This window comes from Mobula hypostoma, chromosome 15 (assembly GCF_963921235.1).
Source record: "Mobula hypostoma chromosome 15, sMobHyp1.1, whole genome shotgun sequence".
NCBI lineage: Eukaryota > Metazoa > Chordata > Chondrichthyes > Myliobatiformes > Myliobatidae > Mobula > Mobula hypostoma.
Genome location: NC_086111.1, coordinates 69,340,054 through 69,412,142, shown reverse-complemented (window position 1 = coordinate 69,412,142; position 72,089 = coordinate 69,340,054). Strand labels below are relative to the sequence as shown.

Below are 72,089 nucleotides of genomic sequence, written 5' to 3'. Positions count from 1 at the left end.
GTTGTTTGTTTGCTTCAACAGTTCGCATGATTTGTGTTTTTTCCCCATTCTCTTGTGCATATGCTGTTGGTCTTTTATTCTTTTTTACTTTAATTGGGTTCTTTTGGGTTTCTTGCTTTGTGGCTACTTGTAAGCAAGCAAATCTCAAGGTTGTATAATTTATACCTTCTTTGATAATAAATAGACTTTGAATCCAAAAGAACGTCAATGGCTCAGCCTAGTGACACTGCGAGAAGTCACATTCTCAAAACTAGGACTCTATGATCAGCGCTAATTGGGTGTCCACTTAAATAATACAAGTGACACAGAATTCCCAAACCTATGAAACTAAACGTAACAAGCTTAAACAGAAAACACCAGGAGACCAGGAGAACAAGTCGCTCAGGAAAACACCAGGAACTCTAAATGATTAACAACTTCCATTAAGCAACAGTTAACCAATTCAAACACGAGGAATTCTGCAGATGCTGGAAATTCAAGCAACACACATCACAGTTGCTGGTGAACGCAGCAGGCCACGCAACATCTCTAGGAAGGGTCCTGACAAAGGGTCTCGGCCCGAAACGTCGACTGTACCTCTTCCTAGAGATGCTGCCTGGCCTGCTGCATTCACCAGCAACTTTGATGTGTGTTGCTTGAGTTAACCAATTCAGGTGCTTTAAAAACTTCAGCGCCCAATGCTCGCCAGCGCCCCACACAGGCCTGAAGAGCTCATTACAACAGCCATCAGGCTCCTGAACCAGGTTGGATAACTTCACTCACCCTAACACTGAACCGATTCCACAACCTATGGACTCGCATCCAAGGATTTCACAACTCATGTTCTCAGTACTATTTATTTTTTACTTGCACAATTTGTCTTCTTTTGCATATTTATTATTTGTCATTCTTTGTTTATATATAGTTTTTCATATATTCTATTCTATTTTTTTTTATTTTCCTGTAAATGCCTACAAGAAAATGAATACATAAGGTAACATATACGGTATATACTTTGATAATACGTTTATTTGGACTTTAGTTTTGTACTCCAGCACAAAGAACAATGTTTAAATTGCAGCTTCTTTAAGCTGGTGCTGGTGAACCCTAGTGACTATTTATCAGATGACAAAGCGTAAGGTTATATAGAGTATACATAGTTTGATAATAAATACACTTTGAACTTTGAAGTGGAGAAGGTCTGAACTCTGATTTTGGTTGAAAGAGACATACAGCGCAGAAACAAGCTGTTGGGCACCACTAGTATGATGGAGTGGACGTGGAGAGTTTGTTTCCTGTAGGGAGGGGAATCTTGGATTAAAAGACACAGCCTCAGAATACAAGGATGTCCCTTCAGAACAGAAATGAGGAGGAATTCCTTTAGCCAGAGGGTGGTGAATCTGTGGAATTCACTGCCACGAACAGCTGTAGAGACCAAGTCCTATGGCAAGTTTAACCTATTGAGGATGAAAGGTACTTGATTAGTCAGAGTGTCAAAGGTTACAGAAAGAATGGTATTGAGAAGGAAAATAAACCAGCAACGATCTAACGATGGAGCAGTCTTGCTGGGCCGAATGGCTGAATTCTGCTCCTATGTCTTATGGAATCTTGCACTACGGAATACTGGGTAAACAGACCTTGGATTCTTCATTCATGACACCTGGAAAGTGATTCGGGAAGCCAGTGGAACATCAGCTTTAATTGCAAATGGAATGAAGTCTTTAAAAATAGGAAAATATTGTGATAATTGTCTAGAGTGTTGTTGAGGCCACACCTGCAGTACTGTGTGCAGTTCTGGTCTTGGTATTTAAGGAATGGTATAATTATCTTGGAAGCAATCCAGAAAACCTTTATTTAATTGATTCCTGGGATTCAGGGTTGACTTATGAAGAAGGGTTGAGCAGATTGGGCGATGCTCATGGGGGGTTAGAAGAACGAGACGTGATCTTACTAAAACATGCACCATCCTGAGAAGGGTGAATGCTGAGAAGATGTCTTCCCCGAGGGAAAAATTAGAGTCATGATGAGAAGAAATTTCAGATTCAGATTTATCAGATTTATTTATTGCATGTACATAGAATCATACAGTGAAACGCATCATTTGTATTAACAACCAACATACCCAAGGATGTGCAGGGGGCAGGCTGCAAGTGTCCCACACTTTCCGGTGCCAACCTTGCGTGCCCCAACGTTCATTACTTGAGGAGAGTGAACATAGAACAATACAGCACAGCAACAAGCTATATGTCCGCATTATTGTGCTGAACCAATTAAATTAGTAACCAAATAGCCAACTAAACTAATCCCCTCTGCCTACGCAATGCCCATATCCTTCCAGTTCCCTCACATACATGTGCCTATCTAAATGTCTCTTTAAAAGATCTCCAAGGCATCTGCCTCTACCACCACCCCAGGCAGTGCATTCCACTACTCCCTGTGTAAAAAACTTGCCCCTCACATCTCTTTTGAAATAATCCCCTTTCACCTTAAATGTCTACCATCTGGTGTGAGATATCTTGTTGAAATACCTACACTGGTTCTGCCATTTGGCTGAGTGTGAAAAGAGTGATGTTTATTCGGAAAGAGGTAGTGGTCGAGGAAGTTACAGTAACAACATTTAAAAGACACTTCAATAGTTTAGAGCGCTATAATTTGGTGGAAGCAGGTCAGTATGGACTAGATGGGATGAAGGGCTTATTTCCATGCTGTGTACCTCTTTGACACAAAGATTTTATGTTCTACAAAATAAACAAAATTCAATTATCCTGACCTTTTTAGTCAAGGGAGGTTTGGAGAGATGTAATTACGCTCTTTGCCCCTGTTGGCCGAATCTGTTGGTTTAGTTCTGGTTGCCTCATAAGACCGTAAGACCATAAGATATAGGAGCAGAGGTAGGCCATTTATCCATTCGGTCTGCTCTGCCATTTAATTATGGGCTGATCCAATTCTTCCAGTCATCCCCACTCCCATGTTTTCTTTCCATACCCTTTGATGCCTGGCTAATCAAGAACCTATCTATTTTGCCTTAAATGCACCCAATTTCTTGACCTCCACAGCCACTCATGGCAACAAATTCCACAGATTTACCACCCTCTGACTAGAGTAGTTTCCCTGCATCTCTGTTCTAAGTGGACGTCCTTCCATCCCGAAGTCGTGCCCTCTTGTCCTAGACTCCCCTACCATGGGAAATAACTTTGCCATATCTAATCTGTTCAGGCCTTTTAACATTTGGAATGTTTCTATGAGATGCCAGATGTTCCTCATACGGTAAACCTTTCATTCCTGGAATCATTCTTGTGAATCTTCTCTGAACACTCTTCAATGTCAGTATATCCTTTCTAAAATAAAGAGCCCAAAACTGCACACAATACTCCAAGTGTGGTCTCACGAGTGCCTTATACAGCCTCAACATCACATCCCTACTCTTATATTCCATATCTCTAGAAATGAATGCCAACATTGCATTCGCCTTCTTCACCACCAACTTAACTTGGAGGTTAACCTTTAGGGTTTCCTGCACAAGGACTCCCAAGTCCCTTTGCATCTCTGCATTTTGAATTCTCTCCCATCTAAATAATAGTCTGACTGTTTATTTCTTCCACTAAAGTGCATGACCATACACTTTCCAACATTGTATTTCATTTGCCACTTCTTTGCCCATTCCCCTAAACTATCTAAGTCTCTCTGCAGGCTCTCTGTTTCCTCAACACTACCCGCTCCTCCACCTATCTTTGTATCATCGGCAAATTTAGTCACAAATCCATCAATCCCATAGTCCAAATCATTGACATACATCGTAAAAACCAGCGGTCCCTGCACTGACCCCTGTGGAACTCCGCTGGTAACCGGCAGCCAGCCAGGACAGGATCCCTTTATTCCCACTCTCTGTTTTCTGCTGACCAGCCAATGCTCCACCCATGCGAGTAACTTCCCTGTAATTCCATGGGAATGTTATGGTGAAGTTGTATAAGGCATTGGTGAGGCCAAATTTGGAGTATTGTTTGCAGTTTTGGTCACCAAATTACAGGGAGGATATTAATAAGGTTGAAAGAGTGCAGAGAAGGTTTACAAGGATGTTGCTTGGACTTGAGAAACTCAGTTACAGAGAAAGGTTGAATAGGTTAGAACTTTATTCCCTGGAGTGTAGAAGAATGAGGGGCGATTTGATAGAGGTACTGTATATAAAATTATGGTGGGTATAGACAGAGTGAATGCATGTAGGCTTTTTCCACTGAGGCTAGGGGAGAAAAAAACCAGAGGACATGGGTTAAGGGTGAAGGGGGAAAAGTTTAAAGGGAACATTGGGGGGGCTTCTTCATACAGAGAGTGGTGGGAGTGTGGAATGAGCTGCCAGATGAAGTGGTAAATGCAGATCACTTTTAACATTTAAGAAAAATTTGGACAGGTACATGGATGAGAGGTGTATGGAGGGATATGGTCTAGGTGCAGGTCAGTGGGACTAGGCAGAAAAATGGTTCAGCACAGCCAAGTAGGGCCAAAAGACCTGTTTCTGTACTGTAATGTTCTATGGTTCTATGATTCTATGGGATCTTATCTTGCTAAGCAGCCTCTTGTGTGGCACCTTGTCAAAGGCTTTCTGAAAATCCAAATATATCACATCTACTACATCTCCTTTGTCTACCCTGTTTGTAATTTCCTCAAAAAGTTGCAGTAGGTTAGCCAGGCAGGATTTTCCTTTAAGGAAACCATGCTGGCTTTGGCCTATCTTGTCATGTACCTCCACATATTCCATAATCTCATTCCTAACATTCAATTCTAACAACTTCCCAACCACTGATGTCAGGCTACCAGGTCTATAGTTTTCTTTCTGCTGCCTCCCACCCTTCTTAAATAGTGGAGTAACATTTGCAATTTTCCAGTCATCCTGTACAATGCCAGAATCTATCAATTCTTGAAAGATCATGTTAATGCCTCTGCAATCTCTCGAGCTACTTCCTTTAGAACCCAAGGGTGCATTCCATCAGGTCCAGGAGATTTATCCACCCTCAGACCATTAAGCTTCCTGAGCACCTACTCAATTGCAATTTTCTTTTTTTTTTTGGCATGTGCCTGCGTGCATGTGCATCTGTACATGTGCATCTGCATCTGCGTGTGTGCGTCCGTGATGATGTCTTTTTCATGGCTTTTACAAGGCGCGGAGCGAGAGAGAGAGACTGTGTGGTGCGACACTCCACACACAGACATTTTCGCGGTAATTTTCCCTCTATTTTACGAGGCCGAGTTGCGATCTCGACACTCAACCCGGCACGGATGGAGAGAGTACTCGGGAGCGGACCTGACTGGTTTTGAACCCGGGAACCTCCGCTCCCGGGTCCGGCGCCAATGTTGTTGCACCACCAACCGACCCTTCAATTGTAATTTTCACTGCACATACTTCAAAAAAGTATTTTCAAAACAGTTGCCTTCTGTTTTAAGTGCATTATGCCTCTATTGCCCTGTAACTCATCCCACTGGCTGTGATTACGCCTCATCTCCTGCCTGTCCTTTCTATCATCTCTGTCGCACACTACCTTTGATTTATTTTTGTTTTTCCCGTCCTCAGCCCTATCATTCGGGTTCCCATCCCCCTGCCAAATTAGTTTAAACCCTCCCTAACAGCTCTATTAAACCTGCCTACTGGATATTGGACCCCTTTGGGTTCAGGTGTAACCTGTCCTTTTCGTACAGGTCGTACCTCCCCCAGAAGAGGCCCCGATGATCCAGGAACTCGAAGCCCTGCCCCCTACACAATTCTCTCAGCCACACATTAATATGCCTGATCATGCTATTCTTGCGTTTGTTAGCACGTGGCACAGACAGCAATCCTAAGGTTACTACCCTCAATATAGGAAGGATCTGGAAGCTTTAGAGAGGGTGCAGCAAACATTTACCATGATGGTACCTGGATTACAGAGCGTGCCTTATGAGGAAAGTTGAGTGAGATAGGGCTTACCTCTTTGGAGGGAAGGAGACGAGACTTGATAGAACTTTACAAGATGATAAGAGGCACAGATCGAGTGGACAGCTGCAGTCTTTCTCCCAAGGCAGAAATGGCTAATATGAGGAGGTGTATCTTTAAGGTCATTGGAGAAAAGTATGGGGAAGATATCAGAGGAGGGTTTTTTACCCAGAGAGTGGTGGGTACATGGAACGCCCTGCCAGGGGTGGTGGTAGAGGAGGATACATTAGGGGTGTTTAGGAAACTCTTAGATAAGCACATGGAAGATAGAAAAACTGAGGGCAATACAGGAGAAAACAGTTAGATTGATCTTGGAGTAGGTTAAAAAGTTGGCAGAACTTTGTGAACCGAAGGGTCTGTAGTGTGCAGTAATGTTCCATGTTCTACTGTATACTTTAGTACTCCAGAGCAACACACACAAAGTGCTGGAGGAACTCAGCAGGTCCGGCAGCATATATGGAAATGAATACACAGCCGACATTTCAGGTCGAGACTCTTCTTCAGGACTGGAGAGGAACGGGGAAGACACGGGAATAAAAAGGTTGGCGGGGGCGGGGAGAAGGAGGATAGCTGGAAGGTGATAGGTGAAGGCAGGTGAGTGGGAAAGGTAAAGAGCTGGGGAAGAAGGAATCTGACAGGAGAGGAGAGTGGACCATAGGAGAAAGGGAAGGAGGAGGGGACCCAGGGGGAGGTGATAGGCAGGTGAGAAGAAGTAAGAGGCCAGAGTGGGGAATAGAAGGTGGGGGGGGGGAGAGTAAACAATTACTGAAAGGAGAAATTGATATTCATGCCATCAGGTTGGAGGCTACCCAGATGCTGCTCCTCCGCTGTGAGGAGGTCTCCTCTTAGCACAAGAGGAGGCCATGGACCAACGTGCCAGAACAGGGACTCTAGGCTTAATCGTGGTGAAAATACTTGGATCTGTCTAACATGCCACCTCTACATCTGCCTTGAGAGTGCACTTAGGCTAGACACAGCAGAGCGAAAACTCTACCCCCTAAAGACACTGCTCGTTACGTTGCATCAGCGGGAACATGCAGATGGTCCACAGAACCGGCCTACCGCATATTACTTATTTATATTCAGACGGTCCTTGGGGTCTGTCCATGGGGTAAGTTCAGCAAAGCAATTCTGTTTCAAGTGTGTGTAATACATTACTCTTTTAATGAAAAATTCATGGCAATCTCTGGTGTTGCAAAGAATTTTTTTTTGCCTGTCACGGAAGCAGTGCAAGATTCAATCTGAAGAAACTTTCTTTTTACATTTGCTGCTGAAAGTCTTGTGGGGACTTGTACCATGTGAATGTTGATATTAGCTGGCTAGAGATACAAACACCATGCACAATCATTCACAGGCCAGCAAAGATTGTTTGAAAAACTTCTCAAAAGTATTTCTTAAGATATTAAATATAAAGATGAGCTTTATTTGTCTCACGTACGTCAAAAGTAGTTGGCTGCCAGGTACCGGTGGTGTTCTGCAGGGTTTGGTGTTGGGGCCATTTCTTCGGAGCATAAGATATAGAAACAGAATTAGGCCATTTGGCCCATCAAGTCTGCTCCACCATTTTATCATGGCCGATAATTTTTTCCCCTCAGCCCCAGCCTCCTGCCTTCTTCCCGTATCCCTTCATGCCCTGATCAATCAAGAATCTATCAATCTCTGCCTTAAATATACATAAAGATTTGGCCTCCACAGCCACCCATGGCAAAGAATTCTACAGATTCACCACTCTCTGGCTAAATAAATTCCTCCCCATCTCGATTATAAAAGGACACCCCTCTATTCTGAGGTTGTGTCCTCTGGTCTTAGACTCTCCCACCATAGGAAACATCCTCTCCACATCCACGCTATCATGGCCTTTCACCATCAATAGTTTTCAATGAGGTCACCCCTCATTCTTCTGAATTCTAGTGAACATAGGCCCAGAGACATCAAACACTTGGTATGACAAGCCATTCAGTCCAGGAATCATTTTCATGAACCTCCTTTGAAACCTCTTCAGTTTCAGCACATCCTTTCTAAAACAAGGGGCCCAAAACTATTCACAATACTCCAAGTGAGGCCTCATCAATGCTTTATAAAGTCTCCATGTTATATCCTTGCTCTTATATTCTAGTCATCTTGAAATGAATGCTTACATCACATTTGCCTTCCCCACCACAGACTCAACCTGCAAATTAACCTTTAGGGAATCCTGCACAGGGGCTCCCAAGTTCCATTCTCTGAATCTGTTTAAGTCCTTGGGTAACCTCTCTACTTCCTCAAAACTACCTGCTCTTCCACCTATCTTCATATCATCTGCAACCTTTGCACAAAAGCCATCAATTTCATCATCTAAATCATTGACAGAGAACGTAACAAGAATTGGTCCCAACACAGACCCCAATGCAACACCACTAGTCACCAGCAGCCAAATAGAAAAGGCTCCATTTATTTCCACTCTTTGCCTCCTGCCAACCAGCCACTGCTTTACACATGCTAGAATCTTTCCTGTAATACCATGGGCTTGTAGCTTGTAAAGCAGTCTTAGGTGTGGCACCTTGTCAAAGGCCTTCTGAAAATCCAAGTACACAACATCAACCAGTTCTTTTGTCTATCCCGCTTGCTATTTCTTCAAAGAATTCCAACAGATTTGTTAGGCAAGGTTTTCCCTTGAGTAAACCATGCTGACTACGGCCTATTTTATCACGTGCTTCCAAGTATCCTGAGACCTCATAATTAATAATCAACTCCAACTTCTTCCTAATCACTGAGGTCGGACTAACTGGTCTACGGTTTCCTTTCTGCTGCCTCTCTCCCTTCTTGAAGAGTGGAGTAACATTTGCAATTTCCTAGTCTTCCAGAACCATTCCCGAATCTTGTGATTCTTGAAAGATCATAACTAATGCCTCCACAATCTCTTCAAACACCTGTTTTAGAACCCTGGGGTGTACACCATTTGGTCCAGGTGATTTATCTATCTTCAGACCTTTTAGTTTCCCAAGAGCCTTCTCTCTAGTAATGGTAATTTCACACACTTCATGACCCCTGACACCTGGAACTTCCACCATATTGCTAATATCTTCCACAGTGAAGACTGATGCAAAATACTAACTCAGTTTGTCCGCCATTTTGTTGTCTCCCATTTCAGAGTCTGCTGAAGGACTTAATTAGATCAGGAGATTGGGAAAAGAAGTAGCAGATGGAATATAATGTAAAAAAAAGTGTATGGTCAGGCAATCGGTAGAAGGACTAAAGGTGTAGACTATTTTCTAAACAGGGAGAAAATTCAGGAAATCGGAGATGCAAAGAGTCCCATTGCAGGATTCCCTAAAGCAGAGGTTTCCAATCTGGGGTCCATGGACTCATCAGTTAATAGTAAGGGTCTATGGCATAAAAATATTGGGAAACCCTGCTCTAAAGGTTAACTTGACGGTTGAGTTGGTGGTAAGTAAGACAAATTCAATGTTAACATTCATTTCAAGAGGAGGATTGGTGATTGGTGAACTCAGAAAGCTGCAGCTTGTGCAAATCTGAAACATTGACCTGTTGCTTCTCCACAGATCCATTCTGACCTGCTGATTTTTTCCAGCATTTTCATTTCTGTGTTTTGCTTCTTATTTTGGCTGTTGAAAACTACTCATTAAACCTTGCCTGTTAAACAAATCCCACCAGTTTACATTTTACAGCAAACTACACAAACCAAGAAGCATAATGAGCTGATAATAATGGCCATTGTTACTGATCCTATCACAGATATTTCCTTTGTTCTACAAAATCCTCTCCCCATCTTCCATCCTACTTAAAACCATCTTGCAATTTTCTCTCTCTTTCCCAGTCCTCTCTAGGGAATGTTGACCTGAAACGTAGATTGCTTCTCTTTCCTGAGCTGTTGAGTGTCTATAACATTTTCTGTTTTTCATTTTGTGACAGATTTGGGCTTTGCTAATCCCACCAGATTTTGAGAAACATTTTTAAAGAAATTCTAGCAGCAAATGTCTCTGTTAGATTTCTAATCACATTTATTGGAAGTGACTTCATTAGTTAGACATCTTGTTTTTCATCTGGTTGATCTAATGTATTCCCCATTTCTTTAATTCATTAAGGCAAAAATAGAGTATCAGAGAAGGTCTGCAGAAAAGATTTTTTAAAATGCTTGTGAAAGCTTCTAGAGATAGTTAATGAGAAACATGTGTTTTCTTCAGTCCAAACAAGGGAATTTATAATGAGAACAAAGAAATAGCAGACAAATTAAATTTGTACTTTGTTCAAGTACAAAGTTCAAAGTAAATTTATTATCAAAATATGCAGATGTCACCATGTGCAATCCTGAGTTTCATTTTCTTGCGGGCATTCAGAGTAGATACAAGGAACAGGATGGCAGAGTTTAGCTATGTCTCCACCAAAGGAGGTGCTCCTTCCCTCCGTTAGCCTGCAGGTCACCCTTGGGCAAGGTGTAGCACCTACCTGGCCTTCGCGGCCCCGCCGCTCCCCACCGGATCAGGGTCAAATGAAGCCACGGGAGCAGGTGGTGGGTGGTCGTATGAGCAGCTGGTGCATATCACAAGTCCTGGTTATGCCACCACTGATGCCAGGCAGACAATATCTGAAGAGTATTGATAATGGCTGGGGTCACCCGTCTTGTAAAGACACTGCCCAGAAGAAGGCAATGGCAAACCACTTCTGTAGAAAATTTGCCAAGAACAATCATGATCATGGGAAGACTATGATCGCCCACGTCATACGACACAGTGCGTATTGATGGTGATGATGCTGATGTCAGTGATAATAAACCTGATTGGGATTTGAATTCTGATTCTGACTCTGCAATTAAAGACTTTGACTGACTTTCCTATCAATGCCCCTCATAACCTTATAAACTTCTATCAACTTCTTACTTTCGGACAATGGTTTTTGAGACAAATGTTACCGAGGAAAGCTTTTGTTTTAAAATTCCCAATAACTTTTATTTAAATTGCGTATTGCAATTGGAATTTACATTGTCCACAGTTCAGTCTACTGTATTAATTCAGTAACTTAGCAAGGATTGCCGTACCAATGTGCCCTGGCTTTAATAGATTTCCTTGCTGATTGTCAAAACCTTGCCTGTATGACATCTGGGAGATATAGCTTCACAACGTAAAACCCTCATGCGAGCTGGGATTTGTTGGATTGGGCTGTATAATTATTATTTATCATGTAGTTTAACTTTCTTATGCTTGCGTTTATTTTTATGTAATTACCAACATACATGGAACTGTTCAGAGAGTTTTCTAGTTGTAGATATCTCTGTATTTTTCTGGAAAATCCTTGGTTTCAGTGGTGGGTGTCACATTACTTGAATGGGACCATCTTATTGGTTGATTTAAGCAATGGAATTTCAATAGAGTTAGTGGTCTGATATAAGAAGACCACAAGACCATGAGATACAGGAGCAGAATTAGGTCACCTAGCCCAATGAGTCTGCTCCATCATTTCATCATGGCTGATCCATTTCCCTCTCAGCTCCAACCTCCCGCCTCGTCCCCGTAACCTTTCATGCCCTGACCAATCAAGAAGAATCTATCAACATCTGCCTTTAATATACATAAAGACTTGGCCTCCACCGCTGCCTGTGGCAACACATTCTGCAGATTCACCTCTCTCTGGCTAAAGAAATTCCTCCTCACCTCCATTCTGAAAGGACATCCCTCTATTCTGAGGCTGCGTCCTCTGGTCTCAGAGTACCAGATCACTTTTGCTAACTCACTTTTTTCCCTTAGGCTTTCTTCTCTTTTCCTCATCTTCTCTCACCTCTGCTCCCTTCATTCCTTTGTTTTATGTACAACTTAGCAAAATGTTCGTAAGCAACAAGATTAATACCTCATTCTTAACTTCTGAAGAACTTTTGAATCGCAAAAACATCATGATCCAACAGATTCCGGCTTCCTGCTACCACATGCGTGAAAATGTGCATCCTGTTTTCACTCCTCAATTGCTTACTTATCAATCCATCTCCATCCAGAAACAGAAGAGATTCTGCAGATGCTGGAAATCCAGAGCAACACACGCGAAATGCTGGAGGAACCTAACAGGCCAGGCAGCATTTTTGGAGAGGGAAAAAAAGTCGATATTTTGGGCCGAGACCCTTCATCAAGACTGGAAAGAAAGGGGGAAGATGCCAGAATAAGAAGGTGGGTTGGGGAGCATGTGGAGGTGAAGAAGGAAAAGCTCAAACATGAGTTCCCAACATGGGGTCCACAGGCCCCTTGCTAAATGGTACTGGCCCATGGCATAAAAAAGATTGGGAACCCTTAAGCTAGAAGACTTTGTCACATGGTGTGAGCAGAATTATCTGCAGCTTAATGTGAAAAAGACTAAGGAGCTGGTGGTAGACCTGAGGAGAGCTAAGGTACCGGCGACCCCTGTTTCCATCCAGGGGGTCAGTGTGGACATGGTGGAGGATTACAAATACTTGGGGATACGAATTGACAATAAACTGGACTGGTTAAAGAACACTGAGGCTGTCTGCAAGAAGGGTCAGAGCTGTCTCTATTTCCTGAGGAGACTGAGGTCATTTAACATCTGCCGGACGATGCTGAGGATGTTCTACGAGTCTGTGGTGGCCAGTGCGATCATGTTTGCTGTTGTGTGCTGGGGCAGCAGGCTGAGGGTAGCAGACACCAACAGAATCAACAAACTCATTCGTAAGGCCAGTGATGTTGTGGGGATGGAACTGGACTCTCTCACGGTGGTGTCTGAAAAGAGGATGCTGTCTAAGTTGCATGCCATCTTGGACAATGTCTCCCATCCACTACATAATGTACGGGGTGGGCACAGGAGTACATTCAGCCAGAGACTCATTCCACCGAGATGCAACACAGAGCGTCATAGGAAGTCATTCCTGCCTGTGGCCATCAAACTTTACAACTCCTTCCTTGGAGGGTCAGACACCCTGAGCCAATAGACTGGCCCTGGACTTACTTCATAACTTACTGACATAATTTACATAGTACTATTTAACTATTTATGGTTCTATTACTATTTATTATTTATGGTGCAACTGTAATGAAAACCAATTTCCCCCGGGATCAATAAAGTATGACTATGACTATGATAGATGAAGCTAGGTGGGTGGGGAATGAGAATGAAGTAAGAAACTGGGGGGCAATAGGTGGAAAATTTAAAGGGCTGGAGAAGAAGGAATTTGATAAGAGGAGAGAATGGACCATGGGAGAAATTGAAGGAGGGGCACCAGGGGGAGGTGATGGGCAGGTGAGGAGAAGAGGTAAGAGGCCATTCAGAAGGCTATCTCCCTTCCTTACAATGACCGTTAATAAATCTGGCTTATTATTGCCGCTTAGTTGCTTGTGTGAACATTTTTTTAGTTTAAACGGAACCAAGTTAATTAACTTGCTAAGCCATTGGCCCAAAGAACTCCAGCTTCTAAAAAATTGACATTCCTAGTCCCATTATAGGTTTCAACGTTGTATAACCTGCATACAGTATTAATTGAAAGGTGTTTTAATTGAATTTTCATTCATTATGGAAAGATATTTTGATTCATAGCACGTCTCTGGAGCTCTGCCATGTTATTTTGTGTGCATATTTTTAAAAATCATTATGCAGACCTTTGATATATCAAACTACAAGATAGTATTTGGAAAAGCAAACCTTATTACGAGGTTTAAAGCACATATTTAGGCTGTGTTGGGTGAAGTTTTTTTTCCCTTCAACTCTCTGGGAGTAGCATAGTAGTATAGTGGCTAACACAACGTGTTTCAGTACAGGTAACCCAGGTTCAATTCCCTTCACTGCCTGTAAGGAGTTTGTAAGCACTCCCCATGGCTCTGTGGTTTTTCCCAGGGTCCCTGGTCTCCTCCCACAGTCTAAAGACCTACCGGTTGGTCATTGTAAGTTGTCCCATGATTAGGCTAGGGTTAAATCAGGGGTTGCTGGGCATCGCGACTCGAAGGTTTGGAAGGGCCTGTTCAAACACTGTATCTCAACCAATCAATAACTAAACAAGTAGGTAACTAAATAATTAAATTAAAGTACTCATTAACCACACAAGGTGGCTAATATTAGAACGAGTAGTTCGATTGCTCGAGTCGAGTACGAAGTTCTCCTCAGGTGTTGTCTATTGGTGGGCCCTCAGGTGGTTGCAGAAGCCGATCCAGGATCCGAGCATTCTGGTGCAGTGTGGACAGGAGTAAGTGCTGGCCACTAGTTAGCGGTTTTCAGTCATGCTTTCCACAGCTGCCGCGTGTTCTCTGCGGCACACCGGAGGTCGCCCTCGCCGCACAGCTCCCTCTCGAACAGATTTCCTCCGGGTGTGTCTATTGAGTACAATGTCTTCCCAGTTTTTAGATGTAACGTTGAATTTCTTCAGGCTGATTTTGATGTAATCTTTGAAAAATTCCACTCGCAAAATTACCTCATTCTGCAGTGGTACAATTTTCAGCAGTGCAATGCTCCCTTTTGGCGCTTGTATTCAAATTTCCAGCCCACAATATCCGATGTAAAAAATAGAAATCATGATATTGGTTCTGGCTGACCCCACTCTAATGGTGTCACCAGCTCCTGATAAAACCATGTGCTAGAAGCAGCCCACGTCACGTCAGCCAATCCCCTGGACGTCGATCAGTAAATAAGAAGATACTGGCCCTTGATACAGCCTCCTTCTCCAAGCAAGGTCAAAATGCATTAGGGGTTGTCTATTGGTGGGTCCACAGGTGACTGTCGATGCCGCTCTGGGATCCACATATTCTGATGCAGTGTGGGCACGAGTAAAGGCTGATTTATACTTGTGCGTCAAATGGAGTGGCCTACGCGCGTTGTGAGCATTTATACTTGTGCGTTGGTGTGTCTGCGTCGCTCTGCAATTTGCGCACGTCGCGCATGCGCACACACCTGCCCGCGCAAGGCTTCATGGTCATAGTAGTCTTTCTCCGGGTAAACAAGTTTAAAGCGAGCGTCTTTTTTCGTAAGAGCGAAATGTGTCCTCCATAATTTCGGAGGTCTGTAAAGCTTTATGGAAAGCATTGCCACCAGAGTTCCTTCCCTGCCCTTCAGTCGCCCAATGGGAAGCTATTGCAGCGTAGGAGGAAATGCGATGCTACCAAGCGGACCAATCACACTTGTTGCGGTCTGCGTTGCCGCGACGCGTAGTTACATCTTGGGAGAGGTGCGTGTCAGGCTACGGCGTAGGGATCCGCGTAGGGTTTGTGGCGACGTCGTATCTACGGTGCAGATTTGACGCAGAAGTATAAATCAGCCTTAAATGTTAATTGTGTTTAATGACTGGGTCTTTCGGTTGTCAGTCTCGCCTTTCACAGCTGCCGTTTGTTCTCTGTGACACAGCGGAGCTCGTTCCCATGAAGCACAGTTTCCCCTTGAACAGAACAGATAGCCCACACTTTTACAAGCTGCAATTTAGGAGGAGAATAGATCTTACCAATTCAATGCATATAGTTTATTAATAACACTTGTGAGGTTGCATAATTAGATTCCAGTATTAATTTGAATTTTTAATTTCAATTAGAGCGATTGCTTGCACAGAGATTTTTCTAATTAAATTGTTTGATCTAATGCTTAAATGTTCAAGTATCTGATTGAATTCACCAGGAAAGAAGATCTGGTGTTGTACGACAGAGACTGCCTACATACAGCAAGGCTGCAGAGCTGTCCCACTGCCATCGTTTAGCCATCTGGCACAAACGACGATCTCTGTAACGTCATGATGAAGCCCAAGTGAATGGAATGTCAGAATATCAGGATGTTCTTGGAGTCTTCTCCTCCCATTAGCTATTCAATTCTAAATCAGTAAAATGGTAAAGTAGTACATTATTAGTGTTACATTTATCTAGGTACAGTGAAAATGTTACCTTGTGTGCTACACACACTAATCAGTTCATTACAACAGTAAAACAAAGACAGAGTGTCAAATAAAGCAACACACACACAAAATACTGGAGGAACTCAGCAGGTCAGGCAGCATCTATGGAAACTGTCAATATTTTGGCTGAGACCCTTCTTCAGGACTGAGAAAGGAAGGGGAAAGATGCCAGAATAAAAAAGCTGGGGGAGGGGAAGGAGGCTAGCTGGAAGGTGACAGGTGAAGCCAGGTGAGTGGGAAAGGTCAAGGGCTGGAGAAGAAGGAATCTGATAGGAGAGGAGAGTGGATTGTAGGAGGAAGGGAAGGAGTTGGGGTCACAGGGAGAAGTGATAGGCAGGTGAGAAGAGGTAAGAGGCCGGAGTGGGGAATAGAGGAAGAGGAGAGGGGAAGGAATTGCAAATCAATGATTCGGGAACAGCTTCTTTCCCTCTACCATCCAATTTCTGAATGGACATTGAACCCATGAACATTTCCTCACTACTTTTTTATTTCTGTTTTGGCAATACATTTAATTCAACTATTTAATATATATACTTATGTAATTTACATTTTTTCCATTTATTATGTATTGCATTGTACTGCTGCTGCAAAGTTAACAAATTTCATGACATAAACCAGCGATATTAAACCTGATTCTCATTCTGAAGGTGCAGTGCAGGTAGGAGATGAGGTGCAAAATCATAATGAGGTAGATTGTGAGGTCAAGAGTCCCTCTTATTGTATTAGGGGACCATTCAATAGTCTTTTAAGAGTTGGATAGAAGCTGCCCTTAAGACTGGTGGAATATACTTCTTAGGATTTTGTATCTTCTGCCTATTATATGGGGGAGAAGGATGAATGCTGAACGTGGCTGGGTCCTTGATTCTGCTGGCTGCTTTACAGAGGAAAGATCTTGGCCCAAATCGACCTCCATAGATGCTGCCTGACCTGCTGAGTTCCTCCAGCATTTTGTGCAAGTTAATTGTTTATTTGTGAGGGGAGACCCAGGTGAGGATGGTAGGGACACAAGTGCGGGAGTATCGGAGACTAGAAGCGAGACACGATTAGAAGGCTGAAGAGGAGTCAGGGGTTCTAAACTAGACGCGAGACGAAAATCCAAAGTTGAACTGAAGATTGAGCACTGAATCTGAGTTCAGGTACTCTTTAAATATCAAAATCCTGGTACCAAAACATGGCCGTCAATTAGCAGAGCAAGCCTAAATCTTTAAAGGGACTGTGCCTGCTATCCATACTCTGGAGAATCAAAGCATCTAAACCCCAAAAGCTGGCGTGGTTGGGGGTGTACCATAACAAAATTGCTATCATTATGCTGAAGAAGTGCAAAGTATTGTGTCAGGACAGTGAGACTCCTGGACTTTGTCTCCTGGAGGTTTGCTGTGTGAATAAAGACTTTCGTATTCCCAGTTATAGCCTCTGTGTGGCTCAGTCTTAGTTAATCATAATGAACATCAATAAACAATCTGTTGGAGGAACTCAGCAGGTCAAGCAGCAACTAAGGAGGTAAAGGGGTGGTTAATGTTTTGGGCCAAGATGACATCTGCATACAACACTCCCTTGATCAACATCTTTGGATAGTCCACAAAACTGTTTATTTCACATTTTTTTGCATCTACTTTTCGTCTTAAATGCATATCTGGAACTGTTAGAGCCAGAGATTTGCTGTTTGGGGATCGGTTGACTGATCCAGCACTTTGCTATCTCCGAAATGATTCCGGGAAGCGAGCACATGAGCTTGAGCTCAAACACCCATGAGGCGAAGAAACTTCGAGTTGGATTGGGGGTTACTATTCTTGTTGCATTTTGTTAGATTTTTAAGTGGAGGGGGAGGGGGGGCTGATTTTCTTGTTTCTATGGGGGGGGAGGTTGTTGGGTTTGCCGTTTCTCTTCCATGGCTTTCTTTGTTTCGTGGCTATTTGGAGAAGACTAATCTCAAAGTTGTATACCCGTACTACATAATGCTTTGATAATAACTGAACCTTTGAACCTTTAGATCTTGCATTAGGACAGAATAGGACTTCTGTATGATCATTTAAAATTATCTGAGTCCCTTTGGTTTTGCATTGCAAAATTATCCATTTTGTGGCTTGAAATTTCAACATCTCATCTAGGTTTTCATTTAAAAATTTCTCGTACACCTAATGCCGGCTGGTGGCGTAGTGGCATCAGTGCCGGACTTCGGAGTGAAGGCTCCTGAGTTCGAATCCAGCCGGCTCCCTTGCACGCTTTCCATCTGTGCTGGGTTGAGCGTCGAGCCGGCGTCCCGATGACTCCATTTTCTTCTTCTTCTTCAGTACACCTAATAATGACTAAGGAAGAAAGTGTTTGACTACTGACAGGAATTCAGAAATTCTGTACAATTGCCGTACATCAAATAGCAGCTACTAAACAACACTACACACTCAGTGTACTTCCTGTACCTAATAAAGTGGCCACTGGGTGTACGTTCGTGGTCTTGGGCCCATATACTTCAAGATTCAGAGGCGCTGTTCTGCACACCAACTTTGTAACACATGGTTATTTGAGTTACTGTCACTTTCCTGTCAGCTTCAGTCAGTCTGGCCATTCTCCTCTGACCTTTCTCAATAACAAGGCATTTTCACCCATAGAACTGCCACTCACTGGATTTTTTTGCTTTTAAAACCATTTTCTGTAAGCTCTCGAGACTGTTGTGCATGGAAATCCCAGGAGATCAATGATTCTGAGATACTCAAACCACCCCACCTGGCACCAACAACCATTCCTTGGTCAAAGTCACTGAGATCACATTTCTTCTCCATTCTGATGTTTGGCCTGAACCTCTTGACCATGCCTGCATGCTTTTATGCATTGATTTGCTGCCACATGATTGGCTGATTAGATATTTGCATTAATGAACAGGAGTACAGGTGTACCTAATAAAGTGCCCATTGAATGCATAACTCCAGCGTCAAACTCCAGTTGGTAGTGGATATCTCAGTTAGATATGCTTTCTTCTGTGGGTTAGAACTAAGTAAAATTGTAATTATATAGAGAATAAATTTGTGATTACCAACTAATTATCCTGAGTCTGGTTATTTCCTTCAGATTGTTTTGGAATTAATTCAGCCTACTAACCCTTGCAAAACTATAGAATGGAAACTTCCTACCATGTAAATCAGATAAATTGGACTCTTGACCTCACGATCTACCTTGTAATGATCCTGTCCCTTATAGTCTCCCTGCACTGCATAGAACATGGAACATAAAACATTACAGACCTTTCAGCCCACAATGTTGTACTGACTTTTTAACCTACTCCAAGGTCAATCTGAACCTTCCTTCCTACATAGCCCTCCATTTTTTCTATCATCCATATTCCTTTCTCTGCAGCTGTTACACTTTATTCTGCACTCTTTTATTGCTTTACCTCGTCCTACCTCAGTGCACTGTGCAACGATCTGAATTTAAACTCATCCCAAGACAACTTCTACAAAGGTAACTTCATATTCCATCTTTTCATTAGAAATGTAATCACCTAAATGAACTCTGCTTCCAGGTTTTCCTATTACTAAGTTTTGCTCTTTACTGAAGATCTTAATAACTTCTACGTGTTGGCACGTGGCCAAGTGGTTAAGGCGTCGGGCTAGTGATCTGAAGGTCGCTAGTTCGAACCTCAGCTGAGGCAGCGTGTTGTGTCCTTGAGCAAGGCACTTAACCACACATTGCTCTGCGACGACACTGGTGCCAGGCTGTATTGGCCCTAGTGCCCTTCCCTTGGACACCATCGGTGGCGTGGAGAGAGGAGACTTGCAGCATGGGCAACTGCGTACAACCTTGCCCAGGCCTGTGCCCTGGAAACCTTCCAAGGCGCAAAGCCATGTTCTCACGAGACTAACGGTTGCCTAAAAAAATAATTTCTATGGCTCACCATGGCTCTACTGAAAAAAATTACAACTTTATGGAAAGATGTGTGATATGAAGCCACACAATAAAGAAGATTTTCCACTCCACTGTTTGAAACAAGTCACATTTCAGACAGACATTAGTGCCATTCTTTGAGAAAACTTTGTACCCGAGAGCAGACACCTTCCAGACCTCGGTCATCCTCTGCCAATTTAAGCAGACACAGTAACTGCAAAGTGCAGATGAGGGGTCAACCTAAAATGTTAACTATTTCCCTCCATAGATGCTGCCTGACTAGAGTTACTCCAATGTCTCATGTATTAAACTAACTGCAAACAATCTGTCAGTTGTCTTTTCAACTCTTAACACTGGGAAGCAAATTACATCAGTCAACATTCTCCAAATAAAACAGGTGTGATATCTTTATCAGATAAGCCCTTTATTGAGATGGAGAAAATGGTTCTGCACAGATTAAAGAACTGTGATTATTTACTGTATAAGTGACTGTACTGAATAATTAAATATCAAGTTGGCTGAAGGGGTGGGGGTGGAAAAACTGGACAGACATCATAACCAGAACATTCAAGCCCATATGGAGCTTAGGTCATATCAATCTACCTCGTTATGACCTTGCACCTTAATGTCTATCTACACTGCACTTTCACTGTAGCTGTTGCACTTTATTAGTATTTTACCTTGTATTATCTCAGGAAATTGTGTAACTAATTGATCTGCATGAACAGTAGGCAAGACAAGCTTTTCTCTGTATCTTGGTACATGTGATGATAATAAACCAATCCCAATTCTGATTGCAAAATCACATGGATGCATTATATAGTGAGAGATCGCAATATGGGAGATAAAGAAACCCACCCAAAATTAACACACACGAAATGCTGGAGGAATTCAGGAGGTCAGTCAGATTCTATGGAATTGAATCAGGACCTGAAGAAGGGCCTTGGCCCTTATCAACTGTTTATTTATAAATGCTGCCAGATCTGCTGAGTTCCTCCAGCATTTTATGTATGTTGCTTTGGATTTCCAGCATCTCTTATGTTTATGATTTGCCACCTAAGGGGCTGGCGGTAGACTTGAGGAGAGCTAAGGTACCGGTGACTCCTATTTCCATCCAGGGGGTCAGTGTGGACATGGTGGAGGATTACAAATACCTGGGGATACGAATTGACAATAAACTGGACTGGTCAAAGAACACTGAGGCTGTCTACAAGAAGGGTCAGAGCTGTCTCTATTTCCTGAGGAGACTGAGGTCCTTTAACATCTGCCGGACGATGCTGAGGATATTCTATGAGTCTGTGGTGGCCAGTGCTATCATGTTTGCTGTTGTGTGCTGGGGCAGCAGGCTGAGGGTAGCAGACACCAACAGAATCAACAAACTCATTCGTAAGGCCAGTGATGTTGTGGGGATGGAACTGGACTCTCTCACAGTGGTGTCTGAAAGAGGATGCTGTCCAAGTTGCATGCCATCTTGGACAATGTCTCCCATCCACTACATAATGTACGGGGTGGGCACAGGAGTACATTCAGCCAGAGATTCATTCCACCAAGATGCAACACAGAGCGTAATAGGAAGTCATTCCTGCCTGTGGCCATCAAACTTTACAACTCCTCCCTTGGAGGGTCAGACACCCTGAGCCAATAGGCTGGTCCTGGACTTATTTCATAATTTACTGGCATAATTTACATATTACTATTTAAATATTTATGGTTGTATTACTATTTATTATTTATGGTGCAACTGTAACGGAAACCAATTTCCCCCGGGATCAATAAAGTATGACTATGACTGTGACAAAATTGTGTTCTATGCCAAGCTGCCTTGTCCATGAAGTTATATACAAACAATATGTAAAATTGTGAAATATAAAAAGCTTGATACAGTGATTTTCGCCCCAGCCTGGTTGATTAGAAACAGGGGACACTACCTCAACATAAGGTGTCAGCGACTGAGGACAGGTATAAATAAATACATTCACCCAGAAGGTAGTGAATCCTTGAATGAGGGCTGTGAAGGGTCTTTGGTGAGCTATTTGTAACAGGGCTTTAGATATTGGGGGAAACAAAGGATATGGGGTTAGTCTAAGAAAATGGTACTGCGGTGTAAGACGAACACTGACTGGCTGCATCACGGCCTGGTATGGAAACACCAATGTTCATGAATGGAAAAAACCACAAAAAGTGGTAGATACGGCCCAGTCCATCACAGGAGAAGCCTTCCCCACCATTGAGCATGTCTACACAGAGCATTGCCACAAGAAAGCAGCACCCATTATCAAAGATTCCCAGCATCCAGTCCATGCTCTCTTCTCGCTGCTGCCATTGGGCAGAAGGTACGGGAGCTTTAGGTGCAATACCATCAGGTTCAGGAACAGTTATTACCCCAGAACCATCAAGCTGCAGAGTGGATAACTTCATTCAGCTCAACACTGAACTGATTCCACAACCTATGGAGTTCACAACATATGTTCTTAACTTTAGGCTGTAGAGTTAGAGATGCAAAACGGTAACAGGCCCTTCCAGTCCAGCGAGCCCCTGGCACACAATTATACCCATGTGACCAATTAACCTCACAAACACGAGGAAATCTGCAGATGCTGGAGATTCAAGCAACACACATAAAAGTTGCTGATGAATACAGAATGGGATGTGGAATTAAAATGTGTGGCCACTGGCAGCCAGAGAAAGCAGGATCTCCCAGTGGCCACACATTTTAATTCCATGTCCCATTCCCATTCTGATATGTCTATCCACAGCCTCCTCTACTGTAAAGATGAAGCCACACTCAGGTTGGAGGAACAACACCTTACGTTCCGTCTGGGTAGCCTCCAACCTGATGGCATGAACATTGACTTCTCAAACTTCTGCTAATACCCCACCTCCCCCTCGTACCCCATCCGTTATTTATTTATATACACACATTCTTTTTCTCTCTCTCCTTTTTCTCCCTCTGTCCCTCTCACTATACCCCTTGCCCATCCTCTGGGCTTCCCTCTCCCCCTTTTCTTTCTCCCTGGGCCTCCTGTCCCATGATCCTCTCGTATCCCTTTTGCCAATCACCTGTCCAGCTCTTGGCTCCATCCCTCCCCCTCCCACTTTCAAATCTCTTACTAGCTCTTCTTTCAGTTAGTCCTGACAAAGGGTCTCGGCCCAAAACGTCGACTGTATTTCTTCCTAGAGATGATGCCTGGCCTGCTGTGTTCACCAGCAACTTTTATGTGTGTTGGCCAATTAACCTACTAACTTCTATGTTTTTGGAATATGAGATGAAACCAGAGCACCTGAGGGGCTCCCACACAGTTACAGGCAATGATACCTCTTGTATTTTTTTACTGCTGTGCGGACCATCCATTGCTCTGAGCAGGAAATTTTTACCCGGCCTAAAAACTGCGCAGAATTTTGCATTAACGTTTTACAAAAGAAAATCCCAGCTGCGTGGCAACAGCTGCTATGTGCGCGGGAGCATTTAGGTCACTGCGCAGCTGCGCTCCTGTGAAATTTAGAGGGAACGGTGGTCACAGGGATTATCTCGAAACTCCTTACAGACAGGGGTGGGAAATGAACGCAGGTCACTGGCACTGTGATAGTGTTATGCTAACCACTACACTACCGTGTCGCCCAGCATTATTTATTTAGTTATTTACTTACTTATTTATTTGTGTATTGAACAGTTGGTTTTCTTTTGCAAATTGATTGGCTGTTGGTCTTTATTTGATTGTGGATTTCTATTGATTCCTTTGTACTTAGAGTTATAGAGTCAAAGGAAAGTAGAGCACAGAAATAGGCCCTTTGACCCATCTAGTCTGTGCCAAACCATTTAAACTGCCTACTCCCGTTGACCTACACCAGGACCATAGTCCTCCATTCCCCTACCATCCATGTACCTATCCAAACTTCTCTTAAACATTGAAATCGAGCTTGCATGTTCCACTTGTGCTGGAAGCTCATTTCACACTGTCGTGAAGTTTCCCCTCAGGTTCCCTTTAAAATTTTCACCTTTCACCCTTAATCCATGATCTGTAGCTGTAGTCCCACCCAATCTCAGTGGAAAAATCCTGCTTGCATTTACCCTATCAGTACCCCTCATAATTTTGTATATCTCTATCAAAACTCCCCTCAATCCAAGGAGTGAAGTTCTAACCCTATTCAATATTTCCTTGTTACTCAAATCCTCCAATTCCAGCTACATCCCTGTAAATTTTCTCCATACTCTTTACATTATAATAAAAACTGTGAATTACAGTAAGATTTATAAATAGAAAGTTAAATTAAATAAGTAGTGTGTAAAAAGAGAAAAAAAGTCATGAGGTAGTCTTCATGGGTTCAATGTCCATTCAGAAATCGGATGGCAGAGGAAAGAAGCTGTTCCTGAATGTTGATTGTGTGTCTTCAGGTTCCTGAACCTCCTTCCTGATGGTAGCAATGAGAAGAGGGTATTCCTGGGTGATGGGGGTCCTTGATAATGGATGCTGCCTTACTGAGGCATCACCTCTTGAAGGTGGCCTGGATGTAGGAGAGGCTAGTACCCATGATGGAGCTGAGTTCACAACTCTCTGCAGCTTATTTTGATCCTGTGCAGTCCCCCCCCCCCCCCCACAACCACCATACCAGACAGTGATGCAGCCAGTAAGAATGCTCACCATGGTATATCTATAGAAGTTTGCAAGTGTCTTTGGTGACCTACAAAATTAACCTCTTGTATGGTAAGGTGGACTCTTGACCTCACAACCTACCTCTTTATCATCTTGCACTTGTTCAGTTGTATTTAGACTTTATTCTGCAATGTTATTGAATCTATTGCAGTATAAAAACACACAACAAGCAAAAGGAACACAATAAGTAAAACAAAATAATGCAATCATATAAATATGAAAACAATCCTATAAAAGGCAGTGTACAAGCAACTGTTATATACAGTACATAGTCTGATTGTACATGCATAATGTGATACTAGGTGATGTGTATGCAGCAGTGATGGTGTGGGTATATTTATTTATTTGTTTGTTTGTTTGTTTGTTTATTTATTTATCGATTGAGATTTGATAGAAGCATACAAAACTATGCGGGGTATAGCTAGGGTAAATGCAAGCCGGCTTTTTCCACTGAGGTTGGGCGGGACTACAACCAGAAGTCATAGGTGAAGGGTGAAAATTGAAAGGTTAAAGGGGAACATGAGGGGAAACTTTCACTCACAGGGTCGTGAGCTATGTTCTCTTTAAGCTGCGCGCGCGCACACATTTTCAACCAGCGCACCAAGGAAATTAATGTGCGCATAAAAGGTTAGTTACCTAAAATAATGTAGTAATTAATAATTTATCTTATTGAAAATAATCTTTTAGCTAAATGTTTCTGTTAACTAGTTAGTCGGTTTTTCAAATACCACAATGCACGTCACTAACTTACGTCACCTCACCTTTCCTGTTCCGGTTTGTACAGCTGCATCACAGCGGCAGCCATCTTTGGCGGACGGTGTTCGTATTGTAAAGTTTACAAAGATCTGTTTCAAATCCTGTAGATAGCTTACTAAGCTTTTAATTGAAAAAAAATTGATTCACTATGTCAAATTCAAAAGAAGCGAAGGGCGTGAAGAGCAAAAGAACTGCAAATCTGTTTAAAGTTGAATGGCTTAACAAAATAGTAGAAACTGCTACACCAAAAGCTCATGAGGTCATGAACGTTCAGCTACGAGAAATATTTATGTATGATTCAGAAACTGGAGTTATCTGTTTGTATTGTCGTGATGCGAAAGTTGCTGGAGAATTTACTAGTGGAAAGAAGTGGGATGATATTTGGAAACTTGACTTTTTGAACCATCATTTGGCAAGTAAATCGCATTTGGATGCTGTACAAAAGCTCAGGCAACAAAACCCATCATTACCTGTTACAGGAGTGCTTCACATGTTACAGTTGAGTGCAGATGAGCAAGAGCGAAAACGATCAAACGCAGAGGAGATCAAAGTTCTTATTGACAGTGTGTTGTTAGCTGACTTCACATCTGAGGATGAACAAGTTAATGCCTTATGTCTAAACTATCATGATTTTCTATCTGAAAATACTGTAATAGTTAGACAGTTTAATGATTTCAAATTTTCCGTGCAAGAAAAAATTAAATCCAAATTGATTTCAAACTTTGCTTAAATGGTGGCATTTGTACTTCAAACTGAACAGTTTTGCGACCTTGCACAGTTAATGGACATTGGGGGAACCTTTCTTGCATCTAGTGCGGACTGTGAGTGAGGTTTTAGCCTAATCAATCAACTCAGAAACAAGCTGAGAAACTGTTTAGGTGAATGTCATTTGGATATGTTAATGAGAATCAAAAGCTATCAATTGGATGGAAGTTCTATTAGTCTAGATAGAGCTTACAAAGAATGGGTAAATGCCAAAGACAGGAGAGAGAAAAAAATAGCTGTGTGACTTAAATATGTATGTCATTTTGTTGTTATTCTGTGCAGTTTTATGTCAAATATTTTGTAAACCTATGTAAACTGTACCATATGTGCATTCAGTGTGCACATATTTTTGTCACAGAAAAAAAATGTGCACAACATAAGATTTTTGCGCACAAAATTAGAGGGAACATTGGTTGTGAGAGTGTGGAACGAGCTGCCAGCACAAGTGGTGCATGCAAGCCTGAGTTCAACATTTAAGAGAGGTTCGGATAGGCACATGGATAGTAGGGATATGGAGGGCTATGGTCCAGGTGGAGGTTGATGGGAGTCAAACATGAGAAAGTCTGCAGTCGCTGGAGATCCGAAACAACGCATACAAGATGCTGGAGGAACTCAGCAGGCCAGGCAGCATCTAGAAGAGTCTGGCCTGACAACTCAGCTGTCGATGCTGCCTGGCCTGCTGTGTTCCTCCAGCAATTTGTGTGGGTTGGAGTAGGTTTGGAATGGACTAGATGGGCCAAAGGGCCTGTTTCTATGGCGAACACTTTGGTGACTCTATGAGATACGGCATAGAATAGGCCCTTCTGGCCCTTCAAGCCATACCACCCAGCAATCCCCTGATTTCATCCTAGCCTAATCATGGGACAATTTACAGGGAGCAGTTCAGCTACCAGCCTGTATATCTTTGGACTGTGGGAGGAACTGGAGTACTAGGAGGAAACCCACGCAGTCACAGGGAGAACAAACAAACTCCTTATAGACATCTGCAGGAATTGAACCCAGGACGCTGGTTCTGTAAAGCATTGTGCTAACCACTATGCTACCGTGGGTTAAGAGGTGGAGGTGTTGGTCAGTTTGACATCTCTGAGTCTGGTGATCCCGGCGTGGACACTATGTAGCCTCCTCCCTGATGGGTTTGGGACAAACAGTGCATGAGAAGGGTGGGTGGGATCCTTCATGATGTTACTGGCCTTTTTCTATATATATTGGCGGTGCAGACTCGAAGGGCCGAATGACCTAGTCCTGCACCTATTTTCTATATACATCCATAATGGTGATGCATTGGGCAAGTTTTGACCACCCGTTGTAGAGCCCTCCTGCCCATTGCAATGCAGTTTCCATACCAAGCAGTGATTCAGCTTGTTGGGTGCTCTCAAATGCGCTCCTGTAGAAGATTGGAAGTTATAGAAACATAGAAACATAGAAAATAGGTGCAGGAGTAGGCCATTCGGCCCTTCGAGCCTGCACCGCCATTTATTATGATCATGGCTGATCATCCAACTCAGAACCCAGCCTTCCCTCCATACCCCGTGACCCCTGTAGCCACAAGGGCCATATCTAACTTCCTTTTAAACATAGCTAATGAACTGGCCTCAACAGTTTGCTGTGGCAGAGAATTCCACAGATTCACCACTCTCTGTGTGAAGAAGTTTTTCCTAACGTCGGTCCTAAAAGGCTTCCCCTCTATCCTCAAACTGTGACCCCTCGTTCTAGACCTCCCCAACATCGGGAACAATCTTCCCGCATCTAGCCTGTCCAATCCCTTTAGGATCTTATACGTTTCAATCAGATCCCCCCTCAATCTTCTAAATTCCAACGAGTACAAGCCCAGTTCATCCAGTCTTTCTTCATATGAAAGACCTGCCATCCCAGGAATCAATCTGGTGAACCTTCTTTGTACTCCCTCTATGGCAAGGATGTCTTTCCTCAGATTAGGGGACCAAAACTGCACACAATACTCCAGGTGTGGTCTCACCAAGGCCTTGTACAACTGCAGTAGTACCTCCCTGCTCCTGTACTCGAATCCTCTCGCTATAAATGCCAGCATACCGTTCGCCTTTTTCACCGCCTGCTGTACCTGCATGCCCACTTTCAATGACTGGTGTATAATGACACCCAGGTCTCGTTGCACCTCCCCTTTTCCTAATCGGCCACCATTCAGATAATAATCTGTTTTCCTATTTTTGCCACCAAAGTGGATAACTTCACATTTATCCACATTAAATTGCATCTGCCATGAGTTTGCCCACTCACCCAACCTATCCAAGTCACCCTGCATCCTCTTAGCATCCTCCTCACTGCTAACACTGCCACCCAGCTTCGTGTCATCCGCAAACTTGGAGATGCTGCATTTAATTCCCTCATCCAAGTCATTAATATATATTGTAAACAACTGGGGTCCCAGCACTGAGCCTTGCGGTACCCCACTAGTCACCGCCTGCCATTCTGAAAAGGTCCCGTTTATTCCCACTCTTTGCTTCCTGTCTGCTAACCAATTCTCCACCCACACCAATACCTTACCCCCAATACCATGTGCTTTAAGTTTGCACACTAATCTCCTGTGTGGGACCTTGTCAAAAGCCTTTTGAAAATCCAAATATACCACATCCACTGGTTCTCCCCTATCCACTCTACTAGTTACATCCTCAAAAAATTCTATGAGATTCGTCAGACATGATTTTCCTTTCACAAATCCATGCTGACTTTGTCCGATCATTTCACCGCTTTCCAAATGTGCTGTTATCACATCCTTGATAACTGACTCCAGCAGTTTCCCCACCACCGACGTTAGGCTAACCGGCCTATAATTCCCCGGTTTCTCTCTCCCTCCTTTTTTAAAAAGTGGGGTTACATTAGCCACCCTCCAATCCTCAGGAACTAGTCCAGAATCTAACGAGTTTTGAAAAATTATCACTAATGCATCCACTATTTCTTGGGCCACTTCCTTAAGCACTCTGGGATGCAGACCATCTGGCCCTGGGGATTTATCTGCCTTCAATCCCTTCAATTTACCTAACACCACTTCCCTACTAACATGTATTTCGCTCAGTTCCTCCATCTCACTGGACCCTCTGTCCCTTACTATTTCTGGAAGATTATTTATGTCCTCCTTAGTGAAGACAGAACCAAAGTAATTATTCAATTGGTCTGCCATGTCCTTGCTCCCCATAATCAATTCACCTGTTTCTGTTTGCAGGGGACCTACATTTGTCTTTATCAGTCTTTTCCTTTTTACATATCTATAAAAGCTTTTACAGTCCGTTTTTATGTTCTCTGCCAGTTTTCTCTCATAATCTTTTTTCCCCTTCCTAATTAAGCCCTTTGTCCTCCTCTGCTGAACTCTGAATTTCTCCCAGTCCTCAGGTGAGCCACTTTCTCTGGCTAATTTGTATGCTACTTCTTTGGAATTGATACTATCCCTAATTTCTCTTGTCAGCCACGGGTGCACTACCTTCCTTGATTTATTCTTTTGCCAAACTGGGATGAACAATTGTTGTAGTTCATCCATGCAACCTTTAAATGCCTGCCATTGCATATCCACCGTCAATCCTTGAAGTGTCATTTGCCAGTCTATCTTAGCTAATTCATGTCTCATACCTTCAAAGTTACCCCTCTTTAAGTTCAGAACCTTTGTTTCTGAATTAACTACGTCACTCTCCATGTTAATGAAGAATTCCACCATATTATGGTCACTCTTACCCAAGGGGCCTCTCACGACAAGATCGCTAATTAACCCTTCCTCATTGCTCAAAACCCAGTCCAGAATAGCCTGCTCTCTAGTCGGTTCCTCGACATGTTGGTTCAAAAAACCATCCCGCATACATTCCAAGAAATCCTCTTCCTCAGCACCTTTACCAATTTGGTTCACCCAGTCTACATGTAGATTGAAGTCACCCATTATAACTGCTGTTCCTTTATTGCACACATTTCTAATTTCCTGTTTAATACCATCTCCAGGGTTCAAAGATCATAATGTTCAAAGTAAATTTGTTATCGAAGTACATATATGTCACCAAATACTACCCTGAGGTTCATTTTCCTGCAGACACTCACATTAGAACAAAGAAACACAATGAAAGACTACACACAAAGACTGACAACAAGTAATGTGCATAAGAGGACAAAATATACAAATACAAAAATAATTAATAATAAATAAACAAACAAACAAATAAATAAGTAATACTGAGAACATGAGTTGCAGAGTTCTTGAAAGTGATGAGTTCAGAGTTGAGGAGAGTGAAGTTATCCCAACTGATTCAGGAGCCTGATGGTTGAGGGTTAGTAACTGTCCCTGAACCTGGTGCTGTGGGACATTATGCTCCTGTAGCTCCTTTGCGATGGCCGCTGTGAAAAGAGAGCAAGGCCTGGATGGTGAGTTCCTTCATGATGGATTTTGAGTGTTCCCCATCAATACTTGTAACAAGAATACTTGTAACAAGTTATAACCATATAACCATATAACAATTACAGCACGGAAACAGGCCATCTCGGCCCTTCTAGTCTGTGCCGAACTCCTACTCTCACCTAGTCCCACCGACCTGCACTCGGTCCATAACCCTCCATTCCTTTCCTGTCCATATATCTATCCAATTTAACTTTAAACAACAACATCGAACCTGCCTCAACCACTTCTGCTGGAAGCTCATTCCACACAGCTACCACTTTCTGAGTAAAGAAGTTCCCCCTCATGTTACCCCTAAACTTTTGCCCTTTAAATCTCAACTCATGTCCTCTTGTTCGAATCTCTCCCACTCTCAATGGAAAAAGCCTATCCACGTCAAATCTATCAATCCCCCTCATCATTTGAAATACCTCTGTCAAGTCCCCTCTCAACCTTCTACATTCCAAAGAATAAAGACCTAACTTGTTCACCCTTTCTCTGTAACAGTTGTTAGGTACAACTGTTCTAAAAGAAAAATATGAGAGAGAAATGAAATCAAAATTTGAAAAAAAAAACAAATACAAAATGTTGTCGAAGAGCAATTGATTCCAGCATTCGAGGATATGAATGAGAAAGGATATACTCCCTTCTTGGCTTCTTCATACTTCAACAGTTTCTGTGACACTTCTCATCAAGGTTGATAAAAAAAATCTTGGATCAATTACGTCTCTGGTTGCCACATGATGGAATGTGTCTAGAGTGTTATAATGTAGAGCACAGGACAGTACAGTACCCAAACAGGCCCTTTGGCCCACGATCCCCATTCCAAACACAAAGCTAAATGAAATTAATTCTTCTCTGCCTGTCCCACCATCCACGCCATGCTCTCTTTTCACTGCGGCCATCGCGAAGGAGGTACAGGAGCCTTAGATACCACACCTCTAGGTTCAGGAACAGTTATTAATCCTCAGTCATCAGGCTCCTGAACCAGTGTGGATAACTTCCCTCATCCCAACACTGAACTGATTCCAGAACCTACGGACTCGCTTTCAAGAACTGTACAACTCATGTTATCAGTATTATTTATTTATCTATTTATTTATCATTATTATTAATTTTGCATTTGCACAGTTTGTCTTCTTTTGCACATTGTTTGTTTGTCAGTCTTTGTGTGTAGATTGTTATTGATTCTATTGTGAATTCCAGCAAGAAAATAAATCTCAGAGTCATTATATGGAGACATATACGTACTTTGATAATAAATTTACTTTGAACTTTAATCTATGAATACTCTCCATGTGTCTACTGTCTCTTAAATGATGCTCTCGTACTTGCTTCTACCAGCCTGTTGCAGACGTTTCCCTGCATAAAAAAAGCTTTCCGCACTCATCTTCTTTAAACTTTCCACTTCTCGGCTGAATCTGAATCAGAGCCAGTTTCAATGTGTATGTATATTAAACCTGGTTCTGATCCAGATTTCTGATCCTGGTTCTGTGGCGAAATGTGTGTGTGCATATATTCATTCATGGCTCCGTCTGTCTAAGTAGACAATGGATGCGTCCGGTTCTGGGGCGCAGACCTGGGCGATGAATATGGAGATCCTGGGCTGCCCAGACATCAAGATCCCCCTCTTGGCCTCGCGGATCTGGTCCAAAGGAACGCGAAGCAATACTTTTGGCATCAGCTTGGCTGCAGGAGCTGACATGATACGTCATCCAACCACCTTAGGGGCTCCACTCCAGATTTGTGTAGGGTTTACTCCTCAGCCTTCTCTTCTCCCGAAGATACCCACAAGGCAGTGGGATCCGTAACCCTGGATAGGGGCCCATACCGGGTGCTGTCAGCCGGAGCCAGCCGAGCCCGGGACTTGTGTAGGGCAGGGTCGTCACACCCTGTAGTAGTGACATATGGAGCCATTACCCACTACCTTATAAATATATAGGATACACGCATGTGCGCACACATACACACACAACACTCACATGAGTGTGGGTGAATATGCTTGTGGACAGTATGTACAATGTAAATACGGGGATGTTTCAGACTGTTGCACCGACTGTATTTGTCCCTGTGAAGAATAAATTTGTAAATCTGGCGGGAGCAAAAGATGTTGGGACTGGCGAGGGTGGAGCGCCATGAGAGGAGTGTGGGACAGGTGGCAGAGAAGGAGTGCCGGGGTGGGGGGTGGTGTGGGTGCAGACACACCCAGCACTGAGACACCAGGCAAAGTCATATGCCTCCAAACAGTTGGCTTATTGATCATTACAGAATGTCTCTCTGGTGTTTCCCACTCCCTTCCCTCTCCCTATTGTCACTTTTGTGACAGTAGTTCAGTGCTATACATATAATCACTACAGTTCTGTGCAAAAGTCTTAAGTACCCTAGCTATATGTGCTTAAGAGTTTTGTACAGTATAAATATATGTATATAGTATAAAACAATGGTAAAAACAGTGAGGTGGTGTTCATGGGTTCTTTGGCCACTGAGAACATAGAAATCTGGTAGTGGAGGGGAAGAAGCTGTTCCTAAAATGTTGAGTGTGTGAGTTCAGGCTCCAGTACCTCCTCCCAAGCCGCAACCAGTTAGGATGCTCCCCACTGTACCCTTGTAGGAATTTGTTGGAGTCTGTGGCGACATACACAAAATTCTGCTCAAATACCTTTCAGGTATCTGAGTGGGTTAACGATGAAACGCAGTCTTGGCTGGGCTCAGAGCTCAGTTGTAATGCATTGGAAGATCTTTACATCTATCAGCACTTGTAATGTTTGAGGTTTTCAGCCTGTACACATACTTAGAGGCACTTAATCCAATCAATCCCATTCCCTCATCAACTGTTCTGGACTCCTGCTGTGCTTATAATTATTAATTATATTTCCTCCTGCTCTCGCAATGCTGTAGCTCCATCAGGCACATGATCACCTAACGTACAAATCAATCTTGCAAATAACTGATAATTGGCTAATTTCAGTAATTAAAACAGTACCAACAGGATATGTTCTTCTAATCAAGACTCTGAATATGAACTATCTTTGAACGTTAGGGTATATTGAAATATTTCTATCGACATTCAGAATCTTTCATTTCACACTACATCTGCCAAATCTCGTTTTCTAAAGCTACACCAGGACTGAGATGTATAATTTAAATCTCCCCGTATTCTTACGCATACAGACAGAGCTCATCATATCATCGTCCCAGCTCCATCTGTAGCTGTGATGGAGACTCGTGTCCATTCAGATGTAAGGCTTTTAACTCCCTCAGTGTTTCATTCCCCAATAATCTGTAGACATGTCAGTGGAAGACCTTCTGATCCTATCCTCTCATACTCACACTGCACCCAGAATTATGGAGTTTGACTCTTGTCCTCCTCAGCAATGTGTGTTCAAAGTAAATTCATTATCAAACTACATGTATGCCACCATTTACAACCCTGAGATTCATTTTCATGTGAGTATTCACAGTATATACAAAGAAACACAATAGTGTCAATGAAAAACTATACACAAACAAAGATGGACATCAAACTATGCAAATGCAAAAAGAAATTAATAAGCAACAAACAGATAGATAGATAAAATAATGTTGAGAAGATGAATTGTAGAATCCTTGAAAATGAATCCCCAGATTATGGAATCAGTTCAGTGTTTAAGTGAGTGAAGTTATCCACTTTTGTTCAGGAGCCTGACAGTTGAGGGGTAATAACAGTTTCTGAACCTCATGGTGGGGCACCCAGGGTTCCCATAAAGGAAAGAAATATACTTTCTCCTTTCTGGTTCTTTTGCTTGCTCTTTTAGCGTGATCATTTGAGTGATGTTCTCCTCAGGGGTTGTCTGTTGGTGGGTCCTCAGGTGCCTGTAGAGGCCAATCCAGAATCCAGAGATTCTGACGCCGTGTGGGCAAGAGTACGTGGCAGCGGTCAGGTCTCCTGGTCATTCAGTCTCTTTGTTCACAGCTGCCGCTTGTTCTCTGCAACACAGCAGCTATCTCTCATGTGGCGCAGCTCCCTTTCGAACGGTTTTCCTCCAGGCGTGTCTATCGAGTGCAGCGTCTTCCCAGTTTTTAGATGTAGTGTTGAGTTTCTCCAGGCTGATTTTGATGTTGTCCTTGAAACAATTGCTTTGCCCACCAGGGGCTCACTGCCCTTCCTTCAGCTGGGAGTAAACCTCCCAGTGGCTGACACCGTATGCCCTTGGGGTGTAGAGTATCAAGCACTCTGGAATCCGAGTCATAAACTCAGGGATTAATGTTCAAGTTTATTATCTGAATGGTGGCCGATTAGGAAAAGGGGAGGTGCAACGAGACCTGGGTGTCATTATACACCAGTCATTGAAAGTGAGCATGCAGGTACAGCAGGCGGTGAAAAAGGCGAACGGTATGCTGGCATTTATAGCGAGAGGATTCGAGTACAGGAGCAGGGAGGTACTACTGCAGTTGTACAAGGCCTTGGTGAGACCACACCTGGAGTATTGTGTACAGTTTTGGCCCCCTAATCTGAGGAAAGACATTCTTGCCATAGAGGGAGTACAAAGAAGGTTCACCAGATTGATTCCTGGGATGGCAGGACTTTCAAATGATGAGAGACTGGATCGGCTAGGCTTATACTCTCTGGAATTTAGAAGATTGAGGGGGGATCTTATTGAAACGTATAAAATTCTAAAGGGATTGGACAGGCTAGATGTAGGAAGATTGTTCTGGATGTTGGGGAAGTCCAGAACGAGGGGTCACAGTTTGAGGATAAAGGGGAAGCCTTTTAGGACTGAGATGAGGAAAAACTTCTTCACACAGAGAGTAGTGAATCTGTGGAATTCTCTGCCACAGGAAACAGTTGAGACCAGTTCATTGGCTATGTTTAAGAGGGAGTTAGTTATGGCCCTTGTGGCCAAAGGGATCAGGGGGTATGGAGAGAAGGCAGGTACAGGGTTCTGAGTTGGATGATCAGCCATGATCGTACTGAACGGCAGTGCAGGCTCGAAGGGCCGAATGGCCTACTCCTGCTCCTATTTTCTGTGTTTCTAAGTTCAAGCTTATTGTCATTTAAATGTACTCGTACACACCGCCAAACAAAACAACGTTCCTCTGGAAAAGGCGTGCGACACAATACATATAACTCTCACACAACACAGTGTAATATTACCACAAACACATTAACAAACAATAAGGAGCATTTGTGACACAAGTTAAAAACTAAATAGTATAACACTATTGGCGCTTCATACATGATTGGACCTGGGTGAAGGCAGGGAGTTCAGCAGTCTCATGCCCTGGGGGAGGAAGCTGCTCCCCATCCTAGCAGTCCTTGTCCTAATGCTACAGTACCTCCTGCCTGATGATAGGGGGTCAAAGAGATTGCTGGAGGGACGGGAGGGATCACTGATGATGCTAAGTACCCTGCATATCAGTGCTCCCGGTAAACGTCTCAGATGGGTGGAAATGTTCCACAACAGGCAATTCAGAGAAGATGCAAGATGCTGGAATCTGAAGCACCAAAGAATCTGCTGGAAGAACTCTATGAGTTCAGCAGCATCTGTGGGAGGAAGCAAATTATCGAAGTTCTAGATTGAACCCTGCAAGAAGGTTCACTGGGTTGATTCCTGTAGTCCAGATGACAGTTCTTTGGTATGTTACCAAAGACTCTTGTAAATTTCTATCGCTGTACGGAGGAGAGCATTCTGACTGGTTACATCACAGGATTGCAAGAGGCTGCAGAGGGTTGTAGACTCAGCGAGCTCCATCACGGGCACAACCCTCCCCACCATCGAGGGCACCTTCAAAAGGCAGTGCCTCAAGAAGGTGGCATCCATCACCATCCAGGACATGCCCCCTTCTTGTTACTGCCATCAGGGAGGAGGTACAGGAGTCTGAAGACCACATTCAATGACTCAGCAGTAGCTTCCTCCCCTCCGCCATCATATTTCTGAACGGACAATGAACACATGAACACTACCTCGCTATTCCTTTATTTTAATTTTGTAATTTATAGTAATTTACAGACAGAAAGATGAGCACGTACACTAAAAACAGAATACTGCAGTGCTACATTTATTCTACCCTGACTTATGGAAGTGAATGCTGGACCATTTCTCCAGCAATGGAAAAGAGACTAGAAGCAGCTGAATTATGGTTCTACAGGAGAATGTTAAAAATATCATGGACCACACACACATCAAATGAAGAAGTTCTCAGAAGAGCCCAAGCAGTTCAATCACTCATACCAATAATAAGAGAAAGACAACTCAGATTCCTCAGACACATCATGCGGAAAGATGAACTAGAAAAACTCATACTCTCTGGAAAGATTTGAGGGGAGCAAACCTAGAGGAAGACCTCAGCTTATGTACATCAAAATCCTAGCCAGGTGGCTACACATGAAGGAAATGGAAGTCATCAAAAGAACGAGGGATAGATCTCTATGGAAAACCATGGTCACCAACGTCCACATCGGATATGGTACCTAGACAGACAGACAGACAGAGTAATTTTATGCCTTTGTGCTGTACTGTACCACAAAATTACAGATTTCATGTCATAGAAAGCAAGGATAATAAAGCTAAACAACAGGAATTCTGCGGATGCTGGAAATTCAAGCAACACACATCAAAGTTGCTGGTGAACGCAGCAGGCCAGGCAGCATCTCTAGGAAGAGGTACAGTCGACGTTTCAGGCCGAGACCCTTCGTCAGGACTCAAAGCTGACTTTGACTGACTTATTGAGTTCCAAAAATTCAAAGTAAATTTAATATCAAAGTGCATACATGTCACTATATACAACCCTGAGATTTATTTTCTTGTGGTTATTCACAGTAAGTACAAGAAACACAACTGAGTAATTGGAAGTCCACACCTAACAGGATGGACAAACAATCAATGTGCAAAAGACAACAAAATAGGCAAATACAGAAGAAAAATAATAATGATGATAGATAAATAAACAAGAAATATCAAGAGCATGAAACGAAGAGTCTTTGAAAGTGTCCATAGGTTATGGGAACAGTTCAGTGATAGGGCAATATGGGGATATGTGATTTGATGGAGGTATACAAGATGACTAGAGGCACAGATTCAGTGGGTAACTTGAGTGGAAAAGGCTAATATGAGGGAGCATAAGTTTTAGGTGATTGGAGGAAGTATAGGGGGCTATCAGAGGTAGAGGGACAGTACTGTGCAAAAGCCTTAGGCACTCTAGCTATATACATTATTATTATATATAATGGACTTCATGGACTTCAGTAAGGCCTTTGACAAGGTCCCCTATGGGAGGTTAGTTAGGAAAATTCAGTCGCTAGGTATACATGGAGAGGTGGTAAATTGGATTAGACATTGGCTCGATGGAAGAAGCCAGAGAGTGGTGGTAGAGAATTGCTTCTCCGAGTGGAGGCCTGTGACTAGTGGTGTGTCACAGGGATCAGTGCTGGGTCCATTGTTATTTGTCATCTATAACAATGATCCGGATGATAATGTGGTAAATTGGATCAGCAAATTTGCTGATGATACAAAGATTGGAGGTGTAGTAGACAGTGAGGAAGGTTTTCAGAGCCTGCAGAGGGACTTGGACCAGCTGGAAAAATGGGCTGAAAAATGGCAGATGGAGATTAATACAGACAAGTGTGAGGTATTGCACGTTGGAAGGACAAACCAAGGTAGAACATACAGGGTTAATGGTAAGGCACTGAGGAGTGCAGTGGAACAGAGGGATCTGGGAATACAGATACAAAATTCCCTAAAAGTGGCGTCACAGGTAGATAGGGTCGTAAAGAGAGCTTTTGGTACATTGGCCTTTATTAATCAAAGTATTGAGTATAAGAGCTGGAATGTTATGATGAGGTTGTATAAGGCATTGGTGAGGCCGAATCTGGAGTATCATGTTCAGTTTTGGTCACCAAATTACAGGAAGGATATAAATAAGGTTGAAAGAGTGCAGAGAAGGTTTACAAGGATGTTGTCAGGACTTGAGAAACTCAGTTACAGAGAAAGGTTGAATAGGTTAGGACTTTATTCCCTGGAGCGTAGAAGAATGAGGGGAGATTTGAGAGAGGTATATAAAATTATGACGGGTATAGATAGAGTGAATGCAAGCAAGCTTTTTCCACTGAGGCAAGGGGAGAAAAAAACCAGAGGACATGGGTTAAGGGTGAGGGGGGAAAAGTTTAAAGGGAACATTAGCGGGGGCTTCTTCACACAGAGAGTGGTGGGAGTATGGAATGAGCTGCCAGACGAGGTGGTAAATGCGGGTTCTTTTTTAGCATTTAAGAATAAATTGGACAGATACATGGATGGGAGGTGTATGGAGGGATATGGTCCGTGTGCAGGTCAGTGGGACTAGGCAGAAAATGGTTCGGCACAGCCAAGAAGGACCAAAAGGCCTGTTTCTGTGCTGTAGTTTTTCTATGGTTTCTATGGTTTCTATATATAGGCTTCCGTTAGTCTCATGAGACCATGGATTTGCGCCTTGGAAGGTTTCCAGGGTGCAGGCCTGGGCAAGGTTGTATGGAAGACCAGCAGTTGCCCATGCTGCAAGTCTCCCCTCTCCACGACACTGATGTTGTCCAAGGGAAGGGCATTAGGACCCATACAGCTTGGCAGCAGTGTTGTCGCAGGGCAATGAGTGGTTAAGTGCCTTGCTCAAGGACAGAACACGCTGCCTCAGCCAAGGCTCGAACCAGCAACCTTCAAATCACTAGACAAACGTCTTAACCACTTGGCCACGTGCCAGCACAGCTATATACAGTATATGTGCTTAAGACATTTGCACAGAAATGTAGATCTCACCACAGAGAGTTGTGAGTGCAGGGGTGGTGGGAGAGGCAGATAAACTGGGGACATTTAAGAAATTCTTAGATTGACACATGGATGAAAGAAAACTAGAGATCTATGTGGGAGGAAAGGGTTACATTAATCTTCAAGTAGATTAAAAGATCGGCACAGCATTGTGGGCTGAAGGGCCTGTATTGTGCTGTAAGGTTCTATGTTCTATATTTCTTAAATCCAGCCTTTTTCAATTACTGGAATTGAAATTCCCCGGCCACCTTGGTGAGATTAAACTCATGTCACCAAACTAATGGGCCAATACTCCAAATATGTTTCAGAAAATTAAACACTATCTATCTGTACCACTGACATTGGAAAGTGAATATGCTGGGATCTGGAGCAATTAATATGGTGCTGGAAGAACTCAGTGGTCGATCAGTACTTCAGAATCAGAATCATGTCTTTAGGGAGGGGAAGAGATGAGAGTAACTGAGGGGAACCAACATTGCCACAAGGAGAATATGAAAACTGCATCCAGTTAGCAGCAGAGGTCTGGAATTTGTGGCAAGGCAAGGGCTAAGATAATATCAGGGCAAGGATAATTTACAGACAGTGTGCAGTCAATGCAGGCGAGGGAGTCCTTTGAAGTCTAATAACGAGTGATTATCTTGAATGCTTCTCTTGCGATCGCAAGACCCTGTTGGACATCGGTAATACAAAATGCTGCAAGTCCATTTCCCTTGTTTATTGGCAAGACAGACAGCAGGGGCACTGTGCGGCCTCGGTTGTAGTGATGACTAGGTCGCAGGACGTTGTCTTGCCTGTTACAGCAGTCCAGAGGAGGAGATGCTGGAGGCGGTGTAGTGTGGCATCCATGCTGGGTTAGGGTGATGCCCCTCCCATTGGTGCTGCCCTCTACTGCTCGATCGGTGGAATGACAAGCTGGATTGTACACATGTGTGCATGCATTCTCCTGTGGACTGCTAAGAGCTGCTTGTTCTTGCCAATAACATCCAACTTACAGGGCATATCACTCAGGAACTTGGGCTACTGTATATATAAATTGATTTTTGCGTGGCTGTATACTTACTTGCTCTCTTATACAGTGGCATGCAGAAGTTTGAGCACCCCAGTCAAAATTTCTTTTACTGTGAATCACTAAGTGAGTAAAAGATGACCTGATTTCCAAAAGGCATAAAGTTAAAGATGACACATTTCTTTAATATTTTAAGCAAGATCACTTTTATATTTCCATCTTTTACAGTTTCAAAATAACAAAAAAGGAAAAGGGCCTGAAGCAAAAGCATGGCAGTAGTTAGTAACACCCCCCTTTGGCAAGAATCACAGCTTGTAAACGCTTTTTGTAGCCAGCTAAGAGTATTTCAATTCTATTTTAACTTCATCAGTCCACAGGACTTGTTTCAAAAACGCATCAGGCTTGTTTAGATGTTCCTTTGAACCTTTTGAATAGAACTTTTTGGCCGCAATGAACAAAGGTATGTTTGGAGAAAAGGGTGCAGAGTTTCATGAGCAGAACACCTCTCCAAGTGTTAAGCACGGGGGTGGATCGATCATGCTTTGGGCTTGTGTTGCAGCCAGTGGCACGGGGAACATTTCACTGGTAGAGGGAAGAATAAATTCAATTAAATACCAGCAAATTCTGGAAGCAAACATCACACCGTTTGTAAAAAAGCTGAAGATAAAAAGAGGATGGCTTCTACAACAGGATAATGATCCTAAACACACCTCAAAATCCACAATGGTGCAAGCTGAAGGTTTTGCCATGGCCCTCACAGTCCCCTGATCTAAATATCATTGAGAATCTGTGGATAGACCTCAAGAGAACAGTGCATGCAAGACATCCCAAGAATCTCACAGAACTAGAAGCCTTTTGCAAGGAAGAATGGGTGAAAATCCCCAAACAAGAATTGAAAGACTCTTAGCTGGCTACAAAAAGCATTTACAAGCTGTGATACTTGCCAAAGGGGGTGTTACTAAGTACTGACCATGCAGGGTGCCCAAACTTTTGCTTCGGGCCCTTTTCCTTTTTTGTTATTTTGAAACTGTAAAAGATGGAAATAAAAAAATTTTTCTTGCTTAAAGTATTAAAGAAATGTGTCATCTTTAACTTTATGTCTTTTGGAAATCAGTTCATCTTTTACTCGTTTAGCTGTTCACAGTAACAGAAATTTTGACCAGAGGTGCCCAAACTTTTGCATGGCACTGTATGTGCTCTGCGCTGTCTTTATAGTTATTTATTGAGAAGCTGTGTGGAACAGGCTCTTCTGGCCCTTCCAGTTGTGCCGCCCAGCAATCCGCCGGTTTAATCCCAGCCTAATCACAGGACGATTTACAATGACCAATTAACCTACCAGCTGGTACGTCTTTGGACTGTGGGAGGAAACCAGAGCACCTGGAGGAAACCCACACAGTCACGGGGAGAACATACAAGCTTCTTACAGGCAGTGGCTGGAATTGAGCCCGGGTCGCCTGTACTGTAAAGCGTTGTGCTAACCACTACGCTACCGTGCCACCTCAAACAGTGTGTGATGGTTGGTGCAGTGTTTTGTATCATTGCCCCGGACCAGAGCGGTTTCATTTGGCTGTATTCATGCATGGTTGAATGACAATTAAACCTGAACTTGAACTTGTAGATCATAGCTCCCCTTGTACAGCAGGGGGCTAGAGCCATTTGGTGTACAGAGACAAGATAAGGATATGAATGGAGGATTTTAGTATTGGACAGTTACTTCAGTAATTTTGAAGTATTATTGGCATTTAGCATTGGGATTCTATTGGATATTATCGTAGTGTGGCTGGTGACTGATTCTGCAAATGAGGAAGATGAACATCCACAAGATTCCCACAAGATTCCCAATTGGTCAATTGCTGAATAAAAATGGAATTTCTTTTTTCAAGCTTCAGAACTATGTGGTGACAGGGGGCCATGCCGTTCTCTATGAGCACAAGGAAATAAAGTGTGGTTGAAGAATGAGTGAGAGTTTTCAGAGTCCTGATAATCATTGCTGACATTGGCACTGTGAGGCAGGAGCTTTACCAGCTGTGCCATTGTGACCAAAGAAAGTGGCATTGGAAATATTATGTAGGGTTCTGTTCTCCACACTTAAGGATGTACCTATAGAGGAAGTATAATGAACTTCGCTAGATTGTTTCCTACAATAGACATTTATATAACCATATAACAATTACAGCACGGAAACAGGCCATCTCGGCCCTTCTAGTCAATGCCGAACTCTTACTCTCACCTAGTCCCACCGACCTGCACTCAGCCCATAACCCTCCATTCCTTTCCTGTCCATATATCTATCCAATTTAACTTTAAACGACAATATCGAACCTGCCTCAACCACTTCTGCTGGAAGCTCATTCCACACAGCCACCACTCTCTGAGTAAAGAAGTTCCCCCTCATGTTACCCCTAAACTTTTGTCCTTTAACTCTCAACTCATGTCCTTTTGTTTGAATCTCCCCCACTCTCAATAGAAAAAGCCTATCCACATCAACTCTGTCTATCCCCCTCATAATTTTAAATACCTCTATCAAGTCCCCCCTCAACATTCTACAAAGAATAAAGACCCAACTTGTTCAACCTTTCTCTGTAACTTAAGTGATGAAACCCAGGTAACATTCTAGTAAACAACAGGAATTCTGCAGATGCTGGAAATTCAAGCAACATACATCAAAGTTGCTGGTGAACGCAGCAGGCCAAGCAGCATCTATAGGAAGAGGTGCAGTCGACGTTTCAGGCCGGGACCCCTCGTCTAGTAATGATCAATAAGCCAATTCTTTGGAATCAAACGACCTTGCTTGACGTTTCAGGGCCAGGTGTGTCGGCACCTGTGCCATCTTCCACCCTGGCACCTCCTTCTCTGCTGCCTGTCCCAAACCCCTCCACTCAGCACTCCACCATTGCCATTCCCAACATCCTTTGCTCCCATCTGATTGACAAACTCGCTCTCCGCTCCACGTTGACAAATACAGTATTGCGCAAAAGCCTTCAGCACCCTAGCTCTATATATGTGCCCAAGACTTTTGCACGTTACTGTAGAACATCAACACATACAGGGAAATGTGTCATTTGCATCAAATGAAATCAGCCAGGATTGTACTGGAATTGCAAGTGTCAACACAGCATGCTCACGACTCCCTAACCCTCACCCGTACGTCTTTGAGGAAACTGGAGAACCTGGAGGAAATCCGTACAGTCCTGCTGGAGAGTGTACAAATTGGGACGGATGGCAGTAGGAATTGAACAGCTATCGCTGGCCCTGTATAGTGTTATGCTAACTGCCGTGCTACCGCATTGCATCCCATTGCTGGGTGGAATCTGAAGTTATGGCTGATAAGGGGGAGGCACGGTAACCTAAAATCCACCTCCCTGCTCCCCCAACCCCTCACTCCAAACCTCTCCTCCACACCATGAAACCAAATTTAAAAGAACTGACAGGTTTTTTTTAGAGTGGAGAAGGGAACCTTTATTAAGATTTATTTTTATAATTCTGCAATACTTTACCTGCTTAAATTTTCCGGAGTCTGAAACAGAGGACATTAATAAACATTTGTAAACAGTCAAAGTGCCTCTGGACTCCAATTTGAAATTAGCAATAATAGAAAATGTACAATTTATTAACCATCAGTAAACAATGCATCTCATTTCCAGAAGTTACACACAAATAACAGATCGCACCTTGTCTCATTGCATACAATCTGCCTCTGAACCACAGTTTAACGACAGCATTCTGTTACATCAAATATTAGTAAACATTTTACACTTCACCTCCCCATCCACTGAGCTCCCTCGAAACTGCCCCAATTTGCCACACGGTTTCAAGGAGCCTTCTCTTACCTCAGTTCCCTCATCTTGTTAATTTCAACAGTCCCACCAAATGGGAAAAGGCACAGCTCTATTTAAAGAGCTCATCTGCGATCCAATGGCAAGGCTCCTTGGATTTAAAGAAACAGATTTGACAGAGGCTGATGGACTCTGTACTAAAGGAATTACATTTTCTTTTTGTTTGCCTGGATGATATACTTGTTGCCAGTGCCTCCAAGTCCCATCTCTGCACACTTTTCGCGTGCTTGAGCCAACATGAGTTGACTATTGACCCTGCTTAATGCCAAAGGCCTGTGTGAGCAGTTTAACCGCTCCTTAAAGGTTTCCCTGACTGATGAGTGTTGGCATGCTTGTCTCCCGTGGGTCCAGCTGGGGCTCAGAACAGCTCCAAAAGAGGACTGCAGTCGTCCGTGGCTGAGTCAGTATACAGGCAGCCATTACAATGCCAGGTGATTTCATTCCTGATGCCACTAATGCCTGGTTGGTCTCTCAACAACATTTCAACTTCTCCAGCACATTAAATTGCTTTACACCTATTCCAATCTCCCATCATGGCGTATAGCACTCTTGAGTTCCTTTTGACTTACATTACATCCCACTTGCTTTTGTCCGCCATGATGCACACCAACATCCCCTTAGACCCCCCTTACAATGGCCTGTTCTGCATTTTGGAACAAGGAGAAAAGACTTTTATCATAGATAAGAGGGGTAAACCTGAATGTATTTTGCTAGGTCACCTTAAACTGGCCCACCAAGATTTATAACCATATAACCATATAACAATTACTGCACGGAAACAGGCCATCTCGGCCCTGCTAGTCCGTGCCGAACTCTTACTCTCACCTAGTCCCACCAACCTGCACTCAGCCCATAAGCCTCCATTCCTTTCCTGTCCATATATCTATCCAATTTAACTTTAAATGACAACATCGAACCTGCCTCAACCACTTCTGCTGGAAGCTCGTTCCACACAGCTACCACTCTCTGAGTAAAGACGTTCCCCCTCATGTTACCCCTGAACTTTTGCCCTTTAACTCTCAAATCATGTACTCTTGTTTGAATCTCCCCCACTCTCAATGCAAAAGCCTATCCACGTCAACTCTATCTATCCCCCTCATAATTTTAAATACCTCTATCAAGTCCCCCCTCAACCTTCTACGCTCCAAAGAATAAAGATCTAACTCATTCAACCTTTCTCTGTAACTTAGGAGATGAAACCCAGGCAACATTTTAGTAAATCTCCTCTGTACTCTCTCAATTTTATTGACATCTTTCCTATAATTCGGTGACCAGAACTGTATACAATACTCCAAATTTGGCCTCACTAATGCCTTATACAATTTCAACATTACATCCCAACTCCTATACTCATTGCTCTGATTTATAAAGGCCAGCATACCAAAAGCTTGCTTCACCACCCTATCCACATGAGATTCCTCCTTCAGGGAACTATGCACCATTATTCCTAGATCCCTCTGTTCTACTGCATTTTTCAATGCCCTACCATTTACCATGTATGTCCTATTTTGATTAGTCCTACCAAAATGTAGCACCTCACAATTATCAGCATTAAACTCCATCTCCCATCTTTCAGCCCACTCGTCTAACTGGCCTAAATCTCTCTGCAAGCTTTGAAAAAATTTGCTCTTTGAGTGACCCGGAATTCTCTCATGCTTAGAAGAATTAAAGTGTGACCTTACTGAAACATCCAGAAGTTCAGCTAACCTGCTCTTCCTCCTGCCCCTTTCTCTCTCATTGTGGTCTACACACTTCCTCCTACACCATCGAACACCCCACCCCCAACGTCCGATGACTCAATTTCTTTCCCCTCCTCTGTACTGGTAGTTAATAGTGGCTCAGTTAGCCGCTCCCACAGGAGAGGAGTTCACTTGCTGTACAAGCCGCGTAATCAGTGAAGCGCTGCTGAGTGCCCTGCATGCTGGTGTTCGAGTCTGCTCTGCACTCTCCCTCAATAACGGGCACAACATCCTCCATCTACGTTATCTGCCCATCGCCGGCACACTCCTCCCACTGGGTGGGGCGGTTGGAAGATGTCGGAGGAAGGGGTAGACCACAATGAGAGAGAAAGCAACAGAGTGGGTGCAGGTTAGCTAAACTTCAGAATGGCCACACTGTTCCCATCTGCCATCCTCACCTCCCTTACTTGATTCCATGGCCCACTTTCCTTTCCTTCAGTTTCCATCATCTGCAGCCCTTTGTTGTCTCCACCTATCACCTCCTATCCTCTTTCGTTTTGTCCACTATCCTCTCCTCCGTTTACCCATCTCCCATCCTCACCTGCATACACGTATCACTTCATACGATACAGGAACAGAATTAGGCCATTTGGCCCACTGAGTCTGTTCCGCCTTTCCTTCATGACTGATTTGTTATCTCCATCAACACCATTGTCCTGCCTTAAGACCATAAGACCATAAGACCATAAGATATAGGAGCAGAAGTAGGCCATTCAGCCCATTGAGTCTGTTTCGCCATTCAATCATGGGCTGATCCAATTCTTCCAGTCATCCCCACTCCCCCTGCCTTCTCCCCATACCCTTTGATGCCCTGGCTAATCAAGAACCTATCTATCTCTGCCTTAAATGCATCCAATGACTTGGCCTCCACAGCCACTCATGGCAACAAATTCCACAGATTTACCACTCTCTGACTAAAGTAATTCCTCTGCATTTCTGTTCTAAATGGCCGTCCTTCAATCCTGCAGTTGTGCCCTCCATCCTAGACTCCCCTACTATAGGATATAACTTTGCCCTATCTAATCTGTTCAGGCCTTTTAACATTCGGAATGTTTCTATGAGATCCCCCCTCATTCTCCTGAACTCCAGGGAATACAGCCCAAGAGCTGCCAGACGTTCCTCATATGGTAACCCTTTCATTCCTGGAATCATTCTCGTGAGTTTTCATTGAACCTTCTTCAATGTCAGTGTATCCTTTCTAAAATAAGGAGCCCAAAACTACATACAATACTCCAAGTGTGGTCTCACGAGTGCCTTATAGAGCCTCAACATCACATCCCTGCTCTTATATTCTATACCTCTAGAAATGAATGCCAACATTGCATTCGCCTTCTTCACCACCGACTCAACCTGGAGGTTAACCTTTAGGGTATCCTGCACGAGGACTCCCAAGTCCCTTTGCATCTCTGCATTTTGAATTCCCTCCCTATCTAACTAATATTCTGCCCGTTTATTTCTTCCACCAAAGTGCATAACCATACACTTTCCAACATTGTATTTCATTGCCTTCTCCCTGTAACCTTTGATGCCTTGATTAATCAAGAACTTATCAACCTCTGCTTCTAATATGCTCACTTATTTGGTCTCAGTGACTATACTTCTAGAGGTGCTTAAGGAGAGCTAATCTGCCCAATAATTGCTGGCCAACTTTTATTGGTGTGCGATAGAGATCATACTGACATATGGAATGACAGTGTGTTATTCTAGCTGCAACAAGACAGATCACAATGCGTTCCAACAGGTGTTTAGGATGGCTCAGCGCATCACTGGAGCTCAACTACCAGACCTGAGACTATCTACAACTTTTATTGCTGGTAACATCATTAAAGACCCATCCCATCGCAGACACTGTTCAATCTGCTGTCATCTAGTAGGAGATACAGAAGCATCTTAGCCAAGACAGCAAGACTGAAGAACAGCTTCTTCTCAAGGATTGTCGTGCAGCTGAATAATACTACACCCTGGCTTGCGAATGGCCTTTGAGTGTTATGGATTATCAAAGTCACTAGTTGCATGCAAATCTGTGAATTTTTTTAAATAAAACAATAACGCATGCATTGTAAATATCTGTTTTGCATGGACTGGAGTAGCACCATAATCTAATAATAATCTTATTGTCCTGATTAATGACAATAAATTAATCAGTTCCATCATGAACACTAGCCATCATAGTATCCAAGACATCTTCAAGAAATGGTGCCTTAAAAAGGCAGCATCCATCGTTAAGGACCCCCATCACCCAGGACATGCCTTGTTCTCATTGCTACGATCAGGAAGGAGGTACAGAAGCCTGAAGACACACACTGAATGATTCAGGAACAGCTTCTTCCCCTCTGTCATCCGATTTCTGAATGGACATCGAACCCAAGAACACCATCTCACTACTTATTTTATTTCTGTTTTAACACTACTTATTTAATTTAACTATTTAATATACATATACTGTATATACCTATTGTAATTCAGTTTTTTCTATATTTATTGCGTTGTACTGCTGCTGCAAAGTTAACAAATTTTACGACATATGCCGGTGGTATTAAACCTGATTCTGATTCTGTTCAGTATAAGAGGACATGCCTTGTGAAGGCAGGTTGAGTGATCGAGGGATTTTCTGTTTTGAGTGAAGGAGGATGAGGGGCAACTTCTTAAGAAGTGCACAAGATGAGAAGAGGCGTAGGTGAGTGGGCAGCCAACACCCTTTTCTCAGGGAGGAGCGGCAAACACCAGGAGGACATCCTTTAAAGGTGATGGGAGGAAAGTATAGGGGGATGTCAGAAGTAGTCTTTTTCCACAGAGAGCATTACGTACGTGGAACGCATTGGTAGAGGCTGATACAATGGGGCAATTGAAAAATAGATAGACACATGAATGGAGGATTATGGGCTGTGTAGGAGGGAAGGGTTAAATTGATCATGGAGCTAGTTTGTATGGGTAGGCACAACATTGTGGGCTGAAGGATCTGCTCTGGGCTTTCCTGTGTTATGTTCTGTGTTCTAAATTGATGTTGGAAGATAAACCAGTCACCGAGGAGACTCAAGACTAAGTTCACTAGATTTTTAGATCTTAAGGAAATCTTGTGATTTGGGGCTCATGTGCTTGAAATAAAAGGAAATCTCCCCCTCCCACTTTCAAATCTCTTACTATCTCTTCTTTCAGTTAGTCCTGACGAAGGGTCTCAGCCCGAAATGCCGACTGTACCTCTTCCTATAGATGCTGCCTGGCCTGCTGCGTTCACCAGCAACTTTGATGAATGTTGCTTGAAATTCCAGCATCTGCAGATTTCCTCGTGTTTGTGTTAAGAAATAAAATTTTGAAGTTCTATAAGATATTGGTGAGGCCTAATTTGGAGTATTGTGAAAAGTTTTGGTCACTTTCCCTACAGGAAACATGTCAATAAGATTTAAAGAGTGCAGAGAAAATTTACCAGGATGTTGTTGTGTCTGGAGAACCTGAGTTATATGGAAGGATTGAGTAGATTAGGACTTTATTCCTTGGGTTGAGAGGAGATCTGATGGAGGTAGACAAAATTATGAGGGGTATAGATAGGGTAAATGCAAGCAGGCTTTTTACACTGAGGCTGGGTGGGACTACAACTAGAAGTCACGCCTAAGGGTGAAAGGTGAGAAGTTTAAGGGGAACATGAGGGGAAATTTCTTCACTTAGTGCGTGGTAAGAGTGTGGAACGAGCTGCCAGTGCAAGCTTGATTTCAACATTTAATCAAAGTTTGGATAAGTACAGAGATAGTAGGGGTATGGAGGCATATGGTCCCGGTGCAGGTCGATGGGAGTAGGAGGTTTAAATGGTTCAGCATGAACTAGATGGGCTGAAGGGAATGTTTCTGTGCTGTACTTTTCTATGACTCTATCAGATGTGTTCATACTGAGTGCAGAAATGATGCAAAGAGCCAAAAGCCCTGGGGTGCCTAAGACTTTTGCACAGTACTGTATTTGAAGCGGAGAGCAAGTTTGTAAATCTGGCAGGAGCAAATGACATTGGGAATGGCGAGGGGGATGCGCCACGGGTAGGGGGTGCGGCAGGGGTGGGGCTGGCGTGGAACAGACGCACCCAGCTCTGAGACATCGGGCAAGGTCATTTGGTTCCAATTAATTGGTTTATTGATCATCGCAGGACATCTCTTTGGTGTTTCCCTCTCCCTTCCCCCTTCCCACTCTCAGTCCACAGTAGAGACCCATATCAAAATCAGGTTGATCATCACTCACATATGTCAGATGAAAGATTCTAGCAAGGATAAAACAGTGGCTGGTTGACAGGAGGCAAAGGGTGGGAATAAACGGAGCCTTTTCTGGTTATCTACCAATGACTAGTACTGTCCCCCAGCAGTCTGGTGCTGGGACCGATTCTTTTTACTTTATATGTCAATGATTCGGATAGTTGAATTGATGGCTTTGTTGCAAAGTTTGCAGCTGATATGAAGATAGGCGGAGGGGCAGGTAGTTTTAGGAAGTAGAGAGATTACAGAAGGATTTGGATTAGGAGAACGGGGAAAGAAAATGGCAGAGGGAATGCGGCGTCAGGAAGTGTATGATCATGCACTTCGGTAGAAGAAATGAAAAGGTTGACTATTTTGTAAATGGTGAGAAAATACAAAAACCTGAGGTGCCAAGGGACTTGGGAGTCCTTGTGCAGGATTGCCTCAAGGTTAATTTGCAGGTTGAGTCAGTGGTGAGGAAGTAAATGCAAGGTTAGCATTCAATTCAAGAAAACTAGAATATAAAAGCAAGGATGTAATGTTGAGACTTTATAAAGCACTGGTGAGACCTCACTTGGTGTATTGTAAGCAATTTTGGGCCCTTTATCTTAGAAAGGATGAACCTAAACTGGAGAAGGTTCATGAAGATAATTCCAGGATTGAATGACTTGTCATATGAGGAGCATTTGATGGCTTTGGACCTGAATTCATTAAAAGCTATGGAATGATGAAAGGCCTTGATAGAATGAATGTGGTAGGATGTGGACATTTCCTGTGGTAGGAGAGTCCAAGACCAGAGGACAGAGTCTCAGAATAGAGGGGCTTCCTTTTAGAATGGAGATGAGGAGGAATTTCTTTAGCTAGAGAGCGGTGAACCTGTGGAATTCTTCGCTACAGGCAGCTGTGGAGGCCAAGTGTTTATGTATATTTAAGGCTGAGGTTGATAGGTTCTCGATTGTTTAGGGTAGGAAGGGATATGGGGAGAAGGCAAGAGACTGAACCCAAGAGTAGAATTAGATCAGCCATGATGAAATGGCAAAGCAGACTTGATGGGCCAAATGGCCTAATTCTGCTCCTACATCTTGTGGTCTTATGACCTTATGTCATGAAATTTGTTTTTTTTTGCAATTGCAGTACAGTGCAATACATAAAATTACTACAGTACTTTGCAAAAGTCTTGGGCAACCTGACTACGTATATGTGCCTAAGACTTCTGCACAGTACCTTAGAAGTTAATAAGCGTCAGTGAGTTGTGGGCATGTTACGTTAGTGCCAGAAGGTGGTGAGCTTACGGGCTGCGCGGTACATTCTCGACAAAATGAACATTGACTTCTGTAACTTCCGCTAATGCCCCACCTTCCCCTCGTACCCCATCCATTATTTATTTATGTACACACATTCTTTCTCTCTCTCTCCTTTTTCTCCCTCTGTCCCTCTGACTATACCCCTTGCCCATCCTCTGGGTTTTCCCCCCCCTCCCCCTTTTCCTTCTCCCTGGGCCTCCTGTCCCATGATCCTCTCATATCCCTTTTGCCAATCAACTGTCCAGCTCTTGGCTCCATCCCTCCCCCTCCTGTCTTCTCCTGTCATTTTGGATCTCCCCCTCCTCCTCCCACTTTCAAATTTCTTACTAGCTCTTCCTTCAGTTAGTCCTGACGAAGGGTCTAGGCCCGAAACGTCGACTGCACCTCTTCCTAGAGCTGCTGTCTGGCCTGCTGCGTTCACCAGCAACTTTGATGCGTGTTGCTTGAATTTCCAGCATCTGCAGAATTCCTCGTGTTTACATTCTCGACAGTGTTGGTCATTAATACAAATGAAATATTTCACTTTTTTTTGTATATTTTGATGTACAAATAAAGTTAGTCTTTATCTAAACTTTATTTGAGATGTTGACAAACCTCAGGAGGGATCTAAAGAGGCAGGGGTGGTTGCCAGGAAAGGTAAGAGCAGAAACTGAGGCAGGACTACTGAAACAGGCTAACATCAGATGCAAACAGATGGTGATAGTGAAACAATAACATTAATCAGATACAAGAAGAGCTCTGGCAACCAGATAAACTAAAACTGAATGAGGAAGAATTGGGGATTAACTCTAAGCTTACTTGCAAACACTTGGATATTCTATGAAGGGTGTGTTGTTGTAGGATTTACTGTGCAAAGCCGAGCCTTTAAACCATGACCAAATGAGATTTCACTGAGAACCTGAAGTCCTGTCGATGGGAGCACACAAAAGACCAGTGTGAACAGCAGATGGAGTGTGCCTCTTCACAAACTGTTGACTCAGCAGGTATCTTCTGCCCCTCTCAAGATGGAGTCACTGGCCCTCCTTGGTTTCGTCCACCGCCTCAGAGCCTACAGGACAGAGCAACTCTTCCTTGATCCCTAAAGATTGCACTGAGAAGTTGTCTCGGCCCGAAACGTCGACTGTACTTTTTTCCATAGATGCTACCTGGCCTGCTGAGTTCCGCCAGCACTTTGTGTGTGTTGCTCAGGATTTACAGCATCTGCAAACGTTCTCATGTTTGTGCAGAAGAACTCAACTTTTTCTTACTATGTTAACATAGTGGTCAGAAACATAGAAAACCTACAGCACAATACAGGCCCTTCGGCCCACAAAGTTGTGCCAAACATGTCCCTACCTTAGAAATTACTAGGGTTACCCATAGCCCTCTATTTTTCTGAGCTCCATGTATCTGTCCAGGAGTCTCTTAAAAGACCCTATCGCATCCGCCTCCACCACCGTTGCCGGCAGCCCATTCCACGCACTTACCACTCTCTGCGTAAAAAAACTTAACCCTGACATCTCCTCTGTACCTGCTCCCCAGCACCTTAAACCTGTGTCCTCTTGTGGCAACCATTTCAGCCCTGGGAAAAAGCCTCTGACTATCTACACGATCAATGCCTCTCATCATCTTATACACCTCTATCAGGTCACCTCTCATCCTTTGTCGCTCCGAGGATAAAAGACCAAGTTACCTCAACCTATTCTCATAAGGCATGCCCCCCAATCCAGGCAACATCCTTATAAGTATCCCCTGCACCCTTTCTATAGTTTCCACAGCCTTCCTGTAGTGAGGCGAATGTTATTACGGTACCATTAAACCTGGTTAACTTGCACCTTTGGCTAAAAGGAGTCTGTACATTTTCTCCATGACCACGTGCGTTTCCTCTGGGTACTCTGATTTCCTAACACATACCAAGAAAGTACAGATTAGTTAGGGTTAGGGAGTTGTAGACATGTTATATTGGTGCCAGAAGCGAGGCAACATTTGTCGGCTGTTCCCAGCACATCCTCAGACTGTGCAGCTGTTGCTGTAATAGCATTACACTAGCTTCTGTTTCTCTCTGGGAAGTTCCCTTTTCCTCTCCCTTCTCCCTTTCACAACCCTGCCCCTTCCCACTCTCAGTACACAATAGAGACCCATATTAGAATCAGGTTTATCATCACGCACATATATCATGAAATTCGTTTTATTCTGTGTCAGTAGTATAGTGTAATACATAAAATTGCTACAGTACTGTGCAGGAGTCTTAGGTATACAATTTTGGTCTCCAAATTTGAGGAAGGACATTCTAGCTATTGAGGGGGTGAAGCGTAAGTTCACGAGGTTAATTCCTGGGATGGCGGGACTGTCGTATGTTGAAAGATGGGAGCAACTAAGCTTGTTTACACTGGAATTTAGAAGGATGAGAGGGGATCTGATTGAAACATATAAAATTATTAAGGGATTGGACACACTAGAGGCAGGAAACATGTTCCCAAATGTTGGGGAGTCCAGAACCAGAGGCCACAGTTTAAGAATAAGGGGTAGACAATTTAGAACAGAGTTGAGGAAAAACTTTTTCACACAGAGGGTTGTGGATCTGTGGAATGCTCTGCCTCAGAAGGCAGTGGAGGCCAATTCTCTGGATTCTTTCAAGAAAGTGTTAGATAGAGCTCTTAAAGATAGTGGAATGAGGGGATATGGGGAGAAGGCAGGAAAAGGGTACTGATTGTGGATGATCAGCCATGATCACAGTGAATGGTGGTGCTGGCTTGAAGGGCTGAATGGCCTACTCCAGCACCTATTGTCTATACAGTATACTGTTATATTTACCTAAGACCTTTGCACAGAACTGTATGTACCACTTCCCCAAAGTTATCACCCATCCCTCTAACTCTGGTGTTGCCTGCTCCCACACTTCAAGACCACAGGTAATTACAGTGAGGGGGATGGACAAAGAATACCCCAGGGGCGTTCAGAAATCAAATGCTGCTTGCTGATGGAAGTGTGCAAATCTCAGAGGAGGATAGGTTGAGCGAGCTGGGGCTTTTCTCTTTGGGGTGAAGGAGGACGAGCAGTGATTTGATAGAGATGCACAAGGTAAGAGGCATAAATCAAGTGGGCAACCAGAGACTTTTTTCCCAGGGCGGAGATGATTAACATGAGGGAGCAGAATTTTAAGGAGTTCGGATGGAAGAATAGATGGGAAGTCAGAGATAGGTTTTTTTACACAAAGAATGGTGGGTACATGAAACGAGCTGCAAAGTGTCTGGTAGAGGTAGATATATTAGGGACATTTAAGAGACTCTTAAATAGGCACACAAATGAAGGAAAAATAGAGGGCTATGTAGGAGGGCAAGGTTAAATTATTTTGCATTTGGGAATACTATGAGAATTCTCATTAGGTTTGTATAATTCAGTTAAAACATCCTCAACCACTCTCATTGCTGGAATAGCTATCCTGCTGCCCTCTTGAATCTGGGACTTTTCCATTGTTCCTAATGTTAACACTCCAAGCATACAGTATCTTTGACCTGGAATATGACACCCTGAAAGCCCAGACAGAGTGGATGTGGAGAGGATGCTACCAGAAGTGCGAGAGTCAAGGACCAGAGGGCACAGCCTCAGAAAACAGGGACGAATCTGTAGAACAGAGATGAGGAGGGATTTCTTTAACCAGTTGGCGGAGGTGAACTGTGGAATTCATTGCCACAGGTGGCTGTGGAGTTAAGGTAGAGGTTGATATGTTCTTGATAAGTCAGCGTGTCAAACGTTATAGGGAGAAGGCAGGAGAATGGGAATGAGAAGGAAAATATATCATCCATAATCGAATTGAGGAGAAAACTCAATGGGCAGAGTGGCCTTGTTCTGCTCCTAAGACTTTTGGTCTTATGTGTGTTTGGGGCCAGCTCAATAAATAAAATAATTTTGCACTCCAGTACACTACTGATAGAGTGTGTTTTAAGCACCAAATCGATATTGTTCAAAGCAGCAGTTTCCTTTTTCAATGCTTCCCATTGTCCCGGTCAAGCAGTTGATTGAAAGACTCTGCGAGCAGCAGAACAAAAGCCTGAAAATTGCATTCCTTTATTTCACCTCTATAGATACACCAGCCTATGCACAAGGCTTCTTAAGCAAGCAGCAGTGTGTTTAGCGGCATTCCGGGTTACTTGCGATTTGACTAGCTTGAAGGAGAGTTCAGTGAGCACGCTGTTGGCTGATTCTGTCTGAATAAAGCTTTAAACCTTGTCCGCTTTCCCCGAGATGGAGGGAATTGTCAACCAGATCATTTTATGTTTCCTCCCTATCACTGCAGGGCGCATTATTCAGTCGACGTCCTATCTTCTCGACAACACTCACTCCCTTTGGGGATTCTGAAGAGGGGAGGATAAAGGCAGAAAGAGACACACTCACAATGTTGGCAGGTCAGGAGAACCGTGGATTTTGACACAGCAGTGATGAAGGGATAGGGATTTAGCAACACACAGTGACAATAAGGAGAATGCAGCTAGACTGCACGACTACAATACCTTAATATAGAACATAGAAGATTACAGCACAGTACAGACTACTCAGCCCACAATGTTGTGCTGACCTTAACCTACTCCAAGGTCAATCTACCTCCAAGAAGACCACAACCTTGTCATTGGGTTTGGAGGCTTGCATGCCTTAATGACCCGGAGAGCTATGTTGGCGGGAGTCAGGGCTTTCTGCTTTGGCTCCTGGCAGGGTCATCCATCCCAAACAGGTCGAAGGGTAGAGGCCAGACTAAGAGTGGTCCACCGGTCCACCAGCTCAGGGACAACCAACCTGACTGGTCAAACAAAATCGTTACAGAAATTTCAATGAAGAAATCTTTCGACATCTGAGTGCGACAGTATTCCTGAGTCTCCACCCGGGACTCGCATGACTGACAGCAGTGAAAACTGAGAGGAAGCTACTGACACGACGAAGGAAGCCCTGAACACCACCAGAGATGGAGGACCTTCGTTGTTGCCCTAAACACCAGTGGCATAACGGGCAGTAAGAATGCAAGTAAGGTTGATATAACCCTTTTCTCCTACATGGACTGCCATTTTTCTTGCATCCATGTGCCTACCTAACTCTCTTAAATGTCCGTGAAGTGTCTGCCTCTACCACCACCCTGCAGTACGTTCCATACACCCACCACGCTCTGTGTAAAAAACCTCCCTCCGACATCCTCCCCATGCTTCCTTCAAACACCTGAAAATTCTGCCCCCTCGCATTAGCTCCCTCTGCCCTGGGAAGAAGGCACTGGTTGTCCGCTCTACATACACCTCTCATAATCTTACACATCTCTATCAAGGCACCTCTCATCCTCCTTCACTCCAGTGAGAAAAGCCCTAACTCACGCAATCTTTCCTCGTAAGGCGTGCTCTCTAGTCCAGTGGACATCCTGGTAAATTTCTTCTGTGCCCTCTCTAAAGCTTCCACATAATTTTTTTATAACGAGGCAACTGGAACTGGGCACAATATTCCAGTGACCAAAGGGGTACCTTAGTGCGATGCTATTACAGTTAGGGGCATCCCAGTGTTTGTACCAGTTCTGGTACCGTCTGTAAAGAGTTTACACGTCCCCCCATGACCACGTGGGTTTTCTCCAGGAGCTCCGGTGTCTGACCAAAGTCCAAAGAAGTAGCAGTTAGTTGGTTAATTGGTCATTGTGAACTATCCTGTAATTCGGCTGGAGTGAAAGAGGTAGGTTACGTGGCGGTGCAACTCGTTGAGCTGGTGGGGCCTGTTCTGCATCTTATCTCTAAATCAGAGGATTACATTGGTCAGGGTCGACCATGGACGCTGCATCCTCACTGCCTTGACACGCAGGCCAGGGCAGGACCATATGAGAGCAAGCTGTTGCCCACATAGCAGGCCTCCTCTTTCCACGGACCCAAAGGAACGGCAGAGACCGACACAGCTGGGCGCTAGTGATGTCACAGGGGTTGTCAGTCAGTGTTGAACTCGAGGTAAGACCGCCTGAGGAACCCCAACTCTGGATTTTCCCCTCTGGGTTTCCTCAGGAAGCCTTCCCATGAGCGGGCAAAGGCGCAGTCGAGAATTGAGATCAGAGTTTTCCTTCTCGTAGATGAGCTGCCAACCACGGCTGAGGACCCCCTTCTGCCCGAAGTGACTGGTTTTAAGGTGCCGGTAATCCGCCTTTGCCCTTGCTCCTGTCAATAGAAACCGTTCTACCAGGCTTAGTAGCTAAGTCTCAGGTGAAGGCCAGGAGCTGGACTTGGTTGTCAGGGCCTATTTGAGATGCACGCCGCTGGGAGCATTTAATAGGCAGTGGGAGCCTATCTCCATTACCACCCCCGGCTATAACAACCTTAAGGAGCCAATCTAATATCTCTAAATAAATAAAAATAAGATATAAAACAAACTCCCTACTGCCCCACTCAAACTCCAAGCGATATTCAGGGAAAGGGAGGATGAGAACTCATCTTAACACAGGCCACCGAGGGAAGGGAGAGTTTGAAGTTGCTTCAGTGAACCCACTAGACAGGTGACCATGTCCAGTTCTAGTCAAGGAACTAAGGACATGGACCACAAGGTCCCTCTGAACATCTACGCCATTACATTAGATCAAACACCTAACACTTGCACATCCAATATAATTCCCTGAATCGAGTTTCTACGTTCAGATGGACTGGTGGCAAGCTGTCATGTGCTCAAATAACTAGGCTAATATTCAGCAGGCTGATCGGGAAGCGTTGTGTTCAATTCCTACCGCGGCAGCTGGGGCGATTAAATTCAGGTAGTTAAATAAAACTGCAGTGGAAAAAGAAGTCTCAGCAACAGCGACAATAAAAATACTACAGATTACCATAAAAATCCATCTGGTTCACTAACATTCTTCCAGGAAGGAAATCACTCATCCTTGCGTTGTCCCATAATTTCCCCCGATCCACAGGAACGTGGTTAAATGTTAACAATGAATATGCAAATTAGCCACTGGAATAGGCCAATCAGCTGCTTGAACCTGCTGCTCAATTTAATAGGATCTTGACATATACGCTACTGTGTAAAACTCTTAGGCACATATATAGAGCTAGGTTGCCTAAGACTTTTGCACAATGCTGTAGTAATTTTATGTATTGCACTGTACTGCAGTCATTGAAAAAACAACCAATTTCTTGACATGCATGAGTGATGATAAACCTGATTCTGATATGGGTCTCTTGTTGTGGTCTGAGAGCGGGGGAGGAGGGAGGGAGCAGGGAATAATGCTTAGAAAAAGGGGAAGAGAGGGGAGAGGGAGCAGGACGCACCAGGGAGACATTCTGTAATGATCAATAAACCAATTGTTTGGAATCAAACCACCTTGCCTGGTGTCTCGGGGCTGGCTGTGTCTGCACCCATGCCAATCCCTGCCCTGGCACTCCTTCTCTGCCACCTGTCCCATTCCCCGCCCGCAGCGCTCCATTCTCGCCATTCCCAATCTCCTTTCCTCCCGCCAGATTTACAAGTTCGCTCTCCGCTCCACCTTGACAAATACAGTGTCGTGCAAAAGTCTCAGGTACCCTAGCTATATATATGTGCCTGAAACAGTTACACAGTAATTGTATAAGGAGCAGTGAATTCACTTAATCACAGAAGCTTTAACGATTAGATCATCTTCATTCATCATCTGTACATGTCACTTGTGTCAACAGTCAGCATAGTCAAAGGATGAGCTGGGGGCAGCCCACAAGTGTCGCCATGCTTCCACACCAACAAAACATGTCCAAGACTTACTAACCTATAAGACTATAAGATACAGGAGCAGAATTAGGCCATTTGGCCCATCGAGTCTGCCCCACTATTTCATCATGGCTGATCCACTTTCTCTCCCAGGCCCAATCTCCTGCCTTCTCCCCGTATCCCTTCATGCCCTGACTAATCAAGAATCTATCAACCTCTGTCTTAAATATACCCAATGACTTGGCCTCCACAGCTGCCTGTGTTAATGAATTCCATAGATTCAGTACTCTCTGGCTAAAGAGGCATTTGGGTTAGTGGTAAGTCTTTAGGATGTGGGGAGGAAACTGGAGCATGGGGAGGAAGACCCAGCATTCACAGGTAAAACATACAAACACCTTACAGACAGCAGCGGGCATCAAAACCCAAATCGATATTCAGTGTCGCTGTGAAGTGATTGATTTAATTGCTATAGAGTAAGAGAGTCATTGAAAAGTACAGCACAGGAACGGGCCCTGCGGCCAAAACATTTAACTGTGCTCAAGGTTGGAGCTTTGGCACTTGAAGAGTCGCCCATTGAAAGGTGGAGGGCTGCAGGTAACTCCAAGGGTCCTCGGACCAAGGAGGACGTGGACAAAAGGAGAGGTGGGACTGACAGTGAGGGCATGTGTTTAGTATTGAAGCAGTGAAAGGGATCTAGGTCAAACTAACTGTTTTGTTTCAAACTCTTCATGAAAAAGCTGGTACTGAGTTCATTTCTCTGTCACAAAGACTTAACAATCCAATCCTTTTCTGTCCGCTTGACCTGCTGTGCTTTCCATTCCTTCTTCATGCTCTGGTGATCTTCAGCTGCACACTGAAACTCTCTCTCTGACTGATGGTCCTGTGGTTTGTGCTGAGGTGCATCCTAATAGAATGCTAACACAAGGACTCGGGATAAAACAAAGCGAGCGATTTAAAGAGAAGCAGCTTTGTAGCCATGCTGTGTCTCCTTGAAATGGCCACGGTATTAGAACATTGAACTGTACAGGTACAGGCCCTTCAGCCCAACGTATCAGTGCTGACCGAATGCCAATTTAAACTAATCACAGCTACTTTCGTTTGGGTGTACCTCTCCATTCCCCACCTCTTCGTGTGCCTGTCCAAAAACGTTGCTGTTGTATCAGCTCCACCGCCTGAGCGAGTTGGGCCGTTTTTCTATGGAGCAGAGGCAGATGAGAGATGTAAAAGATAAGTGGGTGGCCATGCGGATCTCCCAAAGGAGGTGTAAGGTTTGCTCCACTAGCCTGCAGGTGACCCTTGGGCAAGGTGTAGCACCTGCTTAGTAGCCCCCCACCCCTTCCCTCCCCCTCCCGATCAGGGTCACATGAAGCCATAGGAGCAGATGGTCAAATGAGTCCTGGTTATGCGACCGCTAGCGCCAGGCAGGTAATCTCTGAAGAGTATTGATAATGGCTGGGGTCACCTGTCCTGTAAAGAAGGCAATGGCAAGCCACTTGTGTGGAAAAACTAGACAGGAACAATCATGGTCACAAGATCACGATCACCCACATTATTCAACACGGCACATTATGGTGATGTGTCAGGGCGCTGGAGCAGGGATCCAATTGCAGACCCAGTACTGCGCACACAGTGATATTAATTGAGTAACAAATCCTGAGGTGCAAACAAAGTCGGCGTCAAAGTTCAGGCAGAGATCAAAGCACGCAGAGAAATTCCAAAACCAGAATCGGGAAACAGGCAGAGTCGATATTCAGACAGACAGAGTTCAGATACAAATGCTGGAAAGGCTCAGGAAAATTCACTAGCACAATCTGGCAATGAACAGGTGAAAACACAGGACTGGAATACACTGACAATAAACAGAGAGGCAGATGATAGGTGGAGCACAATGAGACACAGGTGGCAGCAATACAGGTAATAATGAGAAACAGGTGAGAGACGGAGTACTCAGTTATACAGGGGCCGGAGTAGAGCAGGAGTGGGGACAGGAGCACATGGGGCATGAAAACAAACATGAGCACATGGCAATACAAAACCACAGACTGACTGCTAGGGGGAATCACACAAAAAGACTGTTCAACTGGGGGTACTGACAGTGATGACAAGATAATAAGAGGCTTAGATTAAGTGGGCAGCCAGAAACGTTTTCCCCAGGGTAGAAATGGCTAACACGAGGAGGCATAATTTTAAGTAATTGGAGAAAAGCATAGAGGGGATGTCGGAGGTAAGTTTTTTTACACAGAGAGTGGTGAGTACATAGAACACGCTGCCTGGGGTGGTGGTAGAGGCAGATACATTAGGGTTATTTAATGTAGATAAGCATGTGGATGAAAGAAAAATGGAGGGCTATGTGGGAGGGAAGGGTTAGATCAATCAGAGTAGATTAAAAGGTCAGCATCACATTGTGGGCCTAATGGGCAAAAACGATGCTCTACCATTTCATGTCATACGTTCTTCCTCTGAGGAAGCGAGGAAGGCAAATGGGACCAGCTCCCATAGGTAACTTTGTTAGCATCAATGAGTTGGGCTGAAGGGCCTGTGTCTGTGCCTTTATAACTCAATCCTTCTGTGACCCTCTGACAGATAAATCTTCATCTCACCTCTCTCTTAAATGGGCAACACCTGGTGATCCGAGTTGCAGATCCTCCCAAAAGAGGGAACCTCAAACCCGAAAGCAAACTTATAGAATCTTATACATCTCAATCAAGCACCTTTTCAGTCTTCTAAACTCGAGGAAATACAAGTCACATGAACATAGCAGTTTGTGCATCGATTTACAGCGGCAGTGATCACCGATCGGGTTTCAATTACCGCCACTGTCAGTAAGGCGTGTGTACGTTCTCCCTGTGACTGCACATGGTCTCTCCGGGTGCTCCGCTTTCCTCCCACATTCCAGACGTATACATGTTAAAGTTAGTAAGTCATGGGCATGCTCTGTTGGTGCCAGAAGCATAGGGACACTTGCAGGCTGCCCAGCAATGCATTTGATACTAACAAACGCATTTCACTGAAACGTTTTGATATTTTGATGTACATTTGAAAAAATAAAGCTAATCTTTAGTTGAACAGTAAGCCTTCTTTGAAATTCTAACGACACATTTAAAATCCTACCCTTAAGCATGGAGACCAGTACTACACACAATATACCACATGTGATTCTATAGATACTCTGTATAATTGAAGCATAATCTCCCTACTTTATATCCAATGAATCTTACAATAAGACCACAAGACCATAACTTATAGGAGCAGAATTAGGCCATTTGGCCTATCAAGTCTGCTCTGCCATTTCATCATTAGGGATCCATTTCCCTCTCAGCCACAATCTCCTGCCTTCTTCCCCGTATCCCTTCACGCCCTGACTAATCAAAAATCTATCAGCCTCTGCCTTAAATATACCCAATGATTTGGCCTCCCCAGCTGGCTGTGGTAACAAATTCCACAGACTCACCACCCTCTGGCTAAAGAAATTCCCGCTCATCTCCGTTCTAAATAGACGTCCCTCTGTTCTGAGGCTGTGTCCTCTGGTCTTAGACTCCCCCACTATAGGAAACAAATGATTGCCAATGACAGTAGGAAATAATATTCTGAACACAAAGTGGTTCTGCAGGTGCTGGAAATTCAGAGCAACCCACAGAATGCTGAAGGAACTCATCGGGTAAGGCAGCACTAATGGAGAGGAATAAACAGTTGACATTTTGAGTTGAGACCATTCATGTTAACTTTCTAATTATCTGTTGTACCTATGTACTAACCGTCTGTGAACCTCACACTAGGACACACAGATCCTTTTGTATCTCCTGTTACATAACCGGCAACAATGAATATCAATTGAGACAGGTTATATAAAAACAACCAAACATATATTAAACACAGATAAACAATAAAAAAAAACAAACGAAAACCTTCACCGGAAGTTAACCGCTATGCAGCCGTTCAACAAATCGTCACTGGATCCTAAAGTGTTAAATGCAAAAACAGTTCTTAAAGCAGTAAAGTCAGATATAGTTCTTAAAATGGTAAATTCGAAAGTCTAACAGATTTATACGTTCAATTGGGAGAGACTTCTCTGGAGAAGGATTTCTTCATAGACACGACTTTCCTGCTGGTTCTGTCCAAAGGATTCACGATGCAGGAAATAATCAGTTTAAAACAACTGACCTTAAATTCTAGAGAGCACCTTGCATGAACTCTTTGCTATTTTGGCAAGAGTTATCTTCGATGCAGGTCACTACTCCTTCAACGAAGACTCAATAAGGTCGATCCTTTGTTAAACTGCTGAATGATACCGACTCCTCTCAATCCTTTGGGTCCTGTACTTCGATAAAGTCTTCACTCTCCCGTACTACTGCTGGAATAAGGTACATCAACGCATCTAGCAAAAATTTCCAGTCCAGCCCTATTGTACCTTGCAACAGAACGCAACACTCCATTCTAAAAATGAAACTGCATCATAAAAACAAATACACAACAGAAACAGAGACACATCAATGTTCCAGCTGGAAAACTAAAAACTAAAAACTAACTGCGTCATCTGGGGTCTTCCCTTATATACCCGTGGTGCACATGTCATCACGTGACCTCACATCGGCGGAAAAAGTACATCAGGTGACCTCCAAAAGACCATTACATCATTCTCACAAAAAATTCACAGAGCTCCTTGAGGTATGTAACACTTCAAACTCTACGATCTCTCACTGTTTAGGTAATATGCTGCCTGTTTTAATTTTCCTTCCAGAATGGACAAAGTCACATTGCACTTGAAGGTTTGGGGCACTGTGGGGTGACTCCTGCCTGGGCTCCTTCTGTATCTCACCAGGAGTGAATCTTGTGCAGCGTGTTGCTCTCTCCTGCTCCAGGCATTTCATCAGGGCCTGAAGTATTTTTAGGCCATGCATGTTCTTGCAAATCTTGCCACAAATGCATCTCCTACTTGTAATCACAAAGGGTGACATTCTTGAGTCCGTCCTTGTGGAGTGCTGATCCTCCCCCCAGCTCTCCCCTGGGGTTACGTCTCTGTAAGACTGTCTGTAGCTAGTAGGGTATCTTCCTCCAGAAGTTGCAGGTCAGGTTACTAGCCATTCCTGCCCTGTTGCTGTCTTTCCAGGCTGTCAGCTGTACCTCCAGTTGTCACCAACCTGTTCTTGGTTTTCACAAAAGACAATAGACAATAGGTGCAGGAGTAGGCCATTCGGCCCTTTGAGCCAGCACTGCCTTTCACTGTGATCATGGCTGGTTATCCACAATCAGTATCCAGTTCCTGCCTTATCCCCATAACCTTTGATTCCGCTATCTTTAAGAGCTCTATCCATCTCTTTCTTAAAAGCATACAGAGACTTGGCCTCCACAGCCTTCTGGGGCAGAGCATTCCATATATCCACCACTCTCTGGGTGAAAAAGTTTTTCCTCAACTCCGTTCTAAATGGCCTACCCCTTATGCTTAAACTGTGGCCTTTGGTTCTGGACTCACCCATCAGCGGGAACATGCTTCCTGCCTCCAGCGTGTCCAATCCCTTAATAATCTTATATGTTTCAATAAGATCCCCTCTCAGCCTTCTAAATTCCAGAGTATACAAGCCCAGTCGCTCCAATCTTTCAACATATGACAGTCCCACCATCCCTGGAATTAACCTCGTGAACCTACGCTGCACTCCCTCAATAGCAAGAATGTCCTTCTTCAAATTTGGAGACCAGAACTGCACACAGTACTCCAGGTGTGGTCTCACCAGGGCCCTGTACAGCTGCAGAAGGTTCACCTGGACTATTCCTGTGTGTTACTGTCAACTACAAATCCCAATAAATATATATATAAAAAATTAAATTAAATCAGTAGTGCAAAAAGAGAGGGAAAAATAGTGAGGTAGTGTTCACGGGTTCATTGTCCATTCAGAAACCTAGCGACACAATCATGGGTGTTGAGAGAGTAGAGCAGCGGGCAAAGCACGCATCCTTGAAGTTTGCCAGTGTTGGTTGTCACCAAGGAGGAGGTGTTATTTCTGATCCACACTGACTGTGGTCTCCCAGTGAGGAAGCCAAGGATCCAGTTGCAGAGGGAGGTACAGAGGCCCAGATTTTGGAGCCTGTTGATGTGGACAAAGGGTATGATTGTGATAGTTTTCTCCCACAGTCCAAAGATGTACTGGTTAACAGGATAATTGGACATTGTAATTAGGCTGATGTCAAAATAGATGAGTTGTTGGTTGGTGCAGTTTATTGGGACAGAAGAAGCATGTCTAAGTAATCAAAAATATTAAGAAAATAATTCCTGTGACACAATGCTCCTTATATCTTCCCAACCAGAATAACATCCATTGACGCCAACTCTCTGGTTCCTGATTGTCAGCCATCCTTCTAACTACACCAGTATGTCATCTCCCACACCAGGAACCCTTATTATCTGCAAAGCTGTTGACGTCGTTTCTTTTCAAATACCTTCTTGAAATCTAACAACAATATATCTATCAGCTTCCATTAATCCACAACACATCATAGTTCATCAAAAAAAATTGCACTAACTCAGTCAAAATGATTCCTCTTTCACAAAACCACTTTGACTGAATTACCTTGTGTTCTTGAAGTGCTTTATTTGATTGTCTTTAAGAATAGTTCAAACATTTCCCCTGATGTTTAAGTTAAGTGGCCTGAACCTCCTGCTAGCCGTCTTCTCCCCTTATCCTTAAATGCTTCTCATGTTTCTTGATAGAACAGCTGTTGGGCATTCAGTCCATTGAGGTAACACTAGGTCACAGAGAATTCTCTTTGGTCCTGCTCACCCACTTCAAAGTGCAGAAGCTCGAATTAAATTTATTGTCAAAAAATGTATATGTCACCAGTGTAATGGTTAGCACAACGCTTTGCAGTACTAGCAACCTGGGTTCAATTCCCACACTGCCCGTAGGGAGTTTGTCTGGTCTCCCTGTGACTGCATAGGTTTCCTCCGGGTTCCCTGGTTTCCGCCCACAGTCTGAAGATGAACCAGTTGGCAGGCTAATTGTCCATTGTAAATAGTCCCGTGATTAGGAGGGAGGGAAGGTTGACTCAGACCATGAGAGGCCTGCGTTGGGCATTTTCATGCCTTACAAGGCGCAATTAGGCTAGGATTAAATAGGTAGGCATCACGGCTCGAAGGGCTGGACTGGCCTGTTACCCGCTGTAGCTCAACAAAATAAATAAAATATCCTACACTGAGGTTCATTTTATTGCAGACATTCACAGAAGAGCAATGAAATGCAATAGAATCAATGAGAAACTGCACACAAACACTGACGAACCACCAAGGTGTGAAAGAAGATGAACTGTACAAATACATAAAAATAATTAATAAATAGTGAATAAATAATACTGAGAACATGAGTTGTAGAGTCCTGGAAGTGAGTCCGTAGGTTGTGGAATCAGTTCAGCGTTGAGGTGAGTGGAGTAATCCAAGCTGGTTCAGGAGCCTGATGGCTGAGGGTAATAACTGTTCCTGAACCTGATGGTGTGGGACCTAAGGCTCCTGTACCTGCTTCCTGATGGCAACAGCGAGAAGAGAGCATGGCCTACCTCTAACAGGGGCAGCAGGCTGAGGGTAGCAGGCACCAACAGAATCAACAAACTCAGTCGTAAGGCCAGTGATGTTGTGGGGATGGAACTGGACTCTATCGCATTGGTGTCTGAAAAGAGGATGCTGTCCAAGTTGCATGCCATCTTGGACAATATCTCCCATCCACTACATAATGTACTGGTTGGGCACAGGAGTACATTCAGCCAGAGACTCATTCCACCGAGATGCAACACAGAGCGTCATAGGAAGTCATTCCTGCCTGTGGCCATCAAACTTTACAACTCCTCCCTTGGAGGGTCAGACACCCTGAGCCAATAGGCTGGTCCTGGACTTATTTCCTGGTATAATTTACATATTACTATTTAATTATTTATGCTTTATTACTATTTAATTATTTATGGTGCAACTGTAATGAAAACCAATTTCCCCTGGGATCAATAAAGTATGACTATGACTATGACTATGACTATGAAAAACCTGTTTTCTCCTTTCTTCTTGGACAGTCACCGGGATCGATGATGATTTCTTTTCACTCTCGTACTGAAGCAGTTTCTGATCAGACCAATATGGGAACTATGGATTTGTCCATACATGGGGCAGGAGGTAGTTGACCAGGTGAGTAGATTGTGAGGAGACATCTCTCCAAAGTTCAAAGTAAATTTATTATCAAAGTGCACCTGTGTCAACATATACTGTACTGCCCTGAGATTCATTTCCTTGCAGGCATTCACTATAAGTTCACCAAGAGGACCACAACCTTGTCGTGGTTTGGAGGCTTGCATGCCTCAGTGACCCGGAGAGCAATATTGGTAGGAGTCAGTTACCTTTCCTGTCCACTTTTGTACTTCAGCAAGTGAATTACTGTATACCTCCAGCTCTATTTATTCCTTCTTCATTAATCTTCACTGTCACATCGACCTAAAGCATTGCCGTAGAAAAGCAGCATCCATCATCAGGGACCCCCACCACCAAAGCCATGCTCTTTACTCACTGGTGCCATCAGGTAGAAGGTACAAGAGCCTCAGGACTCACACCACCTGGATCAAGAACAGTTACTACCCCTCAATCGTCAGCCTCTTGAACAAAAGGAGATAACTACTGTACACTCATTTAAGGACTCTTTCATCTTGTTATTTCATGCTTGTTATTTATTGCTATTTATTTATTACCTGCATTTACATGGTTTGTTTACATTTTACAGTTCCTGATGTTCACAGTTTACAGTTACTAGTCCATAGATTTGCTGAGTATGCCCGCTGGGGGAAAAAAATCCCAGTGTTGTATGTTCGAATTTATTTAAATCTTACATCTGTCCCACAATGTGAGGGAGTGAAAACCTTTGCATTATGACTCAGTCACAATGTACAGACATGTGAATTTATAAGTCTAATGGCTTGTAGAAATATACTGTTCTGTAGCTTGTTGGTCTTGGCTTTAATGCAGCTTTAAAACCATTTGCCAGATGGAAGCAACTGAAACAGTTTGTGGTTGTGATGACTGGTGTCCCTGATGATCTTCCAGGGCTTCTTTCTGCACCTACTGCTGTAAATGTCCTCAGTGGAGGGAAATTCACATCCACAGATGTGCTGGGTTGTCTGTACCACTCTCTGCAGTGCCCAGCGATCAAGGCTGGTGCTGTTCCCGTACCAGGCAGTGATACAGCCAGTCAGGATGCTCTCAATGGTGCCCCTGTAGAAGGTCTGGAGGATTTGGGGACTCATGCTGAACTTCTCCAGTCACAGACGCTGCTGTGCTTTTTTTGCCACAAAGCTGGTGCGTACAGTCCAGGTGAAATCTTCAATGATATGTACACCAAGGATCTTGAAACTACTCACCCTCTCAGCTGCAGTCCCATTGAAAATAAGTTTTACCTTGAACTTTAAACTGTCCTCTAGGGGCAGTAAGACACCAGTCCTAAATTCCATACAATATAATGAGATTCAAGATTGTTTAATATCATTTCAAGTACACAAGTGTGAAGGAGAATGAAACAATTGTTACTTTGGATCAGATGCAGCACGAAGCAAACTAAGATACAGAACACAATAGTAAAATTGATGATAGTGGCCTCCGTCTGTATCAAAGGACAATGGAGTGTGCGCTATGGGTAAGCTGGGCGGAAGGTATGGAGATCCTGAGATGCCCAGTCGTCAAGATCCCTCTCTCAGCCTCACCAGACTAGTCCAAAGGAAAGGTCATGAAGCAAAACATTTGGCACCAGCTTGGCTGTAGGAGCTGCCGGAAGGATGTCCAGCCGCCTTAGGAGCTCCACTCCAGATTTGCTGTCTAGATTTACTCCTGTAGTCTTCGTCTCTCCCTAAGCTGCCCACAAGGCAGGAGGCTGTTTACCCATAGCTGGGGATCTGGTTCACGAGCACCACGGCGTGTCCAATAAATATTTTTAAAAATCTAAAAACATAAGATAGCTTATATACAAAGCAACGCTCACAACACGCTGGAGAAACTCAGCAGGTCGGGCAGCATCCGTGAAAACGATCAGTCAACGTTTCGGGCTGGAACCCTTCGTCAGGACAGAAGAGGGAAGGGGCAGAGGCCCTATAGAGAAGGTGGGGGGAGGGTGGGAAGGAGAAGGCTGGTAGGTTCCAGATGAAAAACCAGTAAGGGGAAAGATAAAGGGGTGGGGGAAGGGAGACAGGGAGGGGATAGGCAGGAAAGGTGAGGAAGGAATAGGGGAAAACACAATGGGTAGTAGAAGGAGGCGGAACCATGAGGGAGGTGATAGGCAGCTGGGGGAGGGGGCAGAGTGAAATAGGGATAGAGGAAGGGAGGGGGAGGGAATTACTGGAAGTTGGAGAATTCAATGTTCATACCAAGGGGTTGGAGACTACCCAGATGGTATATGAGGTGTTGCTCCTTCAACGTGAGCTTAGCCTCATCATGGCATTAGAGGAGGCCATGTATAGACATATCCGAATAGGAACGTGAAGCAGAGTTGAAGTGGGTGGCTACCGGGAGATCCTGTCTGTTTTGGCGGACGGAGCGGAGGTGCTCGACGAAGCAGTCCCCCAATCTGCGTTGGGTTTCACCGATGTAGAGGAGGCCGCACCGGGAGCACCGGATGCAATAGATGACCCCAACAGACTCACAAGTGAAGTGTTGCCTCACCTGGAAGGACTGTTTGGGGCCCTGAATGGTGGCAAGAGAGAAGGTGTAGGGACAGGTGTAGCACTTACGCTTACAGGGATAAGTGCCGGGTGGGAGATCTGTGGGGAGGGACGTGTGGATCAGGGAGTCGCGGAGGGACCAATCCCTGCGGAAAGCAGAGAGGGAAAGATGTGCTTAGTGGTGGGGTCCTGTTGAAGGTGACGGAAGTTGCGGAGGATAACGTGCTGGATCCGGAGGATGGTGGAGTCCTGTTGAAGGTGGCGGACGTTGCGGAGGATAACGTGCTGGATCCGGAGGCTGGTGGGGTGGTAGGTGAGGACAAGGGGAACTCTGTCCCTGTTGTGGTGGTGGGAGGATGGGGTGAGGGCCGAAGTGCAGGAAATGGAGGAGATGCGGGTGAGGGCATCATTGATGACAGCAGAGGAGAAACCACAATCTTTAAAGAAAGAGGATATTTGAGATGTCCTGGAACGGAAACCCTCATCCCAGGAGCAGATGTGGCGGAGACGGAGAAACTGGGAATAGGGAATGGCATTTTTGCATGTGGCAGGGTGGGAAGAGGTATAGTTGAGGAAGTTATGAGATTCAGATGGCAGAGGGGAAGAAGCTGTTCCTGAATCACTGAGTGTGTGCTTTCAGGCTTCTGTATCTCTTACCTGATGGTAACAGTGAGAAAAAGGCATGCCCTGGGTGCTGGAGGTCTTTAGTAATGGACGCTGCCTTTCTGAGACACCACTCCCTAAAGATGTCCTGGGTACTTTGTAAGCTAGTACCCAAGATGGAGCTGACTAGATTTACAACCTTCTGCAGCTTCTTTCAGTCCTATGCAGTAGCCCCCCCGCGCCCCCCCCATACCAGACAGTGACGCAGCCTGTCAGAATGCCCTCCACAGTACATCTGTAGAAGTTTTTGAGTGTATTTGTTGACATATCAAATCCCTTCAAAGTTCTAATAAAGTATAGCCGCTCTCCTGCCTTCCTTATAACTGTATCAATACGTTGGGACCAGATTAGGGTCCCTTCTGTTGATCAGTGTCAAAAAGCCAAATTAAATTCTCTGTGATTCAATGTTGTAAAACAATAAAACATGAAAGCCTCCAAGGGGGTGGGGATGATACTTTTTATAGGCACTGTATGACTTCAGTGGTGGGTAAGCTACTGCAGGTGGTTCAGTAGACAATCTTGTCTACTTGTTGTAGCGCCTTCCTGTCTGCCACAGTGCATTTCCCATCCCATGCAGTGATGCAGAGTGTTGGGATGCTCCTTACTGCACATTTTGTAGAAGGTTAAGAGTATGGATCCACCAATTGCTGAGCTGTATTAACTGTGTAGAATGTATTTTGGGACCCTGAGAGGTTGTGTGTGACGTGCACTCCCAGGAGTATGAAACTGCTTGTAGTTTTCACTGCTGTGCCATGGATGTCAAGTGTTGCAAGTTCTCATGAAGTTGCTAACCATCTCCTTTGTATTGTTGACATCGAGAAAGAGGTTATTTGCCTGCAGCAGGTCTCGATCTCTTTCACCTCCTCTCTGTAGGCCGTCTGATCATTGTTGGTGGTGAGCCCCACCACCATAAGACGTAGTAACAAAATCAAGCTATTCAGCCCATCAGGTTTGCTCTGCTATTCTATCATGGCTAAATTATTATCCCTCTCAATCCCATTCTCCTGCCTTCGCCCTACAACCTTTGACGGCCTTACTAGTCAAGAACCTATCAACCTCCGCTTTAAAGATACCCAACAACTTGGCCTTCACAGCCATCTGTGACAACGACTTTCACAGAGACACCACTCCCTGGTGAAAGCAATTTCTCCTCATCTTGTTTAGCAGCCTCATGCACAGCACCTTGTCAAAAGCCTTCTGAAATTAGCAAGGATTGTATTACACTGATTCTCACAAGCAATTGTCCAATTGAGAACAGAATGAAAAGATACCTGACACAGGTTGTCTGACACCCTGGTAACATCCTGGGAGTTCCATCCAAGCTGGGGTACTAAAAAGACCAAGTCGTTGGTTAGGTTTAAAACATAGGTAGGTATGGGGAAAAAAACAACCACGTAATCAAAACACAGCAACACACATCAAAGTTGCTGGTGAATGCAACAGGCCAGGCAGCATCTCTAGGAAGAGGTACAGCCGACGTTTCAGGCCGAGACCCTTCGTCAGGACTAACTGAAGGAAGAGCTAGTAAGAGATTTGAAAGTGGGAGGGGCCACACATTTTAATTCCACATCCCATTCCCATTCTGATATGTCTATCCACGGCCTCCTCTACTGTAAAGATGAAGCCGCACTCAGGTTGGAGGAGCAACACCTTATATTCAGTCTGGGTAGCCTCCAACCTGATGGCATGAACATTGACTTCTCTAACTTCTGCTAATGCCCCACCTCCCCCTTGTACCCCATCCGTTATTTATTTATATACACACATTCTTTCTCTCTCTCTCCTTTTTCTCCCTCTGTCCCTCTGACTATACCCCTTGCCCATCCTCTGGGTTTTCCCCCTCCCCCTTTTCCTTCTCCCTGGGCCTCCTGTCCCATGATCCTCTCATATCCCTTTTGCCAATCACCTGTCCAGCTCTTGGCTCCATCCCTCCCCCTCCTGTCTTCTCCTATCATTTTGGATCTCCCCCTCCCCCTCCCCCTCCCACTTCCAAATCTCT

At 44.0% G+C, this 72,089-nt stretch overlaps 1 long non-coding RNA gene across 1 annotated transcript; it reads right to left on the bottom strand.

Moving 5' to 3' along the window:
* Positions 1-15,447: 15,447 nt before the first annotated feature.
* Positions 15,448-71,563, bottom strand: LOC134357130 (uncharacterized). The gene is made up of 3 exons (XR_010020524.1): positions 71,362-71,563; positions 17,928-18,100; positions 15,448-15,713 (listed from the first exon to the last, which is right to left on the bottom strand). It is a non-coding gene; the product is annotated as an uncharacterized LOC134357130 (long non-coding RNA).
* Between the last annotated feature and the right edge of the window lie 526 nt (positions 71,564-72,089).